This window comes from Crocodylus porosus, unplaced genomic scaffold, assembly GCF_001723895.1.
Source record: "Crocodylus porosus isolate Cpor-Errol unplaced genomic scaffold, CroPor_comp1, whole genome shotgun sequence".
Classification (NCBI taxonomy): Eukaryota; Metazoa; Chordata; order Crocodylia; family Crocodylidae; genus Crocodylus; species Crocodylus porosus.
In genome coordinates, this window is record NW_017728951.1 from 32,815,190 (window position 1) to 32,878,869 (window position 63,680).

A 63,680-nucleotide genomic window follows, 5' to 3' on the forward strand; every position below is an offset into this window, starting at 1 on the left:
CCTATGACCCCAGCTGACTTCCTGCCCTTTGGGCAGGGGGCTGGACTCGATGATCTCCCAAGGTCCCTTCCAGCCCTGATGTCTGTGAAATCTATGAAATATGAAATCTATGAAATAGCTTTACATTTGAACAATGCTTTATAGAACAGGGACAGTTTTGCAGTCTTGAAACTTCTGTGACCTAAATTAAATTAAGAGTTGTGTTAAATTTTATTAATTTAGTCGCATATTTGGGATATGACACATTTTGTCCCAGAGGTAGAAGTCCATGGCAGGATGTGCAGTTCTGAGGATCTGAGACAAAAGTCCTTAGATCCCATTGTGCTCACTAGGATCTGTAAAGCTGGGGCATGCAACCTGGCACTGGGGACTGTGGCTGTTGATGCTGGACTGCATGAAGTGGCTTTTAATGTCTTGGTGCATGACCTTACCATGGGATCATGATCTTGGGCTCCACATGTGCTGGTAAATTTAAGTCTTTGCCATGCTGCCCCACTTTGGGCTGCACAAGGTTTTTAAGGTGCTGTGGTGCAGGGATCTGATGGACTTCCTCTGCACGAGAAAGCTGAAAGCCTTGCCTTGAATAGACATGCTTCAGTTGCTTCCAGTATTTTATGCCTGAGTCCCTGTTCACAGTTTTATTTACCTTGGTATAAATAATGCAACCAGGCTGTTTGTTTTCTCACATAACTCAGTGCAAAGGTAGCTTACAACTTCTCTACCCACTGGCATTTCTTGTGTTCCCCAGTGAACATGATCAAAAGAGAAAATCCTGATGGTTCTAGTGCTGTCAGATGGCTAAAACATGACAAAATAACTGAACTTCTGTTAAACAGTGTGTAGAAGGCAAAAGCTGTACATGACGATTCTGCAGTGCCTTGCATGTTACGAAGCCTGATTTTTGTAGTAGTAGCTTTCTTCCCAGAAGCACAAGACAGGATTTGAAGGCTACCTAAGACCAGGGTGGTATGGTCAATGGATCCCAAAACTGTCCACTAGCCAAGGACTGCTGAGAAAGGAAGGGGCATGGTAGGCTGCTGCTGTTCCTGGAGTATATTGGTTATAGGAGTAGTTGCCCCCCCAGTGGTACAAGTGATTTGTTTCTGGGTGGAGGAAAAAAATGGTTCCTATCTTCTGCCCTCCCCCTCCCCAAACTTCAGAGGCCCTCTGAACAGTGGATGAATGCAGTTCCATTCTGCAGGATTGGGGAAGTAGGACAAAAATATTTGCCTTCCTGGCAATGGCACTGGCACTTATCACTTCACCACTAGCACCTTTTGTATTATGTGGAGGATGGCAGCCTTGTTTCAGGGCTGCTCTGGAAGACAGCCATTTGTGACGTAAGTCTGTCTAAGTACAGGACTTTAACGTGGTCTAAATAGTCCACTCTTTCCCTCCCAGGGAGTAGCGAGGTTGCAGCCTGACTGCTCTGCCATGTCATCACTTGCACCAAGTCTCTTTCCCTGGGGGACGCAGAGGCAGGATTGGCTCCTTCATGTACTGTATGATGATGCACATTCCAGGTTTCTGTTTTCCCTTTAATTTGTTGATATTTTCAATATACTGCTCTTGGCCAAAAATATCAGGGATGACATTTCCCATGATACCCAAATTAAATCCAGTTAAAAGCCAGGCTTCAACCTTTACTGATGTCCACTATAATATTGGATGTCCAGTCAGCAAGGGGTGACTTAAATAAAACAGCAAGCTCTCTCACATTATTTCTACCAGTGTCATTACTTGCTCTGAAAAATAACAAAAATAAAAGCAGTAATGAACTAGCCCTTAATGAGGGTAACTAAAAAGAATTATTCTGTAGCTTCTGCAGATTTTAAGGCCTTTTTTAGCATGCATTTATTTCTGCACCATAAAATCAGTAGTTTCTTGTGTTCCAAATGGGCATCTACTTCCATGCAGAAAATAAGAGTGTTGCATGGATTATTCATGGACAAAGCATGGCATAGGCAGCAGCAGCCATTAAAAACACTGTGAATTTTGCCTTAGAAAAAATGGAATAAAAATGAAGGAAAGACATTGCTATTTGATTGCAGCTAGGCTACAATTGATCCTTGCTGCTTTCCCATCATACTCCCCCTTACAAATGGGCAAACTCCCTCTACTCCCTTGCAATAATTAAAAATATTTATGTACTTGTCAGTTATTTTAGCCACACTTAAGGATGGGTTTTTTTTCAGAACTATTTGTATAATTTGGATGTTATACTTAAATTTGGACCTCAGACTTTCATTCGATATTGGACACCCTATGTGAAGGTCAACATTCTGACATACTGATACATTAAGACTTCCATGCTAATGTTAGGGGCTCTAACGTGATGTTGGTTGCACAAAACCTTCAGAGGAAATATAGTGGGGAGACTCTGTGCTGAGACTAGTATATGCAGCACAGAACTCTCCACTCAGGGAGAAGGTGACTATTGTGGCTGTAAGTCATCTTTGTGTCCACCAGATTCAGGGCTGCTCTGGAAGACACCCATTTGTAACTTAAATCTGTCTAAGTACAGGGCTTTAATTAACATGGTCTAAAACTTCAGATTTGTTCAGTGTCATCAGTGCCACCTACCCAACCTGATATTCCAGGGCTTATAAGAATGGGTATACTCTGGCGACCTCTTGAGCATGTACTGACTACATTTTATAGAAGCAGGACATTGGGTGCTGTGGTTCCCTGGCTTTACCTGTGACAAGTTAGGATGCTAGGTCTGTGTTGTGTCAGGGCTGAAGGTAGTCTTATGTGGAGTTTCAATTATGGTTGTATGGGATGGTTTGGGTAGGCATGATCCTGTCTTGGTTAGGGGGCTGGATTAGACGACCTCTGGAGGTCCCTTCCAGCCCTATTTCTCTATGACTCTATGACACTATTGAGGGAATGCTTCCCTTGCCAGAATTGGGGATATTGGGGTCTATTGACACTATTTTGGCCAGAGTGGAGATCAAAATGGTATAAACAGCTAAGAGACTTTTATAGTTATTGTTTTATGTGAAAAACAATAACACTAAAATGCATATATAAAACCATATTATATAAAATATTATATAAAGCCATGCTATTTTTGTCCGTAATTACAGAGATCTCTTCCTACCTGTAGACTGCTCCTTGTTTCAAAGAAGTTACTGGCAAAACTCCAGCTGAACTCAACGTGAACAGATTCCATCTCATTCCCACTGTTTACTCCCTGTACATAGAATTGCTTTACTTCTGAAAATATTTCCTGGTAGGGTACTTTTATTTTTAATAGATTTGTATTTGGCAATCATTTTCATACTTGGATTTACTAAGCCAGTAAGAGTTCAAAGCCCCACAAGCAACCCCAAGCTGTTTCCTGACCTTTGACAAAATGTTCTCATGGTTTTGTTGTTTAAAAAAAGAAGAAGTAGAGGCAGAGTTTCAGAAGACACGGACTATTGTACTAGTGACGGTGATTATTTTTGCTATGGTCTAATCCTGTTTTATATGGAACTGTTCCATACTATAGAAATAAATATATTAATAACTTAGTCTAGCAACAAGAAACAGTCATGCCCTCTCCAATAATGTACTGTGAAAAACCACTTTGAAATAAATATATGAACAATGATGGGTGCTTTAATATGCTATGGCTAAATTGCCTAAAACTGTTCTTTCTGAGTAGAAATATCTAAAAGACCACAGGGTTGGGTCTATTCTGAGTAAAACTGACTACATGGAGCTATGCCCATTTAATCAGTTTGGCATCTCACAGTGTGCTATTTCTCAGTTATTATTGGGCATGTTCTGAAGGAAATCCCTTTTGACTTCATTGTGAGTTGTACCAATGTAACTGAAAGTAGGTTTTGAATCTAGACATACTTTTAAAATAAGTCTCAATACTAAATATTTCTTTAGCAGCATTGAAATACACATGCCAATTTCAGGAATTGCCACTCACTAAACCCCAAATAGCGAGGTGCACACAAACTCTGTAAGCAAAGTGAAAAAATAATCAATGCTTTGAAACACCTACACCTGTGTTTCCCCCCCACCCCTCAGACTTCTCAGCCTGATATTAAGGTCCGTGTTTTTTTGTGGAAAAGCCTCTTTTGCCTAAGATACAACAAAATCAAGTGGTACTTAGCCACTAATAAATAGCTAGTCCACTGTAACAGGGAACCAGAGGCTCCTGTTACAAAACAGGATCAAACTCATAGAAATGGTTGCTGGGTAAGTCAACAACTGGGTGAGATAAGAAATGCTACTCAGCAAGGAAGTGGCAGGGAGGAAGAAAGGAGCCATGAATTAGTTTGTAATCAGAGAGACTAATACTTAGGGGCTGAGAAGTAATCAACTGCAAGAGATAAGGGGAAGAGAGAGAGGGGCTTGCTCAGAAGTGGGGGAGGTGGCAGAGGAACAGAAAACAGTGACAAATATTCATGGGAAAATGCTCTGTGGAGGAACTGAGCCCTCTTGCAAGGAGTGAGGAAGAGAGACAACATGCTGATAAATCCTGGTAGGCAACTGCACTTTTGGGAGAAGAGCAGAGTACATGAGAAGCCCAGGGGTGGCTTACCTGGGAGGGCTTTGTTTGCTGTACTAGACTGGCTAGTTTTACTGCTGGCTCTAGGACTTCCTGACCTGGGGCTAAAATTAGAGACAGAATATCTTTTTTTCTTTGTGCACTGAGGTGGTTGTGCATTGCATTTAGGTGGGAGCTGGATTTTCAGTTTGTTTTCTCACCGAATAATTGGGAAGGGACTGTCCAGGGGAAGTTCTAGTTGGCACAGAGAGGCTTGAGCCTGTTGGGGTGAGCCCAAGCTGCAAAAAATAGCTGGAAGAGTTAGGAACCAGGGCCAGGGGCCCACTGCCTGAGAGTAGCTGTGCCCTCTGGGCAGTGACTCCTGGCTGCCCCTTCCCAGTCCCAGTGCTGCCAACTCAGCTATGCAGCTGCCTGCTGCCCTCCAAGGCCCCCCACCTTCCCCCACTGGAGAGGCAAGTGCTTCCCCCTGTCCTGCTGCAACTCTGGTGCCTGGACAGCTTCTCCCAGTGCTGGCAGGCACCTGCCTACCTCTTAACACACACACCCCCAGACAGTCCCCAGGCCCTGGCCTTCCATCCCCTGCTCCCCACAGACTTACTTGCATCCAGTTCCCAGTGCTGCTGCCATTGCTGCTCCCACCACCTTGCCTGGCTGCATGCTGGCCACATGCATGTGCATGGCCATATGCACATGGTACCCCCTGCTTCCAATCACCCTCCCTCTGCTCCCACCAGGAGAGCAGAGCAAAATCCTGGACATTTATTCAGATTAAAAAAAAACGCCTGGACAGAGATTGGAGGACCCAAAAAGAGGATGTATCCAAGAAAGCCTGGATGTACGGTCACCTGAATACATATTCTGCAATCCAGGGTTTCACTTGAGGAAAAGGAAGATTGTGCGATTCAGTCCTGTCACTGGTACAATTACACAATTCCTATAAAGCAGAGAATGCCAAAATGATTAATGAAAGACCTACTGACTTCCACCAGCTATGACTAAGCCAATAAATAGAAGAAAGTACTTGCAAAAGACTGAAACCTAGGCAAGTAGAGAGGCTAGAAGTGAATCTGCAAAGGACTTGTGAGGAAAGCTGTGGAAGAAACAAGGTTAGGAAGAGAACTATCAAACAGGGATGGTAGGAAGCAGCCCACAAAAGTGGTGAAGGGTAGGAAGTAATAGTCCTTAGCTGCTAATTTACAGAGTTTTGACTGGAGCCTAGAGGAATGGTCAGGCCTTGGTTCTCCTACATTTCCTTCCTAATAGAAAGTGATAGCCCATATGGTAGCCAGTCCTGTGGCTGGATTTAATGGCCCAGAGGATTTTGGAGAGTGAATTTAAATATCCTATTACCCCAAAAGGTGTGAGCTAACTGACCAGAAAGGATCCCAGGTATCAAAATTATTTGTGAGTCAGACAGAGCCCTTTGACAAAGGCACTCTGTGAGAGCAATTGCAGGTTTTTTTGGGGGTGTGAGGGTTTTTGTACTTTTTTAGGAACTGCAATGCCATCATCTTCTCCGTTAGTTTTTTTTAAACATGGATGTGAGTAACCAAATGCTGACACTGAGTCATTATAAAATAGTGTATAATGCAGAGATTCTTGTCTCCATTTCTGGTGCCCAAGGCTACCTCTGTCTTAACAGATCACTGCTTTACAAATCCAAAAAATGTAAAACATTCAGTGTACAAATTGCATTTTTGCATTGATTGCCATATTTATTTGGAAAGCTTAGTACCAGACCCCCCTGGAATCTATTCCACCCTTCTCCACCTCTTGCCTGCTTGTGTGGACATGCCCAAGGAGTGCAAAGTAGTGATTTTGAGTGGCTTTTCTAAGTGTGGCAGCAAACCTTAGATTCTTAAAAGGAATTCTTATTAATATTCATATGTTATTAATAGTGTATGAAGCAGATATCCAGCTGTTAATGTTAATGTACATGGTTCTTTGGGTAATGCACATTGGTTAGGGACAGAAGTTACATACAAACCAGTTTGAGTGATCAGAAATTGGTTTAAACCTGTAACAGAACAGAAGCTCAGTGCACATAAACCAGTTTCAAAATGGCTGAAACATAATTAAATGTATTATCTGACTTAACTGATTTGGGTCAAACCACTTTATGAAACTTCTGTCCCAGATCCCTTCCTGGTTTAAGTTAAATCACAGTCCCCTGGTATGCTTTCCAGCCCTGGGCTGAACTGTATTGTCTGCTCCAGCAGAGAAGGGTTTGGGTGGAGGGAGGTAGGCAGACAAAGACTGCCCTCCCCGCCCGCCTCGCCCCTCCCCCCCGGCAAACCCTGGCTGGGGTCTGGGACCAGGGAGGGGGTTAGGGGTTAAACCCACCTTCCCCATGAGTACAGAGCTGCCTTGATGGTAAATTTAATGAAATTTACTGCTAGCTGTGCTTATGGGGCACTTGTCCACATTACACCTCTCCTGGTTACCATGTTACACTTTTCCTGTATCCATGTGACAAAAATTTCCACTAAACGTGTATCCACACTGTCACCTGATTTTATTTTTTTAGATTTTCTTTTTACCATGATAATTTAAAACACCTCTGACATGTTTTTATCACTTTAAATTTTCAACATGGATCTTACTTATGCCCAAAAATGTGATTTATTCATTTATTTATTTCCCCCCCAACCTGCTTTCACTGGCGATGTGTAGGGGGTGTATACAGGTGCATGTGCACCCCCTCAGCGTGGCGGTGCACCCCCTGTGAAATGGCCAACATTGTTGGTAGTGACTGCAGGCAGTCGCCGCTTACCCCCACCCCCCTTGGCCACCAACACTGCTGGCGGCATCTGTGGGTAGTCAGCAATTGCTGCTGGCTGTCGCCAATGCTGCCAGCGGCATCTGCAGGTGGTCGACAACCCCTGGTTGGTGATCCCGACTCTCCCCCCGCCCCCCGCCACTGGCAGCGCCGGCAGTGTATGCAGGAGCTCCTCGCTTACCACTGCTGCCACGCTCCTGCCACCACCAGCTGCCAGAGGCATGCTTCATTCATTCAGCCTGCTTTGCAACTATTACACCACCAGGTGACACTTGGGTTCACTTGGTAATCCATGGAAATGCATTGAATTTTTATTGCAACACTTCAACAAGACTCTAGGGGCTAACCTTGCAAATGTTTACTGGTGATTTAGTTCAAGATTCAAATTAATGAAAAATACAACTTTTTTGGATTCCAAAAAAATGTTCCGTGCATTCACATGCATTTTGTGGCAAAGATCAAATTGTTATGGGTCAGTCAGTTCAAGACTTGGGTTAGGTTAATTAAAATTACTTTTTCTTGGACTGGGGTTTTGGTTTGGCAGGGCTGGCGGGGGGGTGGGGCAGGTTAGGAGTGAGGGGACCAGCAGGGCTGGGAGGGTAGGGGTAACTCAGGTAGTAAATGTAACCTGGGTGATACTCAGATGAAGTCCTAGCTCTCCAACTGAAGGGATTCAGCAGGTGTTAGTGTGTTATGGGGGAGCAACTCTCCTATCCCCTATAAGGTAGAGCTGAGACCAATTGGAACTTCACCATATATGGGTTTAATAGGGAAAGAACAGGATGGAATATAACACACATGGGGGGGCAAGGGGACCCTGGGAGATCATGGTACCCCCCACCGTCTGGTCACCCAGGAAGGGGGGCGGGACCAGGGGAATCAAAGGCTGGAGTAAAAATGGCTGGGCAAAGAATTTGCTTGTGTGTGGATCTTCTGATCCTTGCTCTCATCTTGGGGTGGGACCATGGGCCAAGGAGATGTAACCTGGCCCTTTCATAGTCTTCCTCTTCCCAACCCTCTGTGGAACTGCCTAGCAGGATGGGCTCTGAACCTTTGGACTCACAAAATATTGGGAGACTTTAATGGCAGCTATATCTTATAAGTGTAACAGAAGTCTGATAGTCTTCGCACTTCATGAGATACACAAAGATGTCAAGCATAATAGCATCTTAGCAAAGAGTTGACAGTAAAGTTCCTAATGAATAAGATACATACGCACACATTCCAATACAAAATGTAAGAAAAGTAAGTTGCAGTGGCTGAATTAAATGGACAGTTTATATGGTGTGATGCATTATCCTTTTGGCTTTTGCCTGCTGCCCCCTTCTGACTCTCCAATGGTAAAGTCATTAGCTAAATTGGGAGACTTAATTATGGGATGAATCTCATTGATGCTACTTGCATGAGTAATCATATTAATGTTTTTCAGATTCATGAATTTTTGAAGAAGTGGGCCTCTATGGATGAACAAGGATTTGGGGGCCATATTTTCATTTAATTAGGCACCTAATGCCCCTAATGAGATGTTGTAATGCTCTAGGGCAGTAGTTCTCCACTTTTTTTGTACCAGGACCTATTTGTAAACATTGATGACCAGTCCTGACCCACAGCTCCCTGACTCTTCCGGTGCCCCTCACTCCCCATCCCACAGCCCCCTGCCGCTTGGGCTGTGCTGTTGCCCCTCACTCCCAATCCACAGCCCCCTGATCCCCCAGCCCTGCCAGAGGGGGTCCCTAGCTACTCCCATCCTGCTTGGGCGGGAATGCAGTGGCTTTGGCAGTGGGTGGCAGTGGAGTGAGTCTGGCCCTGACATGGGCTGGAGGGAGGAGGTGGGGAAGCCTGTGGCACCTCCATGCCCTGGGCTAGGGTTCCTGCTCTGTGCCACCCCTCTCCTAGAAGCATCTCCTGCTTGCCTTTCCCCTGCAAGTACAGGTACCAGCCTCTGGTGCCACCACCCCAGAAGGCCCCCCCCCTTGCCCCCATCCCCCACTAGAGGAGCAGACACCTTTTTCCCCCACCCCCTGCCCTGATGCAGGCACCCATTCCCTGCATAGACAAAAACATACCTGGACAGTTCCCAAGCCCTGGACCTCCAACTCTCCATATACTTACTTGCATCCAGCTACTGGGGCTGCTCCCATGACCCAGCTTGAATGCTGCCAGACTGAAAGGAGAGAAACCCATACTTTCCCGTGTTTTTCTGGGACTTGCTTGTGACTCTTCTTGTGACCCACTTTTGGGTTGTGACCCACAGGTTGAGAAACACTGCTCTAGGGCACTGAATTCCACCATTGTCAGGTAGGTGACTGTTCAATTGCAAAACACTATTTGCAGTGTTAGGGACCTGAAAACCAACTCTGTACGGAAAAGGGTAGGTATATCTAACAAAGGATTTTGGTATTTCAAAACATGATTTCCTTCCAAATTACAACAAACCCCCAAGAACTTGAAATTCTCCATAAAAACAGATGGATAACCTGGAGATGGGGGGTCTCTGATAGGCTTCTCCTGAGCCACAGGCTTAGCATAAGCTAGGACAGAACAAAATAAGACAAAGCAATAACATAAAACTTAGCATAAGTTAAGACATAACAGAAACCCTGCAAAGTCTTAAGTAGTCCTAAGGACAGTGTGTCTCCCTGTAGCCAGGGCTTCAGAAGTTCCTTTTGGCAGGTAGGTGGAAGTCCCACAGGTTTCATTTTTGGCTGCACTTTTATGGATGATCCACATGCCTTCTCCCCCTTGGTTGTCTTGATGTCTTTAATGTCTTTTGCCCCTCTCACAATGGTTTCCTGGTCCTATAGGGCACTGACAGACATGCAGACCCCTGTTCTAACTCATGGTGCTTTACATAAAGCACCATGAGTTAGAGTGCACTCCCAACCCAACAGTGGGAGAGGAGAAGGATTGAGCCTGCCTGCAGGCACCTGAGGAGCCTGCTTGCAGCCAAAGAGTTGCTCTCCCTCCCCGTCCCCCAGCCCTGCCACACCCAGGGCTGTCAGCAGGAAGAGAAGGGGGAGGGGGAATGTGGAGTGAGATGTCAGTGCGGTTTGTCCAGCCTGAGCTGGAGGTGAGAGTGGCTGGTGGAGGGCCACAAGGTGGGGTGGAGGGCTCCAATCCAACCCCTGCCCCAGCTCAGGCTTGGCAATCCCCAGGCAGCAGCTCATTCCCCCTTCCCTTCCTGCTGTCAGCCCTGGGCTGCCCCAGTCATGCGAAAAATTAACACTAGGGAACACAAGTTCCCTCAGTCACTCTAAAGTGGAGTGCCTTTATCTGATGCCTCATTTGAAGGGGGTTAATTTGTCACATTATTGACCACTTTAAAAGTACCCTGCAGCTGCGAACATGTCACGGCATGGCTGTAGAGTACTTTCTGGGGGCTAATCAGGTGAAAAATGTAACTTCTGTCTATGCCCACAGTGTCTCTGATTTTCACAGGTTTTATCAGGTTTATGGTGTGGGTGGCACTGTTTACAAAGTATCTACTGCCCACTTTGAAATGTATCCCTCTGCTTTCCTAACTCACCTCAGTATTTATTGCCCACTTAGGGAGTCTGGCTCCCCTGCTTCCTCAGGTTATCTACTCAACATCTTTTCCATCAGCTACAGATTTAGTTAAAGGGCCCCAAACTATTGTGACTTATGCCATGCACTTGCTAACAACACTGGTGCTGCGGGGGAAGTGTGTACTCTTCTCTTCTTTTAGAAAAATATACATATTTACAAACATATACACAGGAGCAGGTATTGCTAAGTGCCATCGGTTTTCAACCTAGCCAACACACTGCCAAAGAAACAAGAAGGGGTATTATGTAGCAACTTTATATTCTGCTTAACAAACATTTAAAAAAGAATTTCCCATGGCCATCAAATCCCAGATCCAGTATGATGTCCCATACCACTAGCCAGCTAAGCCACTGTCCCCCCCAGTGTCGGTCACAGCTGGTGCCATGTGCCCACCCAACTTGCCCTTTCTAATTCTGACTCTTATCCCGATCCAATAAACTTCATTCCCGATTGGACCCTAGGTCGGCTGCTTATGTCCTGGTACTAACATTTCCCAACAACAGCAATCTTTATTTGCCTATGAGAGATGGAATTCTTGGAAACTGTTTTGCTTTCTGATTGACTATAATAATTTTCAGGTAGGCTGCAGGGTTGAATATAAAATAATTCCAAACCATGGAAAAGGGAGCAGATAACACCAGTCAATCTTCTGTAGTGTTAGGAGAAAGGTGGCAAGAAAGTGCCTCATCACTGGCTGGGCCTTTATGACTTCACTGATTGGGAGGGCCACTTTCAGTGAGTGGATTACTTCTGTACTATCCATGAGTCTTTTCCCTCTTCCATAGGAAGCAACAGTGTGGGAGGAAGAGGCAAGTGACTTAACATGAGGAAATTCCGTCTTTTTGGACCTCCAGTCTGGAAAGTCCTCCCATCCCAGGAAGATGAGGCCTTGAAGATGAACAAAGTGGAGCTTACAATATTAAGACTGAAACCTGGGAATCTGGAGACTATGTGGGCAGAGAGGAGTAAATGGTGATAAGTATTACAAATTTAAAATGTAGGTGATTTTAGCAGGTCAGGCCCTGGGGCAGCCAAGTCACCCTCTAGCAGTTGCCTTATTCGCTCCCTCTGGCCTCACAAAATCCCACCCGATTGTTTTGTTTGCCACACCTTGATGTTATAATTGAACTGGGAGGCTGGCCCTAGAGATCGGGGGGTTTTGCTTCAGGTTCTAGATCATTTGTACCAACCCCCACAACCCCAGGAACTACCACAGAGAATCACCAAGGGAAGTTTCCAGTTTTATATAGGGGATGCTGGGGATTAAGGTCACAAGTCAAGAGGGTAAAAGGGTTGGTAAAAGTACAGGTAAATAAACATTAAGGTACATACACTTAGGATATATATAACAGGCAGTAGAGTGTCACTATGGTAAAACACCCCAAAACAGATAACAGGTAACAGATGGGGAACACTAACACCATGACATACACTTGAGAAGGCTTAAACTACATGCCCTCCTCTTTTCCTCCAACATGCACAACTCTGGAAGGACTCCAGACCAGCCCCTGGTCCCCAGAATGCTTAGTTGTTGTCTGCCTGGGCCCCACGTCCAAGCCCTGCTGCTGCAGTTCACAATCCCAGCTGCTGCCTGCTTTCACACCACATGTCTCTCTCCCTGCTGCGCTGTTCTGTGCTTCTACACTGTTCTTTCTGTATCCTCTCATCTCTTGCAGCCTTCTGTGTTGTAGCGTACAGTACAGTTCATTCTCCCAGTCCCCTAGAAGCTTTTGGGAAATGCAGTCCACACTACAGTTCCTTCCTATGGTTCCCAGGAGGCTTCTGGGAGCTATAGTTCACTTTACAACATTAAGGCACATTACATGTTGTCTGGGCTATGACCCCCTGGCCGTGGCCCACTTTACTCTGGCTGGGCTCTTCTGCCTGAGGTCCACTGCCCTAGGACCCTGGGCCCCTGGCTCATCCTGCGCAGGTTTGGGCTTGTGTTCTCCATCTTTTCTGCTTCATGCTACAGTTCTTCAGCTGATAGCAGCACTCCCCATAGATGCTGCTTACAGCTTCCAAGCTTCTTGGGTCTCACAGCCAAGTCTCTCAGGCTTAGCCCACTTAGGCTGGCTGTCCCTTTTGAAGGTTTTAGGACCCAGGGTGCCCTTAACACTCTTCTTTTGCCTGCCTTCTCCCTTGTATCCAAAATCTGGTCCTCTGGTATAGCACAAACCCCAAACAATAACAGAAACACAATGAAAAATAAAAGCATCAACTTCCAAATAAAAGGTTCCCCCACCTCACTCTGGGTCAACATCACACCATAATAACAAGCTAAAATATTCAGCTCTGCTGCTCAGAAATGCAGTGTGGAGTCCTTCCTCCTTGGCTGGTCAGACTGCCATCTCCTGAGGCTTCAGTCATGATCCTGGTTTTATAAGGCTTATAATGCTGTCTCTGGGTCACCTGATTCACTACTTTGCCCTGGGCCTGTGAATCACTGGCTGCACCGTGGTGGCAGCACCTGGGGTGGACAGCCATTTTATTAAAAGGCCTTCTGCCACTATTAGTCCCTCCAGTGGGCTGGAGTCAGCCAGCAGTTCCCTGGCTCTCTCTGTCCTTCAGTGATGGGTTAGGGGCCTCATTACAGAGAGGCATAGTAAAAATGAGGAGAAAAGTGTACTGTTATAAAGTGTCTTCTCTAATGAAATGGATTGTAATCCAAAAATGCAAACCCATGTTGAATTTAAATTTGTGGTGGTCAAGCACAATTTTCCTAAATACTAGATTGTAAAGGACACAGAAAAGACAACTACAAATGCACCACCAAATGCATTTTCTGACTGTTGTTGAACCTAATTTGGACTAATTAGCAGAGTTTGGGAGTATACTACCAATGGACCACTAAAATATAATTTACTGGAAGCATAGTTAGAGTGATACATTCAAACCAGCTCTGAGCTCTTGGACTGAAAGACTGTTTATTCTTTAAAGGAGCTATTAACATTTCCAGGGAGTTGCTCTTTCCTGCTTACTAAATATTAACTTTTGCTCTTTTGGTTCAAAGTCTTTCTGCTATTTTTAACGTCTATCAGATAGATTGCTTGGATTTCCCATTATTCATAAGATACACAATCCTGCACTTGCATGAAGGAACAGATATTTAATAACCAAACGGGATTTATTGTGCTAGAAAATTAAAAATGCCTGTGTATAATGACAGTACAAAAGTTATTCACCGGGCATGTCTACACAAGACATTTACTGTGGAGTAGATTAATTAGTTCCACTGTAAACATCTCAGCATCTACAGGTGCAGCCCTCTTAGGCCACAGGAAACTAAAACTCTGCAGCAAGTGAGTACTTATGAATACAAGTACTGTGTTGCTGTGGAGCTTTTTCGTGCACAGCAACACATGTGTAGACACTGACCCAGCTGCCTGGGTCATGAGAGTGCTTTAGTGTGGGGGCTTCTTGCTGGCTAGCCCCACAGTGGAGCACTCTTCTGCCCCAGCCAGCTCCTCTGCAGCATGTTGAACCAGGTAGAGCAGCACCCGCCTGGCAGGCTGAACCCCCCGCCCCCAGCCCCCTGCCAACTGGGATTATTCCAACCCAGCACAACATGTAAATGAAACACCCACAAGTTTATTGCTTCACCTTAATATGCATGTATAGATGTGCCCACTGTTGCTGTCCCCTCAGTTTAACTATACCTACAACATGACTTACATGCTTAAGATGGTAGAAAATAAAATTAAGATCCTCAGGACCCTGCTTAGCTACAGCTTAACTGTAAAAGGGCCTTTGTCCTTAGATTCCAGGGAAGATGCCAAAGCACCAACATTTCAGTTTCTACATATGCAATCACCTAGGTCCTGAATGCTTTTAGGCACCTGAACTCATGTTAGGCATTCCACCTTCTCTCGTGTGTGAGAGCTAGTCTGTTCAACTATCTATCCAAGAATAGATACCTGAATAGTCATCTCATGAGAGCAAGCATGTGTGCAAGAGTGAGTCGCTTCTGGTACCTGGGGGAATCAAATTCATGCTCCAGCAAACATTTCATTATTTACAGAAAGCAGAACATTTCAGTGGGACCAGTTAAAAGAACGATGCCCCAAACTACCCGTACCCCAGAGTTGAGACACTTTTGTTGGGTGTAGAACAAAAACCTCTGTAAGTATTCTGCCTGCACAGTTAATTAAAAGGACAGTTAATCATGGAATTTATTCAGTCTCCACCTTCTGTTGCTGGGCAATATCGCAGAGAACTGGAGAATGTTCAGACAAAGGTTTGAGCGGTTCTTAGCGGCCAAAGGGCAGAAGAGAAAAATGATTAAGTCACATCAACTATCTTCTTGCAAATTGTGGCGGAGGAAGACCTCTTGTTTATAACAAATGCACTATTGAAAAAAGGTCAAAATACAAAATTAAGTAGGATAGGGACCAATGGCTTGAAGTTGCAGCAAAATAGGTTTAGATAGGATATTAGGAAAAACTTCTTCACTGCTAGAACAGTGAGGCAATGAGAGAGCCTGCCTACAAAAGGTGTGGGATCTCCACCCATTGGATGTGTTCAAGAAGAGGTTGAACAAGTATTGGCCAGAGATAATGTACGAGTAGCTATGCCTACACTCTACTGTGGGTATTTTCCATTCTTCTGGGCTTCACTGGTTGCCATATGGGGCTTGGAAGATTTTCCCCTCCCCCTGTCCCCTTTTGTTGCTACATATGTTGGGTGGGGAGAGGGAGAGGGGAAGGGGGTTTGCCTTCCTCAGAAGCACTGTGTGTTGGCTGCAGCCAAAGCAAGGGGTTTGGACTGGGTGAGACTTAAATCTGGAGATTCCTGGGTACAGGGTCTTACCCATCCACTCAGGGTCACACTGATCAACACATCTGGGGCTAGGAAGGAATTTTACTCATGGTGAAATGTTGGTAGTACAGACTGTGAGGGGTTTCTCTTTCCTATGTAGAAGGGGGCACAGCCTTCTTCTTTGGATCTCGAGTGTATTTTAACAGCCTTTGCAGTAATAGGACATTGGCCACTGTTGTCCCTCTGCTTCACCTGTGGCCAGTTAGGGGGTTATGCTACGTGGTTTTGTCAGGGTTGACTGTGTAGTTTTACTAATAGGTTAGAAATGGATTAGTATAGGGTGGTTTGAATAGGTGTGGGTTTGGACTAGGCGACTTCTGGAGGTCCTTTCTGGCCCTACTTTTCTATGATTGTTCGATACTTGGAAAAAAATTGTATCATCTTCTTTGCCCCTTCAGTATTTACCCCAATCAAAAATATGTGAATACTCGGACTTACAATCACAGGGGTTCATTCCTCCATTCAAAATTTCCAAAGTGATCGGCACCTTCATTCAAAAATATTTAGGGGTCTGCAAATGAAAAAAGATTGAAAACCACTGGTCTGATCCTTAGTTTCTTTTACGATACTTTTGTGAGGGACTTTTTGAAAAGTTTTTTGAAAATCTACATACTCCGTAGTGACTGAAACCCCTTTATGCACATGCTTCTTGAACCTAAAACCAGCAAATTGGCGAGATGTGATTTCTCTTTACAAAAGCCATATTGGCTCTTCCCCATAATATCAAATTGATCCCAGTTACCTTTCTGGGGCAAAGGTCAGGTGTTCTGAATTTAAGCGTAAATATTTTTATTGATTTATATGAACATCCAGTAGGACTTTATTACAATGAGTACACACAAGTTGATACGAATAAAGGTACACAACGATAACGAATGAGCATTCAGCTTGCTTCCATGATTTTTCCGCATACCAGCAGTTTTTATATAGCTTATTTACTTATCATTGGTAACTCTGAACTAAAATCTGAGCTGTGGTGGGGCAGAATTTGGCACATCAGAATGTGGGGAGGAATAGATGGCTGCATCCAACTATCCTTTCAGTATGAAATGGATTCACATTGGTCCCACAGACAGGTTGGAAGAAAGTTCCAACTTTGCCAGAGCTCATTGAACTCATGCTGATTAAACTCTCCTTGTATTAGATGGATAGCCAGGTATTCCTCCAAGGGAGCCTTAAGGTTCCTTAAAATACTTGATCTACTGTTCATTTCTTCTTCTAGCTATTATTAAATGTCACGTGTCCCATAATGCCAGCATTCGGTGCTTATGGAATTCCCCAAGCATTATGCAGACATCTAGTTGGGCATGGGACGTGATGGAAAATCATCCAGGCTCTTGTAAAGGGTAATTCTGGGGATTGTGTTTAAAGGTAGGTGGGGAAATCATGTCATCAGTGGAACATCCTGGAGATATGCTGCCATCTGGTGGATGTTTAGATTTGAGAATTGAAACACTGGTTAGTGTAAAAAAGGCAATCATTTGAAAAGGAAAAAACACCCATCCAGAAAATCTGTCTTTGTGTATTTTTAACTCAACTTGATTTGGAAAGTGCTAGTTTATAGAGGGAACAGAAGCAGGCACAAAAACTGGAGCAAAAACAGAAACAGTAATAGACAATGTGGTTAACTGCATAGTGAGAAATGACCTTTTTTACTGTATTGCATGATCAGAGGACAGAGTTTGGAATAAATGATTTAATCCCCATTTAAAGTAACAGAGATCATGGTCAGGGATCTATGGAAAGTCCACTTCTTTGCGTGGCCTTTCAAAGAGTAATAACCAGAGAAGAAAATCCATATTTATGTGCAGGGATGGATTGGGGGAGGGGAAGGAGGTGAGTCTGGGGTGATGTTGTTTCACCATCCTTTATCTCACCCAAAATTTAAAGTAAATTTTCCAGAAGCAGCGTTTCTATTCAGGCAGTATTGAGGGAATCATCTGACTTCATGGGTCATAATCTACTCAATTTCTGCTTATCTCCCTTCACTCCACTGGTATTAATGACTTCTTCTTTTAATGGTCTTGATGTTTCACTAACCAAACTATCATTTCTTCTGTAATTTCCCAGTCTGGTAGCTTTTAGCTTTAGCCAAAATCATTAACTCAGGTGTGGAAATAACTGTCAATGAAGGCTAAATTTTGTTTTATGAATCTGAGCAAGAGACATGCATCTAATTCTAATGACTACGGGACTAAGAGGACTAATGAAACAACATCTTTAGATTATGTTTTTGCCCAGCCTGTTGTTTTTAATATAGCAAATCAGTGCACATTCCAATAAAGTTGTATTTGTTCTTGTTTCAATCTTAAATGGAATAATAAAGCTGCAGGCCCCTACCATATTAGTAAAGCTTCTAGTTTTTTTTAACTGGAGAAAAATGTAAATTGTGTCATATGTGATGATGCACCACACCACTTGCAGCCTAACTGTTTTCAAAATCCTAGAGCCACACATGAGAATGAGAGATCCAAACAGGAAACCTAAGAGTACAGATGCAGACAGCCCTTCAAACTGCTGTGGCAATACACTAATGAAACTAGGGTGAAGAGTGTGAGATGGCCCTTAAGTGCAGTCCATCCAAAAAACCTGAATGTTTTTCCTGCCAACAATCCCTTTATCTTTTCCAAAACTTGGACCATATCCTGCACGTGGAGACAGGGGAGCAGCCAGCTCAGGGCTGTCTGCTCCCCTATCTCTGTGTTTGTCTCAGCGCATGCCTGGAAATTAGCAGTGCCATGCATGGTTTAATGTGCAACACATGCGTTTTGTGGCACTGCAAACAAGTTTGCAGCACCACAAACTGCATGTGCCTGCTTGTCTGGATCCAGCCTTTGGGTTTATCTTGTGAATAAAGTGTAATTGTTTACATACCTCACACTGCTAATATTGAGCAACGTCCTGTGGCTCTTATGGCATTGCAGGGTTGTGCAGCACCCTGGTTGAGAATCACTGGACTGGAGTATGTCACAAATAAAGCCCATTTTTTGGTCCCAAGAACTGAACTACAAGGCACGTCCAGATGAGAGCAGACATGTGGTATGCAGTGCCACAGACCTGTCTGCGGTGCCACATACTGCACATGCAGGTGTTCCCCGCACTGCTACTTTGCAACGTGGAACATTTTTTTTGACCCTGGAAAATCCCACGTCCAAAAAATCCATGCATAAAAGATACAGGACCGTGCATGTGGCGGCAGCATGCACTGCCCAGAACTGGAGCCTGACTGGTCAGAGCCACGCTGCAGCTACCAGAGGCCCCCGGGACTCCAGATAAGGCTGCTGGGGCCAGCACAGTTGCTGACTCCAGCCCCCCCTACCCAGCCCCTTTGGGGATGCACCCACAGAGGCACTAACCCAACAGAGTCACAGTGGAGTAAATTCACTGTGATATATGGAGCATCAAATAAGCCAGAATTTCCCCACAACAAATCTGGTTTGGTCAATGTTCTTGCCCCATACTGTTCTGTACAGTATTCAACCACAGATTGTTGCTGGGGGCTAGATGTGTAACTGCACTTCCCTTGTGCTAACAATGAGTTGACAGGAGTATTTTCCTCATTTATAGTACCACAGGCCAAAACCACAGCACTTACAGTTAATGGAAGCAGAATGTGACACCTAAGCATATATTACTCGTTTCCTTCAGACAAATAAATCTGATGCAAAGACCTTTCTTAAGAAGAACCAACACTTTTCCTTTTTTTTCCCCCGCATAATTTTTGTGTTTTGTCCTTTTTCCTGCTTGTTACACTCCACACGTTGACTTCTCACATACATTTGAACACCTCTTGTAGATCAGTGTCTTAAAGAAATCTTCATTTCTCAGCTCGTATGGAAGGTGCTGCTGCCTAACACGGGGCAGCTTTCAGTGGAGATGTGGGAGGATTCTGAAGCGACCAGAGTGGGCAGACTTATGTTTTCCTTGAAAAGTTTCACTTTCTTCAGGTCAAGCCTTGCCTTCAGCACAGTCTTTCAAAATAAAAATGATGATGCTTATACAGCAAGTTTCAGTTTTGTCTTCCTGAGTCTGAACACGTTGTGTTCTGAGTTCCTATGTTTCAATTTCCAAACAGACTGTCATTTCTCTTCCTTTCTTTTTGAGCTTCCTATTCTGTCTTTACTTGTGTTCGGACCAAATCTGAAACAAGGCAAGTGCATTGGTCATCTGCTTAAGATCTTACCGTTACCCTTTGGGATGAAAGCAGCTTGAGGGGGATATCTCTACAAAACGGGAATGGTGTTGTATGGAGATACCTATAGCAACCCAAAATACCAAATTTTCCAAGAGCATCCTGAGTTTTGAAGCAGTATCCCCAAAGCGTCTATAAAATGGATTCTTCCCCGGAAATTGAGATTGGGTCTAGAAGTGGCCAGTTCCTCCTACAGTTGCTGTTCCTCCTACGGTTGCTGTAGTGCCAACCAGCGCCGTGCTGCAAGCAAACAGCAAAGAGATGTCTGGTGCAGTGTGAACACAATGCTGCTTTTGCGTTTGAACTCCTGAACTGGAGACATCAAAGTGGCAGAGTTGCTTTGTGTCTTAGCAGAGGTGAATTTTCCAGCTGCATCTTCAGGGTGGCTAAACCCTCCCTGCTGAGGCGGTGAGCTAATTACGCCACTTGCAGCACTTCATTGAGGCAGCTGCACAAACCGAGCCCTGAAGCAATAGTAATAGATTCTCCAAGTCTCTGGCAGGTCTGGGCCTCTGTCTTGCATATTGCTAGTCTGGGAACTTCTGTGTTGTACCACAGTCTGCAGCATGGACACTTTGCTATGAAAAAACAAAGTCTTAGCCCCACTCTCTGTTCATTTGCGAAAGCATTAGGTTTTGGCTTAACAAAATAAAAAAGCGTAACTGCCAGATTTACTAGTAATCTGGGTACAGATTTGGAGACATCTCAGGGAAAATATGACTCACTATTCAGGGGATTTTTTTTTTTTAATTTCAAACAGTTTGTCTGACAGCCCTATGTTGGGGAATCCCATGACATCTAAATAAAATTCCCCATTAGATTTAATTGCTCCAAATGTAAGAATATTGATGCCTTCATTTTAAGTCCCCTCTGTTTAAGGCTTTCAGATCTCCTGGGACCTTGATAAATGAGCAGCCCATGTTTGACATCAAGATGTCTTGTACAGTACTGAATTGGTCTAGATGTGAATTCAGAGTCTAACATCAAGCTGCAGGAATGCATCCATACTTTTAAGCCATGTTGTGCCTTCCTGACTCTGTCTTGTATAGTTATCAGGCACACTAACTCACAACACTTGCCCTCCTTTCTGTGGCTGGCTGCACAGACAGGCTGCATAGGGTAGATTTGGTGAGCTTTATACGGCCATGGTGCTGGGGAATTCACCAGGGGGCCAGTCTGTCCCCAGCCTGTCAGGGGAGTAAGGTGGAATGGCATGCAGCACGCCACCCAAATCTGTAATAGAGAGCACAGGCAAACAGGAAATTTGGCTTACCTTATTGCTAGTAATTTATGTAGTATTATTACTGTAGTCAACTCTGCAGTTCAGCTCAGAAATTCTCCTGCAAGTGTAATCAATGCAGCACAGAAATTAGGTCATCTTTCTCCAACAGGTCCAACCTGTAGAGATGTAGTTTGTTTCTTTTCTCTTGAAAGGCAAGAGATAGTAGAGATGTTGGAAACCTGTTGACAACCCTTATTCAGTATGCTGAATGAAGTGGCCAATATGAACAGGCTGCTGGGAGGGCTGAGGGCTCCAGGCTTTTCAGAAGATAGTTTGAAAATATTGATCTTCCTGTTCCATTTGACATTTAAAAAGCACTGTATGTCCTATACCGCACCTTGGCTCTCCTATAGCTGCTTCTGGAAACAAGAAAGTTACCTGTAGCCTTCATTGCTGTACAGTCTTCTTAGACAGAGCTACAAAAGACTGAAAACTGAACTGCAATTTACTGTCAGTTCTGCTTCTCTTTTTTAATGTAGGTGTTTTAACACGAAGCTGGTATTAATTAGGTTCTCAAATCTCAAGTGTTGCCATTACAACACTTTCAGGGTATGTAAGATTTACTGGTTTGTTGTTTTTTTTGGTAGCAACCACCTCATACAGATCTGAGCAATGATAACTCCTGTGTTGATTCACAGCACCTGGTTTTCCCCTGACTATCATTTGTGTTGTCATTTGCACATGTGCAAGCGATTCATAAACAGTTAGTAGTTTGCTCAGGCTGCTGAACAGTGGAGATGCAGGGCCATTATTTTTGATGAATCAAAGAGCAGCCATTAGGAGCAATCTGAGCACTGTCATGAAGTGCACTGTGCATGGCTAATCTATCTCACTGTTTTAGCAGTTGTTTTTTTTTTCTGGACTGCCAGTCACTGAGTATATTAACACCCCCTGCAAAAAAAACATGACCTGCACAGCTCAGCCATGAGGAAGAGAACAAGTCTGAACATGTCATGAGATCACGAATGAGTCATGTAGTGTCAGTGAACAGAGAAGGAAAGCTGGTTGGTCCCTGACTTCCCTAATCAGTAAAATCCCCTTCCAGTGAAGTCATAATCTGTAGGGACAGTCCCTTTCACAAATGCACACCATAGGTGCTTTTCTTTTAAGTCAGCAGCTCCTGGGCTAGGACAGACATTCAAAAAGCCAGAGCCTGAATTGATTCAATCTTTGCAGGTTAGTCTAACCTGCGTACATGTACATTGAACCAATTTGCAAGTGAATAGACATTTAGGAAATGCAGATACATGCCCGCAGTGGCTCAGGCCAGAAGCCAGGGGGCCCTAGAAGGTCCCTCAGCTGCGGGGAAGTTGTGGGCAGCCCTGGCAGTAGCCTCAGGCGAACTGGCCAGGGAAGTGGTTTAATTCCTCCCCTGCCTGTCCTGCTCTCATGGACCCAAGCTGGGGTCTGCCTTGTGCAGCAGGGGAGGGGCATGCACCTAGGTGCTGGCCAGCATGGCCCCTGGGGCAGGCAGGGAGGAGTTTTATTCCCTCCTCTGCCTTTGGGGGCTGCAGCCGGGGTCTGCCAGCCCCAACTGCCACTGCCGATCGCTCCCTGCATGGGGCAAGCAGCGGGATAAGCTCCTTCCCTGCCCCCTCTGCCAGATGTTGGAGGAAAGTAGGAAATGGCACCTCTCCTAAGAGGGCCATGCCGGCTGGCCTCTGGCCACTCTGCCTCTGCTGCTGGAGTGGTGAGGGGGCAGGGACCATGATGGCAGCAGCCCCTCTCATGGTGTCCCTCTTCCCAGCAGGGCTGCACTGTGGATGGGAGTGGGGCGGGGCAGTCTGAGCTGCCACAGATGGCGTGGGTTGAAGTTTTCGCCCTGTGGCTTCTGTCCAGCGCACGAAGCTGCAGCTGCAGCTCTAGCTCTGGCTGCTTTCCACCTACCCCCTTTCCTCTCCCCCCCCGCAGGGTCTGCTTATCGTGTTGGGCAGGCAGGCAGAGTGGGCAGAGCTTGAGCCAGAGCTCCAGGCACTGGGCAGAAGCCACGGGGCTAAAGCTCCCGCCAGCTTGCCTAGAGCTGCGCGGAGGGACAGGAGCAGGAGGCGCAGCTACAGATGAGGGGAGCAGAACAGCCCTGCCGAGCCCAGCCAGTGTGCACCTTCCCCTCACCTCCAGCGGCTACTCCCCCTCCTGTCCCTGCTGCCCCGCTCCCGGTGGAGAAGTGGGGGCTGCTTCAACCCAGAGCATGGAGCTCTGATGTCAGCTCCATCTGCCTTTCTTCACCTGCCCAGCCTGATAAGGGGTGGATGAGTGGGTGGGTGGAAAGCAGCTGGAGCTGGAGCCAGATCTCTATGCTCTGAGCGGAAGCTGCCAGGCTAAAGCTACCCCTCCCACCCGTGCTGCCCCGAGCAGTGCAGCACGGACAGGAGGGGAAGGGGCAGGAGCTGCTGGAGGCGAGGGAAGCTGTGCGCTGGCTGGGCCCAGCAGGGCTGTTGTACTCCCCTCACCTTCAGCTGTGGCTCCTGTCCCACCATGCAGCATCGTTTAGCCGATTAGTTTCTGCCCAGTGCCTGGAGCTCTGGCTCCACCTCTGCGTGCTGGGCTGGCCTCTGTGCATCTGCCCTCAGCAGTCCCTGCAGGCTGGCCCGGCTCTGCCCCTCAGCCCCAGCCCCACAGCTGTGCGTGGGGCAGTCAGATGGTGCTATGGAGGCTGAATGCCTGACAGGCTGTTATACCTTGGTCAGGCAGACCTCAGCTGTGGTCCCTCGGTGGGAGAGGGGAGATGGGTAATAAACCCCTTCCCTGCTCCCTTTGCCTCCAGGGGCCAGGCTGGCTGGCATCTGGCTAAGCCCCCACCCCCAGTTAGAGAGCAGAGGGGAGGGGCCAGCCCTACTCTGGAGCAAAGAGCACAGCCCAGCCCAGGGCTGAGGAGCATGCTGGGATCCTGGGGGACTCTGGTTTAAGCCAGGAAGGGGTCTGGTACAGAAGTTGCGTAAACCGGTTTGACCTAAATCAGTTAAGTCTGATACTGCATTCAATCAGGTTTATCTTAAATCAGTTTTGGTCATTTTGAAACTATATTATGTGCACTGAAGTTTTGTTCTGTTACAGATTTAAACCAGTTTCTGATCACTTAAACTGGTTTATGTGTAACTTCAGTCCCTAACCCTGGAGACAGGAAAATTAAGGTTATTAATTAGTTGTTGTGACTGCAGTGCTCCCAATGTACACACTTCACTGTTTTAGAACAATTGGATGCTTCCAATTGTACAGGAGAAGGTGAAAAAGAACTGGCATAGAAAATTTAGATGTCAACAGGTTTAAATACATTTTCCATGCCATTGAGTAGAACACTGGAGTTTTTTGGAGGACGATAAACCTGACATCAGACCCCAGTCTTGCTAACTAGACTGGCCTGGGGCACAGGGGCCTGGGCTTTGTGTGGTCCTCAGATGGAAAGAGGCTTTTTTCAGTTGGATGGAGATCATACTCATTGCTTTTGTGATGTACTGACCCTGAGACTATGACATCTGTAAGATTTGTAGACCATGTGATACAGAGGAAAAGACAGAAAGAAATATATGCTTTTTTAATGATGTCTTTTATTACTGCTTGTATTTTAGTTTCTTTTGCAGTAGAAAAGCTAGTCACACAACTGAATCTTGGAGGATTCCCAGCTGGTATAGATAAAACTTTAAAAATTGTGGACCTGGTCCTGTCTTTCAGAAATACAGGTCACATTCCCAATTCACATGGGTGAATTTAAAACATGAGTGTAGCATAAATATACCATGGCCATCGATCCTGAAGTAGGTTTTCATTCTACTACTGGTTGATTTTTCTAGCAAAAGCAGGTCAGATTCTGGGATGGCCTCATGAACAACATGTGCTCCCAAAGGCTGGAGGGGCACAGTGACCGCCTGCAGGAGGTGGCGGTGGTGGGGGTGTGGTGGTGGGAAGTGGGGAGCTCTTGTAGGCAGCCGTGGCAGCAGCGGGGGCACGCTGAGTGAGGAGCTCCCACAGGCAGCTGCGGTGGTTTCAGTGGAGGGGGGAAAGGGTGGCGAGCAGCGACTGCCTGCAGGCACTGCCAGTAGCATTAGCAGGGCTTCTCTTGGGGGGTGCTCCACCATCTCAGGGGGTACACCTGCATGCACGTGCACCCTCTACACGTTGCCAATGGATGGCCTAGTCAGTCAGGTACTGTTGTAGAACCAAAGCAGCCCAGGCTCAAACCCTTCATGTGCTGCTTACTTCATGGGTGACTGCAAGCAGTTCATTTAGCCACCCTCTGTGGAAACTGTGCTTGTAATCTCCAGTTCCTCTAACACCATTTACACCATTTTCCTGCTAGTAGGATAGATGTAAAATGAACACTAAGCTCGTAGGTAGAATTGTTTGTACATAATCCCAGGATCTCTATTCCTAGATCTTAGCAAACAGTAGAAATGTTTCAGAATTTTTGAGGAGTAAATACCTCCCCAGTAATTAGGCCTGTTGCTTATGCTTGTCTATACACCTTCTTTGTATCCAGAATTTGTTCAAAGAAATGACATCTGAAAGCTTTCTGATATTTACAACATTAAGAAAAAATTTAGTTCATTCAGAAATAGCTTCCTGTCGATTCAACATGTTATAGCGCTGAATCTCCATAAGAATGGGCACTGCTTTGCTCATTAGTTCCATTATTTGATCTGTTGTTTTCCTGGCTGCTGGAAACAACTGACTTCAGTTTTTCCTCAATGCTATCAGCAACAGCACACATTTTGAGTTCTCTCAAGCTGCTGATCAAAGTTCTGTGTGCCCCCTTCATTCCGTGGGCTTCATACCAGCTCAGGAGCAATTTAATTTTCTGCTCAGCTGTATCATTCTGGTTGTCCTGAATCACTCGCTCTATGGTTGGTTCTGTTAATAGATGCTTCCGAACAAACGTTTTGACTTGGGGTAATGTCATCCCCTCTGCAATACTAGAAATGTGGGGGCTCAAGTCAATATCTGGAAATACACACAAAAAATGAAAATTAAAAAAAAATGGCATTAGTATTTTACTACTCTTTTTAATTTTAAAAGTACTGCATAACAGAAGAATTTGAAGCCTTAAACAGAGAGAGAGTGAGTCTAGTTGTTATTGTTTGCTCGTTTTTAAGCAATGGAGTTCAGATTAGGAATACCTTTGCTTGTTACACTTTCACATTAGGAAATCTAAATGCCCAGGGATGCCTCCATTTTCCTTTCCTGTGATGTCCTATAAACCTTAACTCTTTCTGTAGCACCTCCTTCTCCGTTACTTTTCTACTTCATGTTTGTGAAGTCCTATTAAACAAATAAGCACTCTCATATCTCAGAGCTGTGGTATGAACCACTCCATGATGATACTTTCCTCACTAGTCTCCAGCTTATGGTGTCCCAGTTACTAATGTCCCAACGCTTATCTCCCTGGCTCCAAGCCCCCTTACTATGTCATCTATAATGCAGTGTGAACACCTCTGGCTTAGAAGTCCCATAACATGTGAAAGTGGGACACATCAGCTCCTGGTTGCACATGGCAACCAGCTTGTTAATGTATTTATTGAAATAATAGTGGGTCTTTTCATCCATTTTTTAAGATGAAGTCTCCAGAAGTTTGCCTAAGTTCACAAGGCTGATCCAAGCAGAGTTGAGTTTTGCCTGTCACTACCTCCTCTTTTCATGCCTCAGCTAGTAGATTTTTGCAAAAATCTTGTTGGTCTAAGAAAAGATGTCCACAAGCCCTGATCAGTTAGTAGTTGGCATGCAGTCCCTACTGAAGCAGAACTTTTAAGACGTAGACAGAAGTGCAGCTCCCCATTGTAACTCATGGCACTTTGCAGGAAGTGCCCTGAGTTAGAATGATCCCCTGGATCCAACATAAGTTTGCTCTAGGATCCTGAGGGTTGGGGAATCCAGATGCTGACTGCAAGCCTGCAGCTGGTTTCACTTAGCAATGCCCCTCCTTCCTTCCAGTCCTGATACTGTTTTCAGAGTGGGAGGGGAAGGGGAGCTTAGGGAGCTCATTCTAGGGGTTGTACACCTGGTGCTGGAGGGTGGGATGGGGGGATCAGAGGCCCCCACCTCAGGGGGACTCCAATCCACACAACCTGCCCTCCAGCATGAGCTGAAAAAAACCCCAGACTAAACTCCCTCTATTTCCTTTACCATTCTGAAAACAGTGCTGGGATTGAGACTAATTTAAAACCAGTGGGAGTTGAGTCCAAGCAAAGAGTGCATGTGCTCATGTTTATTAATAGATGAGTTGCATATCACCCAGGAGCAACAGCTGTTAGAAGAATAAGAGACTGACCTGGCATTAAACTTTAGCAGATATTTCTACATCAATTTTTCAAAATTCTTAGAAAGTATAATGTCTATTTCATACCTGTATACAGCAGAGGGTTCTCTTCCTGAAAATAAGGACAGAAATAAGTATTAATGAGACCTTTTGCAGTTTTTCTCACTTATGCTATCCTTTTTCTTTCATTAGATAACATTTTGCAGCACAGCTGATTTGCTTCATGGGGCAAAACACACATTGCCCCTTATCCCACCCTTCATGGAGCAGGGATTTTCTCGCTCAGCTAGACTGGCTCCCCAATGATCCTGGGGGAATGGGTCTGACTGAGCAGGAACTCCTATTCCCTGGGGTTCCTCTCGGTAAGCAGGAAACTAGGCAGGTGCTTGTGGGGTCCACAAACCCCCAGAGCACCTGCTCCTTGGGCTAGGGATAGATATTACACACAAATTGGTTTAAGTGATCAGAAACTGGTTTAAATCTGTAACAAAACAGTTGTTCAGTGCATATAAACCAGTTTGAGATAAACCTGGTTGAATGTAGTATCAGACTTAACTGATCTGGCTCAAACCAGTTTATGCAATGTCTGTCCTAGGCCCCTTGCTGGTTTAAATTAAACCATACTCCCTTGGTATCCTGGCATGCTCTCTGGGCTGGACGGGGCTCTCTGCTCCACAGCATGGCAGACCTCTCCCCTCTGCTCCCTGGCTGGAGTCTCTCCAGGCATGTGCCTGGCTTCTGCCTCCTCCTCTCTCACCTCCTGCTATGCAGGCATTCCCCGTCCCTCACATTAGTTAGCAGCCCACATGTTGGGTAGCTGTGACACACGGAACAAAGGAAGAATCAACAGGGAGCTGGTAACGTCCCTCTATTTTTTTATGTGTTGATAAACACTGAGTTATGGGTGATAAACATTCCCCGCTGGGCTGTTTGGGGGGAGTGGGGGGAACCCTCCCTAATCACAGCATCTTGCTCGGGCCTGGCCATGCCGGGCTCAGCTCATCTTTGTGCAAGGGAAGGGAGGGCTGCTCTAGTGCCCCCCAGCTTCTAGCCTGAGCCACTGCAGGCATGTGCCTGCATTTCTGGGATATCTGTCTGGTTACAAAACTGATTTAGCCTAGCCAGGTTAGACTAACCTGCAAAGATTTAACCAATTCAAGCTCAAGCTTTTTGAATGTCTGTCCCTAGCCCTGATGGCTGAAGAACAGGAACAGCTCAGGCTGCTCTATTCTCCCACCACAGAGCTAACAGACATCTGTAATGAAGCAGCAGAGTCTATTACTACCTATTGTTGTGCCATTGATTTTTCTTTGATGTGGTGTGACCATGGGTAGCGATGTCTATTTGCTCATTGTTTGTGCTATGATTTTTTTTTTTATGGTGGCAGAAATGAAATGTCAGGTGTTGTCTGTTTCCACCTTTAAATTAGCTGAGGAAGCAGAAAGGGTGACATTAGGATGACACAGTATCGTCAGCTGCAGGGAATGCATTGCTAGTCTGTGCATCCTAAGGAAGCACATGTCTTTAAAAAAGGAAGCTCATTAACTCATTTTTAACGGGTGAACTTATTAATTCAAGAAGAGAATTAATTTTCTTCCTTTCTAGAGTCAACAGTCTGTAATACTCCAGAGTAGAGTTAGCTGAGGCAGATGGTCTTATATTAGCACCCTGGACAGTGTTGAATTTCACCCATGCTAAGTAATGATACTTACCCCTCTCACATTCTTTGAATACTGCTGGTTAATATCCAAGTTCTTGTAATTCTTCCTGACTGAAACACACAAATTCAAAGACCTTTAAAAACTGGCACAGAGTTCAGGAATTATATCAGTTCAGGAATGATACCTGATAACATTTAATTTTAAGCAATTCAGATTCAGTTCAGTGTAAGAAAAGAGACTTACGCCAAAAGCAGTAGCACAGCATTCCAGCCAATGGCAGTAGTAGTATAAGTGCCAACAATGTCCACCAAAAGTTTCCTTATAAGAAAGACCATCAGAAAATTTTCATGAAGGTAACAAACAGAAGCAGATCACTGTATAACAACACATTTCAAACTCTACATAGGATCAAGAAGGCCTGAATGAGGGAGGTCTTTTTGTGGGTGAGTGAGCAGAGAGATGCAGGGAGCCTTCTCCTGCCACTTCTCAAGTTACTGTGCAGGGGAAAGACAAGAAATGGTTTCTGTTCTCTCCTGCTCCATGCTAGTGGCTCATTTGCCATACATGACTTTAAAAGGGGCATATGATTGTTTTCCTTCTACTCCATCAGCCAGAAGCAGTGTCCACTTTGTGCATTGTCAAGTGGTTCAGCTCCATGCCGCCTCCAATGTGGACATTTGCCTATTGGCCAGAGTGGCCCTTTCCGTATAGCTGCATTCTACCATCAGATACACAGGAGTTTTAAAAATTACCTTTACATACCTTTACATACAGTATTTGAGGTTGGGGTGCAGGGTACGGCAATGCCATTTTCACACCTACAGAAATATGAATAGCTAATATTAATGTTTTTTCATAGGAAAGGTAGAAAAACAATGCAGTCTGTCAAGAGGGTGAAGCAGTCACTATGTTCATCTATTCTTACCATCCTGCTCTTTAATATACGTTGGTATTAAGAATTTTGAAATTAATGAAGGAGCCTCTCAATTTTTCAATGCTGCGAATTCTCTATGGGTTTTTGTTCAGTTCCTAGTCATGAGTCATAGTGTAAGTTATGTTAAGAATATTTTTATTTACAGACTGCACATTCATTTCCATGGACACTTAAGGTGTGATGGGTGCTTTACTCTACTTAACTCCTTATCTACTACTTAAAATCATTATCAGGATTACCTCAGCCAACTAGTCTGCTCGTTTGTAACTTGCTAACTTGAAACAGTCCTCTGTTCACGCTAATGGAGCGCACACAAAGGCAAGCTTCAAAAAATTCAAAGTGGAAATGATTAAAATAGCCTCAGTATCTGCACACAGATTTACCATATTTCTGCTTTCAAATGCATATGTGCCCATGTGATTGTAGAAACCCAATTCAAATTGAACCTGGCGCAGTTGTAAACCTTGTGCAGACTTAAAGAAAAAGGCTTGTTTTAATTTAATTAAATTAACTAAGCTAGCTTTACGTCACTGAAAAACTCAGTAAACTATAACTTGACCGCCAAAATGAAGTACAGTGTGCTTTACTATATTAGATGGGACTTTCAACATAGATGAACTAGTTCTGTGAGCTAAAGCAAACACCTTTTTACCATTCTAGACAGTGCCTTAGATGTGCCACTGAAGCTAACTTAAAAACTGCCTCTGCCCACAACATGATCTTATATAGTAAATTGATGAAATAATACAGGCCTAAAACTTACTTGTCACATGGTTCACAATAGTCTGTACATACTCCAGCAATACAAAAATAACCACTTTTACACCTGCATTTTGTATTGTGGGTGGTGGTACAGTTGTCTTCAACTTCCAAACCTAAAATAAATCCCAAAAGTTTGTTAATATTACAAAAAAGCAGGTACTCTGAGCATTTTACTGCACTGTTTGCAAACTCTTCTTCTTAGGCTGTATTCATGTAGCTTTACTGCTGTGTGCATCAGTATTATAATAGTATTACAATATTGTTTTATACATGCTCCTCCTGATTATAGGACATTGGGAAGAGGAGGATAAAAATGAGACATCTTAGCAGAAACTACGAAAAGGAAAGCTTACGCAAGATACTTTTGCTAGAAGTTGCTTCTATACATATAGATATATACTTAAAAAATTAGCAGTTTTTCTTTTTTGTCCATCATATATATACCTTTTGGCTAAGTACAGACAGTCAAAAAGCCTGAGGCTGAATTGATTCAGTAAATTGGATGCTTATCTTGCTGGGATCCTATGACCCCAGCTGACTTCCTGCCCTTTGGGCAGGGGGCTGGACTCGATGATCTCCTGAGGTCCCTTCCAGCCCTGATGTCTATGAAATCTATGAAATCTGTAAGCTAGTCCAAACTGCGTAGATTGAACTGAAGAGCAAGTGAACACACATTTACTTTTGATTCCCAAAATACTGCCACATACCTGCAGTGGCTCAGACCAGAAGCTTGGGGATGCTAGAGCATGCCTCCCTGCTCAGCTGGGGCAGAAAACTTGGGCAAAGCTAGCCCACCCACTGTGCGAGGGTGGGGATTGCAGGGGAAGTGCAAAACATCCTGGGTTCCTTGGGGATTGTGAGTTAACTTGAATCTGGAGAAGATCTGGGACAGAAGTTCAAAAAACTGATTTATGTTAGATCAGTTAAGTCTGATACTACATCCATCCAAGTTTATCTTTAACTGGTTTTGACCATTTTTATGGCTAAACTGGTTTTGTGCACTGAACTTCTGTTGTGTTATCAGATTTGAACTGGTTTCTAATCACTTATACGAGGGGTTCCCAAAGTTTTTAGGTTGTGGCCTGGCAAACCGTGGCCTGAAAGTAGCCTTGTCCCGGCAAACCGTGAACCAGGGGTCACAGCTGACTATGGCCAGAATTTCTGGCTGGAAGACAGGTAAGGATACCCTCACACCCCTGACGGGGGTGAAAGGGTGGGAGAGGTAAACCCTGTGCTGCTGCAGGCCCTGTGGAAGGAGCTGCAGTGTCTCTGCTAGGCTCTGGGGGACTGCAGTTTGCCAGTCTGTGGCCACTTCCAGTCTGGTAGCCGACTGTGCTGTGGACCAGCAGCTAGGCCGCGGCCTTGGGATTGAGAACCCCTGATTTATACCATTTTATATGTAATTTCTGTCCCTAGCCTTTAAGATTTGGGATTCACTATTAGCTTCTGCACTGTAGAAACATTTTGTAGGCTTCAGGTTACTTTTTAGGAGTAGATAAAGGAGGTAGTGTGTTGTGTTAGTCTGAATTCAGACTGAAGGAAGGGTAGGGTGGCACCTTTGAAACTGATTTGTTTAGAGAGCTCCTTGAGCTTTTGCAGGCAACAGCCTACTACATTAAATGATGTAAATAGGATACAGAAAGAAAGGATTTAATTAGAAAGAAAAGAGGGGAGGAGACATTGCTGAAAGGAAAAAAGGTGGGTAGATTTTATCAACAGGGATAAACAAGGCAGTTAAAACACATTCAGGGACACTGGAATTAACAGCTGGTCCAGAGAATGGGATAAGAATCCAGATTATCTTGGATGATTTTGTGTTCCTCAATTTTGTGTTCAAACTAGTTTTTAAAGTTGTCCTTTAAGAACAGCTACTCTGAAGTCAGTGATGGAAGGTCCAGGGATGTTAAAAGTGTTACCACGGATTTTGCGTGTTTCTAGAATTGATGTAAAAGAATTTATGTCAAATCCCTATTCTTTTCCCTGGTATTGCCTTGTCTGGCCTTTGTGGTTGGTTCCCATCCTGCCTTAAACTGCACATGTGGCCAGGAGTCAGCTGCTCAGGACTCCCAGCCTCAGGAGTGCATGAGAGCACTGATCAGCTGCATGCTGCTCCCGGCCACAGCGGGTGCAGTGTAGTCAAGGGCTCTGCGGCTGGGAGCCATGATCACCTGCGGCTCCCAGACAAAGGGGTACATTGAAGCCCTTTGCACCCCTGTGGCTGGAAGCAGGAGCTGATCTATACTCCAAGCCTCCAGGGCACACTGTGGTTTTTGAGTCCACTGTGCCCCAGAGGTTGGGAGTGGTAGCTGATTGGGGCTGCCAGCCTTGGGAGCACATCAGAGTCAGGGTTCTTTGAGGGTGCGTGGGAGCCCTTGATTTTGATATACTCCCAAGGCTGGGAGTACGGGATCAGCTGACCGGCTGCCTACTTCCTACATGATCCTGGGCTTCCTGCACACTGGCAATATGACATGATGGGGATCTGGTCCCCAGTCCCACAATTGCATATTCTGTCATGCACGTGTAGCAAATGCATGTGTTTGGGGCATGGTTTTCTAACAGGTTTGGTATCTCTTATTGATTTTTAAGTACTCCAGCTGAGGTTTCAGCACCAAGAGGAAAACAACTTCTCTTTGGCTTGCATATGACATCCCTGTAAATACAACATTTGCCTCTTTGTAACAGTGTCACAAGGTTGACTTGTTCATAGATTTCATAGGCATTAGGGCTGGAAGGGACCTCGGGAGATCATCGAGTCCAGCCCCCTGCCCAAGGGGCAGGAAGTCAGCTGGGGTCATAGGATCCCAGCAAGATAAGCATCCGAATTTCTCTTGAAGGCGTTCAATGTGGGTGCTTGAACCACCTCCGATGGCAGACTATTCCAGACCTTGGGGGCTCGGACAGTAAAGAAATTCTTCCTTATGTCCAGCCTGAACCGGTCTTGCAGGAGTTTATAACAGTTCGACCCTGTTGAACTTCATTTGTAACTTGTTCATCTCTTTCTTCTGTTCTGCAGGTATATGTATATGTATAGGTATTCTGTATAGGTATAGGTATAGGTATTCTGTTCTGCAGATATATGCTAGCTGTATATGTTTTATTTGTTCTTTTGACTGTTTCTTTCATCTTGAATGAATTTCATCTTATTGATTTCAGATAAATTAGAGAAACTATCAAGATTATTTTGAATCGTGATCCAGTCTTCCAAAGAGCTTACTGTCATCCACAAATGTATAAGCTTACTGTATTCCATCATCCAGTACAAGATTACTACTTCCCTTCCTTTATTAGAAAAAACTCACTAGAAAAAACAAGTAAGGATCACATTTGCTTTTTTAACAGCTCTATCACATAGGTGTCTCCACTGTCTAATATAACCAGGTCTTTCTCCTCCTTTGTTTCCACCTGCTGATCTCCCAGCTTTTAGTAGAAATCCTGTTATTAGTCCTTGATGATACAAACTGGCACTTTGTATTACTGAACATTATAAAATTGTGATTAGTCTTCAAGGTCCATCCAGTTTTTCCTGCATGATGATTCTCCCCTGCATTGATGGTACCCCCAACTTTATCAGCAAATTTCATTAGAAAGCTCCTACTTTTATGTCAAAGCCACTAGTGAAAAAACAATAAGATCTATTCCAAGACCGATCCTTGAAGAATTTGACTGGTAGCCTCCTTTCAGCATAAGGCTTCCCCTTTCATTAGAACCTGTTGTCTTTCTTGTAGAGTCCTTATCTACTGTACAATTCATGTATTAATCTTCACCTTTTCCATGTAGCATATTATTAAATACTTCAGAGATACAGATATATCAGATCTATCACATTTCCCCTTGAATTGCCTAGAAAATTCATTACATTATCAAATAAGGTTACCACATTAAGTCAGTTTGACACGATTTACCTTTGCAAACCCCTGTTGCATTTTATCTCATTTTCCACATTCTTATTCATGTCCTTATTCTTTCTTTTGAAATATGTTCTAAGATCCTGCATACTACTGGAGTCAGATTAATGTAGTGGCCTTTTGTTTCCTTAGGTAGCAGTGGTTTCAGGTAGGCACTTAGATAAGAAGTGGAGACTTTTGAGTGTCTATAGGGGTTTTGAAAGCATCTACAGGAGGGTTAGAAGCCAAAACAGATAGCTAGATCTTACTCAGCTTCACTTAAAAAGAACAATTTTAGCAATTGCTGAGGGATGAATTATGGGCATATGTCACAGCTCAGGGCAGCAGAAAGTGCAAAGGTGCAGCATTTCAGACATTCCTAGAAGCAGATGTCAAATGTCTTTTGTCTTTCTGCTCAGTGAGGCAATCAAATACTATGTTGGGTCTGTGTCTCATGTAGAGGCATGAGAGATTATGAGAAGGGTCTTGCTCCCTGTCTCTTGCACCTGCATGGACATAAACAGTCAGGTGCAAAGAGTTGAAGGATTTTTGAATCTCCAGTACTTTTAAGTAACTACTCTTTGTAAGCCTTTAAAAAAATAAACCTACTAATTCTTACCTTTAATATGACTTGTGCCCCCTATCCTCAGCCACCTGCAACAGGATTTCCTCAGAAAATACTGCTCAAATTTCTACAGTGCTTCAGAACAAGTGCTGGGTTCTGAAGCACTTCAAAAGAAGCCTGTTTATGCAGCACTTTTGTGTCTGAGAAGTAGGAGCTGCAAAGTTGCTTGAATAGTAAGTATAACTACATATCACGTTGAAAACAGCAGGTGTTGTGTTCTCCTGGATGGACTCTCACAAATGCTCAGATACCATTTCATAAGCAGGAGCAAGCCTATGGCGAAACTTGCCTCTGTCCAGAAATCATTTTGACTGTCTTTTACCCCAAGCATTATTATTTTTCATAAGGAAGTTTGTGAAAAGATACTAAATGAAAACCTTGTTTTGAGATTGCTTTGCGTTAGCTTCCTAAAGCTGTTTAATACACCTAAAAGATTTCCATTGTAACCTAAACTGTGGTAACTCAAGATAAATATCCATGTACTGCACTCAGGGGTGGGGGCATAAGGTAAACTACTTGCATTGCAAGCTTCAACATAGATGGAGAGCAGCTTCTGTGGGGCTTCTGCACACCCTCCAAGGTGGACAAATACGGCGTAGCTACACTTCTGCCTCTTAAACTGCCAGCATGTGTAGCTGAGCCTCTGGGAATGGGAAAATAAGCTTTCCCCTGGTAAGGGTTGGGGTGGCTTAGTCCTCTTTTCCCTTTACAGAAATAAAGGGATTCAGGTATCAAATAGTAACTTTCGATTACAATTCCCTACTGGTCTGTTTCTAGGACATCGTAAACTATGTGCTATCCTTTGTTCAGCACTGTGATAACGTCTCAATCTAGCCCAAAACCAAATATTTTTCCATTACTCGAGTTTCTATGTTATAGACATACCATGTCCACTGTCACATAGCTGGCACTTTCTGCACTTCTCAAGATAATTGTGCTTATCCATGAAGTTAACTCCATTGCTGCATGGTGAACAAGTTGGTGTATTGTTGCCTGTTGTACAATCATGCTCTTTGAATGTACCTTAAAAAAAAAAAAAGAATGAGACCTGCCATATCTGCTCCCAGGAAAAAAAAAACAGATGTGGTTTCTCTTCAACTCTTGCAATATTTTCTAATTACAAACATTGGCAAGATGAAGATTCCCTAAATACTGTAGACAGTTTAAATGGGTATGTATCCATTCATGTGTTTTAATAATGTAGCATATGCAGGACTGAATTAAAAAAAAACTTATTTAGAAGAAACAGAATGAAAATGTATCAAGCAAAATGATATTTTGAATGAAAAAGCATGTGTACAAATGGAGGAGAGTCTTGAGGGTAAGAGAGCATGTATGAACTTCCTGACTTCCTTAAAACTGGTGTACATAGTTGTCTTTGGATTTTTCTGTTAAAATCACTTTACACGTGACCTGGGAAGTTATTGGCATAAACTTAGTGAATGCTTAGGAAGCACATTTTATAAGATTTGTGTAGCCTAGTTAGGATTGGAAGAGATAATGGGAATGGTGTTAGTAAAGACTGGACAAATCAGGTATACCCTTAAGGAAAAGGAGCCCAAATAAAAAAAAACTACAACTAGAGGCCAGCCAAGAAAGTCCATTTTGCAGTGCCCAAACTTCCAACTGCATGAGATCACTAAGTTGAAGTAGTCCTGTCATTGTGGGAAACGTGGCTGCAGCTAAGTTCTGAAATACCTATATCCTAGAGAAAGCTATATCATGTAGATTATGCAGCAGGGTACAATGCTGCAGGTGGCTATTTCTTCTCAGCTCTTCACTTTTAATAGATTGTCTTAACATAACACCTACCTGGTGGACACTTCTTACAACAGGTCTTGCCATCGGGTACACGGTATTGATCAGACTTGCAAATAATTTCTCTTTTAGCAATAATCCTCTTTATAGCAGTCCTCTTGTATGCAGTCTGTACTGCAAGTGTATTATCACTTTCATGTTGTGATCCAGTGCTCCAGCTGAAAACCTGGGATAAAACATTAACATTATTTAAGGACTTGTTATAAATGTAGTTTGTGGTTCCCCTGATAGTACTGCATCAGGACTGTTAATCCTCTTAAATATGTTGGTATTTATCACATTATTGTATAGCTTTTCTGAATGTTATGAAATCAACACATAGTAAATCACAGGGTCTTACATGTCATTATTCAGCATTATATGTAGTAGTATGTGGAATGTAAGGTTGGAAGTAAATACCTAATAGGCCTATGGTAAGTCCATCTATTTGATCCATAACAGGTGATCTCTGTCTTCAACAGATATACCTGGGTATATTTTAAGCTAAGTAAACTACTGTTTCCAGGAACTGCTTTCACTACATCATAATACTGAGCCTAGATCTGCCCTTTCTTAATCAATAATGAGGACCAAATAGGTTTGGGACCTTTCCTAAATCCTAAATCTTGCTGTGATTTTTGTAGGTACTGAGAGGTAGTTAGCCATTTTATGTTTAAGTTAGGGTGTTTATAGACATGCTTCAGGAGGTAGTGGAGTGAGAAGAGCGCTTCAAGAGCCATGCTAATTAACAGCACCCGGAGCATCATGTGTATCAGCATCCCCACGCTGAAAAATGGCAGCAGGGTGATGAGCTTCAGTTCAAAGTGCCCCATCACCATTTTTCAGCATGGAGACACTGATACACATGACACTAGAGTCTGTTAGAGCATAGTAATTACCATACTCCAGCAGGCTTGATTAAACAAGTCTGCTCTGATGTGCTGTAATTACAGTATGTTCAAGTAACCTCCCTGCATATGTATAAGACCCCTTAAGCACCTGACTGAAGTGAACTCAAATTTATGAAAGCTTATATTCTTTATATATATTATTTATATTTAATGAGTCTATAAGGTTCATATCTAGCCTGCCTTATTTATGGGCACATACATAATGTACTGAGCTATCATATCTTTTGCTAGGATTTAAATAGGGCTGTGCAAAATTTTGTCACTAGTTTTGTTTTGACCTGTTTTGAGGTTGAAACAGCAAAATTGAAACAAAACAGATGTGGTCAAAACAGCCTCAAAACAAAACAAGGCAAGCTGAAGCGTTTTGCCGTTTCAATGGTGTTTCACCATTTTGCCCATAGGCTATAATGGGGAAAGTTGAAACAGCCTATACCTTTGTCATTTCTGGCCAGATTTGGATAAAACTTGCAGAAATGGTATCCCCTTCTGAGGGCATAAAGCATGCCAAGTTTCAAGAAGTTAGGTGCAGGGGCTTTGGAGAAACTGTACCCCAAAATGTTGAGACCAAACTTGTGTCATGTGTATGTGTTAATCCACAGCGGGGTCAAAACTGCAGGATGCTAGCCCCTGTGGAGGCCACAAAGCCTGCTAAGTTTCAAAGAGATAGGTGCAGGGAGTTCAGGGAAACTATACCCCAAAATCCTGAAAGCAAAACTCATGTCACGTGTATGTGTTAGGCCACAGCAGGTCAAAACTGCAAGCATGCTACCCCCCTGCTGGGCCACAAAGCCTGCTAAGTTTCAAGAAGATAGGTGCAGGGGTTTGGGGAAAACTGCACCTCAAGCTGTAGACAAGCAAAACGCATGACATGGGTGACACTGTATGTTGAGGAGCAGCAGGGTGAAAGCTGCAGGCATGCTAGCCCCTGCTGAGGCCATGAAGCCTGCCAGCTGTCGAGAAGATAGGTACAGGGGTTCTGGGTTCTGGGGCCCTGCACCTCTGGCTGCTGACAAGCAAAACTCATGACATGGGTGCTTGTGTGACTGCTGCCTTTCATCAGGCAGCAGGACTGAAGATCCCCCATCACTTGCCATCACAGACCTGGGGGTAATAATTGACCACAGTATGAACATGAGCCAGCAGTGTGATGCTGTAGCCAGCAGGGCTAACAATACACTGGCATGCATCAACTGATGCATCTCCACCAAAACCATTTCAAAGAAATTATTTTCCTACTCTACTTGGCTCTTCTCAGCATTGGTGAGACCACAGCTGGAGTATTGTGTCCAGTTCTGGGCTCCGCACTTTAACAAAGATGTGGTACAGCTTGAGAGAGTCCAGAGAAGGGCTACCCATATGATCAGAGACTTGCACGGCAAGCCATATGAGGAAAGCCTGAGGCACCTGGGACTCTTCAGCCTGAAAAAGAGAAGGCTGAGAGGGGACTTGGTAGCAGCTTACCACTACAGCAGAAGCGTATATCTAGGGATCGGTGAACAACAGTTCACCAGGGCACCCTTGGGGAAAACTAGGAGTAATGGTCACAAACTCCTGGAAGATCGTTTCAGGCTCAACATTAGGAAAAACTACTTCACAGCTAGGGTGTCAGGTGTCATGCCCTCAGAAGGGGCTACCATTCCTGCAAGTTTTATCCATATCAGGTCAGAAATGACAAAGTTATAGACTGTTTTGACCTTCCCCATTATATCCCATGGGTGAAACGTCAAAACAGGGTCGAAACGACAAAATGTTCTGACGGAACGAAACGGAACAGCTGTTTCAACTTGAAACAAATTCGAAAAAACACTGTTCTGTTGAAACATTGAAATGCCGGTTAAAATGGAATGCTTCCATTTCTCACAGGCCTAGATTTAAACAAAAAAAGTATTATTTCCATTACTGTCCTTTTTTTGGTTTTCACTCACAGCCCTAGATGTGTTTAATATTCATTATAAATATATGACAAAAATAGTCTTCCTCTTTTGTTTCTCTGGAGAGTAAGGTCCTGTGTGCTCTACTGTATAGCCTGAATCAGATTGTAGAGAATTTTGTAAAGATTTGGATGTGTGCTGAGATGTACATGTCTTTCTAGAGAGTGTCATATACTGAAATGGAGTATTTTTTGACTAGGAACCATATTCTTATATGGAAACACATACACATGCAACTTACTTAAGTTCTGCTTTTACTCTCAACATCCATTTCTTATCTAATTGTGAGGCAAAGATTTTTGCAGGTGATATCTTTATTGGACCAGTTGCATGGTTTTTATCAGGGACCTAAAGTATCAGAGGCTGATGAAGACTGCCTTGCATTCAAAAGCTTATCTAACTTTATCCCAACCATGCAGTTGATTCAATAATTATATCCCCTGCAAAATCCTTGTCTCTTTGCACAATTTTTGCACCATCACAATTACAAAATCACTCCAATGCTATCAAAATACAGAAGAGATCTTATCTGTGAAATTCTGATAATGTACTTGATACTGTAGAAGACAGAAAAATGAAGACTGCTTGTTCCAAAGAATTTGTGGTCCAATTTAACTTTAATTTATATTATTTCTTCTGCCTTGAAATTGAGGCAGTGACTTTTATTTAAATAAAAGGTAGAGCTGTCTGTTTAATCTTAGTAGTGTTTTTGTCCTTTTTGAAAATGGAGGATTATGCATATGGTGGTGGAAACTGCTGAGAGATGATTTTACTAAGTGGAAGGCTCTATGGAGCCTGTGGTAGTATAAAAGGAAGTTGCAGACTATCTCTGATATTGTGAATTGATTTAAATCAACAATATTTAAATCTCATATTTTTTTCAAGATTTGAAACAGGAAACCTTGATTTTAATTGGTAATTGTAATCTTGTTTTGTGTTTGTGGTTTAAGTTTTGTGTTTAATTAATTTCTGAATGAAAGGTTGATTTTTGTGACTGTTAACTATTCAGCTATATTTTGCAGATAAATATGAACTTTACACCAAATTTGGTATTTTGGTTTATCTGACAGGTGGGTAAGCTATGCCATGCCTATGCAATCATGTAGGTTAACATACATTTACTGAGATTCTTAATTTTTTTTATATTTTATTATGTTAGAAAATGTCAGCTAACATTTCTTATTTACCAGTTATATAATCATTTATGTTGGTTTGGTATTGAATGAATACTGAATTCTTATTAGAATGCAGGAAACGTGTTATTAGTAAGGTAAACTTCTATTTAAATATATCGGATAAAAAAGAAAAAAGTTTATCAAAGCATATTTCCATTTAAAACTGATCAAGTATATAAAGAATGTATTATTTGTGTTGAATTGAACTTACTGGTCAAGTTCTCCCTTAAGGCTAAATATAGACATTCAGAGGTGTTAAGGGGAGGCTAAATCGATTCAAAATAGCTGTGTGATATCAGATAAATCAGAATGAAGGGGACTAGCGGGGATGCTGGAGATCTGCTGGGGGATGGAGGGGAGGCGTGACCCATGAGCAGTGGGGGGGCAGTGTGAACCACAGGTGGGGTGGGTGGGGCCAATGCGACCCCTGGGTGGGGTGAGCTCCCCCCACCCAGTGAACCTACACCCCCATCCCTCCTGCCCTTACCTTACTTGCCTATACCCCTTCTACAACCAGGTAACTTGCCACCTGGATAAGAGAGAGGAAGTTGACGTTGTATACATAGACTTCCAAAAGGCCTTTGATTTTGGATCCTATGATGTGCTAATGAGAAAATTGGAAGATTGCAGGCTTAACTGCCTGACAGTTAGGTGGGTAGGAAGCTGGCTGTGGGGTAGGACCCAGAGAGTTTTAATGAATGGATCTGTGTCATCCTGGCGAGAGGCAGCCAGTGGTGTCCCTCGGGGTCAATGCTTGGTTCAGTGCTATTCAACATCTTTATCAGTGATTTGGATGTGGGGGTGAACAGCTCACTGGACAAGTTCGTGGACAACACCAAGTTATGGGGAAGCATGGTCATGCTTGAAGATAGACTGCAGATACAGGCGGCACTAGACTGCCTAGCAAGTTGGGAGGATCAAAGCCAGATAAGTTGAACATCAAGAAATGTAAAGTGCTCCACCTGGGGACGGACAATCCCTAACAGACCTCCAGGCTTGGCAGTACCAATCTGATGAACACCATGAATGAAAGGGACCTACGGGTAATAACAGACCACAGCAAGAATATGAGCCATCAGTGCAATGCTGTAGACAGCAGGGCAAATAATACTCTAGCATGGATCAATCAATGCATCTCAAGCAAAACCAAGGAAATGATTCTTCCACTTTACTCAGCATTGGTGAGACCGCAACTGGAGTATTGTGTCCAGTTCTGGGCACTGCACTTTAACAAGGATGTAGTAAAGCTTGAGAGAGTCCAGAGAAGAGCCACCCATATGATCAGAGACTTGGATGGCAAGCCATATGAGGAAAGCTAAGGGACTTGGGACTCTTCAGCCTAAAAAAGAGAAGGCTGAGAGGGGACTTGGTAGTAGCTTACCGCTGTATTAGGGGAGCACATCAAGGGCTCAGTGAACAACTGTTCACCAGGGCACTCTTGGAGAAAACCAGGAGTAATGGCCACAAACTCCTGGAAGACTGTGTCAGGCTGAACATTAGGAACATTTCTGCGTAGTCAGGGTGTCCAGACTCTGGAATAAGCTCCCCCCAGAGGTGGTGCAGTCACCTACCCTGGAAATCTTCAAGAGAAGACTGGACGGTCACCTTGCTGGGGTCACCTGACCCCAGTTGTCTTTCCTGCCTAGTGCAGGGGGCTGGACCCAGTGACCTTCTGAGGTCCCTCCCGGCCCCTAACAATCCATGAGCATATGAATCTCTCCCAACTTGCTTGGCTCCCACAGTGGCAAATGCTGATAAAAGCATCTGCACCCTGAGCAGCTTGTGGGATGGGGGTTGAGAGGGCTGGCTGGTTGGGATGGTGGGAAGAGCAAGGGAGAGGGAGGGCAAAAAATAACCCAGTGCAAGGTGGGAGGGGTGTGTGTGAAAGGACCAGCCCTGGGGCTGGGGCCAGTAGCTTGGTTTTCCCAGCCCTGGGGCTGCACAGCGGAAGTGTACCGAAGTTCAGCATTCTGGTTTGACCTAAATCAAATAAATTTGATACTACATAGATCTGGGTTTATCTTAAACTGGGTTCTGCACATTTTAGACTAGTTTGTGTGTATGGGGCTTCTGTACAGTTACAAGTTTAGACTGATTATTGGTCACTCAGACCAGATTTGTAAGTGGAAGGTTGGCACCACGATGAGCTAAATTTAAATCGAACAGTCATTTTGAATCTGATTAAATCTCCTTAAATGTCTGTAGTTAGCCCAAGATTTTAGAATTAGTAGATCTTACCTTATCACACCCCATTCTAAATCAGAAACAAGAAAAAAGAGTGCCTTTTCATTCTTCCTCAGTTCCTGATATTTGAACAAACTAGTTTCTGAACTCAGCTAATCTGAAATGAAGAAGCAGACACAGCTGCCAAAAGCTTGTGTATCAGCTTTAATAAACTCTGCTTCCAGGTGGTTAGCCAGTGACTTCCCCAGGTTCTGTAACTTGACTTTCTTTAAAATGTTGCTAGCAAACATATACTGCTTAAACATTTTAAGAAATAATTTGAATTATTTCAATAGCCTCTCATAATTTTAGGTATTCTAAAAAGGTATTTTAATTTCCCATTTAATTGTAAAAAAAAAGAAATTTAAAAAGAAAAATACATCTAATATAAAAAGGCCAATTTGAAAGACAAGTGCACTGTCTGAAAATATTTTTTACTGGGCTGTATATTAATTAAATAATTGTTTTACCCACAGTACCATGTTTTGTGAAAGTAAATCATAGGTACACATCACTACAATGCAACATTTCCTCGAGCTAAAATTTTTAACCCTTTCAAGGATCGCTCATGTATCTAGTTTATTGCTTCCACTTATGGTAGAGACAACATCCTCTCTGAGAAGGACGGAAGGCATTTTCTATTCATGTATTTTACATTTGTAGAATATTCTATTTTGGCTGCATTTCATAGGTCTGATTTTTCATCTGCATCTGAGCTGCTGCTTCTAAAATATTACATGCTAAACTCTATATAGCATTTTTGAAAAACAATTAGGCACTTAGTTCCAGTAGTTCTTATCCCTCAACAGAGGGACTGTAAGGAGGGGGAGGAAGAAGTGCAGAGTGAACCAGAAGCTGCTCCTTTCCAGCCAGTTCTGAGTGCTGTAGGAGCATTTCTGGTCTGGGTGTGGATCAGATATGGTGGTGGTAGGAGAAACACTGGCTGCGGTGAGGGGTCAGGTTGCCTTCAGCACCTGCAGCTGCCCTTATTGACTTCCTTCCGCAGGAGCCACAGAAGGATTTGGAAAACCACAATCCAAAAAAGAAAGCTTGTAGTTAGTTAGAAAGGCTGTCAGATCTCCTTACTGTGCTTTTATACCAGTGACTGGGGTAATAGGTCCAACACATTTAAAGGGGAAAAAGCAGGCATGAGCACAGTGAAACATTTTGCAGAGGAGGAGACAATAAGGCCTAGAAATATATGGAAAAGGGGGAATGTGTATGAAGAATCAAGGTCAATGGTCCAAATTTATCCCTTGTATGACTATAAAAAGCATATGGCTATAGGTGCAGAAAGTTAAGGTTACTGATGAAATAAAAATGAGCATGCAAAGAAAGAAAAAGTGTAAATCATGGAGGAGGAAATAGGGTCAAATGGGTGATCAAAGCAATAACTAAATAACAGCTACAAAGCATGACAGACAAACTTGTGCACAAACCACATTACACCACTGTTAAATGTGTTCTCATAACCACAATAAGCACGAATGCTTTGCATTTCACCCAGGTTCTTGTATACAATATATTAGTAGACATGGCAGGGGAATATAATGGAGTGTATAGAGAAGCATTTTATCACCATACATAATAAAAAGAGCTTCCTCATATATTTACAAAAAGAGTGAGACATTTCTCGGAAGTGGTTCTTCAGGTAACCTCACAGGTCTACAGAGGTGCTGCCACAGAAACTGTACAATATTCATACAGTGCTCTCTATCTGATATACCTTTTTTACAATGTAATATTCTTACTTTTTGCATAACTTTTTCTTCTTTTTTTGAATCTCTTGGAATTGCCCTTCCCACAAGATAGCCACTACAAGATGGCTGTGTGATGAAATGAAAGATTTATTACTAATTAAAAAGAATATGCTAATGTCAATTTTCTCATCTGTGGTACACTTTCAACACCATTCAACTCCTCCTTCGTACCCATATAAATAACAGTACTCTCTGACAAATAACAGTAGTCCATGACAAATAACAGAAGTTGCATATAGACCCCAAGGATAATAGGTGCTTTTTATTAATTATATTTCTATGCAAAGAGAACAAAATGGTTTTTACCCTGAAATGACTCAAGCTGTTTTTATTCTTTTCCTACACACCCATTTTACAGTGAAAATTCAAACGGTAAGCATGACATCAGTAGAGGCAGCAGACTAGAAACCCCAAGGAGAATCACAAGTTAGGGCCAGATTCCCGAGCTCGGTTCTTTTTGACCGTTCATTAATATTTTTCCAGAACTCACTATTCTTTTGGGGAGGTCTCATTGAAGTAGGTCCAAAAGCAGGCATCAGCTACAGGTTCCTTAGCCATATAGCCTCAAATTGACTATATTTGTGGGGAACCAGGGCAGAGCCACAGAAGACCTAGTGGATCCCTTATGATGTACTGATTTGCTTACTTGACTTCAGAGATTTTGCTTGGGAAAAACTTCCTCCCATTAAAAAGTTTCAGAAAGAGGCTGCATTATGTATGGGTGTGATATGGCCCTATAGGCGTATGAGGACCACGTCTGCACGCAAAGCCTTTCTTGTGTACAGCTAATTTTTAAACTGATTTCTTCATCCATCAAGTTCAAAAGAAAGTCTCTGCTTTTTCCTGTAGCCCTATTTATCCATAGTCCTCTTTTTCAATAATTTCCTGTCTCATTTTCGACTAACATTTTCATGTATTCAGAACTCAGCTGCCTTTCTTGCAGTCTTCATAAGTGCACTCAGCATAGCTAAGGACTTTCAAAAGAATTAAAGAAAAGGGAAGGGGATTTCCTTGCTGGAAATTTAATTTGTTCTGATCATGATTACTCTTGGTAATTGGCAAACAAATATAGGAGCCTTTCTTTTCATATTTTGACGTTCTATTCTGCATAATCAAAATCCCTTGTATGAGCCCTAGCAGGATGGAACAGAATGATAGTTTTTGTATTCAGTCAAATAATCCAGTGCTATCCTTGAATATTTTTAGGTGAAACAGATCTTTGTGGTAGCAGGCTTCCTATAGCATTTCTTAACTTTTGCTATTTTCCCCCACAACAATCTGTAGCATACATTTATTATCAGAACCACTAGAAAGGACAGTAGGGCTATGTGAAGCTTTGGTAGCTGATTTGATTTGGAGGATATTCAGGCCGATTTGGGGACTGAATCGCATAATCCAAATCAAATTGGGAAACCAATTAAAAACTCAGAATCGATTTGAAGTATCCAAATCAATTTGGAAAAGCGTCGGAAAAGATTTGGCCACTTTGGAGATTCGACCATAGACTAAACAGGTAGCTGACAGCTGCTTCCAGCTGGTAAGTCTGCTGGGCTTGGGGGAGGGGGAGGGGAAGGGGCGTGAGGGAGGGATGGACTGGGGCTGGGACAAGCTGTCCAGCTGGGGTGTGGGGGTGCATTACTCGGGGAAGGGGGCGGGAATGGGATGTGGATGTGGCAGTGCTGGGAGTGGGGGCTCTGTCCTGTTACTGCTTGCCCAGCCGGGGCAGAGGGGGATGGGATGCGGGTGCAGTGGAAGGCGGCAAGCAGCAGCAGGGCATAGTCCCTGCTCCCAGTGCTGACGCCTGCATCCCACATCAGGCACCACAGTGCTGGGAGCAGGGACTATGTCCTGCTGCTGCCCAGAGTGAGCCATGCCTGCATCGTGCCCCACCCCGCACCCCCACACTGCAGGGCTTTTTTTTTTTCCCAAAGCTTTGCTTCGCACTCACTACCTGCACCTGTGGTGATCGGGGCCTCTGGGTGCTCATGGCAGAGCCTCCCCCATGCAGCATGAGGTAGTGGCGGGCAGTGGGGATCGCCCCCCCTGCTTGGCACCCCTGCTTGGCACAAGCTGCCTACTGGCGTGGGTGCAGGCATGGTTCAGCAGGGTGCTGCGCGATGTCTAGGAGCTGGGGTGGCTCCACATGTCAGCTGGAGCCTAGCAGTACTCAGCCCCAATGGCCCTAGCTCCCAGACAGCACGCAACACCCTGCAAAGCTGCACTTCACCTGCACCATGGGGCAGCTGCCATGCAGGTACCAGGCAGGCGGGGTCACCCCTGCTGCCCCCCAGTGCCGCATACTGCATGGGAGGGGGGCTCTGCCATGAGTGCCCAGGGGGGCCCCAAGCACCACTCCTGCAGCCAGTGAGTGCTGGGCTTATTTTAGTTTTTTTTAAAGTGCCGGGACTAGGCTGGGGCCAGACGGGGGATGGGGCTTGGCAGGGCAGCCATGGAGGCTTCTCGTGTGGCTCCCCTAGGCCGAGGAGTGGCAGGCACAGCTGGAGGAGCTACGGGAGAACCTGCAGCCACCCAGCTGTGCCTGCCTCTCCCCAGATGATCCGAATCACCAAATCTCTCTGAATCGGTGCTGAATCTTCTGAAGTGGATTTGGCCAAATCAGTTCAGGGCAGTGATCCGAATCTCTGAATCAAATCACTGTCCTCCAAATTTGCTGAATCTGAATCTGAATTGAATGCTTCCCTATTTGCACAGGTCTAAAGGACAGTTCCGCATGGCATTCCTCATAAGAACCAGCAGAGCTGGAAAATGTATAGTATATCTTCTTTCAAATCAACAGAATTAAGGTAGCATAATCTCCTGGCATCTGTTACTTGGTACTAAGCATGCAGTTTCAACAGCAGTGAATGGAGCCTATCGACACTGGACTCCTAGGTACTCAAAAAGGTGACCAACTTTGAGATAGTCAGTTTTCATCTCTAATCTCAGTCTCCATCTGGGAAATGGGGGGTAATAACACATACCTTTATCATGTACCTTTCACCTGCAGCAATAGGTCCAAGCAAAAGGACCAAACAGAGCAAACTTAAGATCTGTTTTGCCCAGAAGATCCCGGGGGTTCTGTTTTCCCCAATTTATACACCTAACGACAGTTCATCTTTTAAGAGGTTAAATTGATTCAGCATGGTTACCTGATATCAGGTAAGTCAGGATGGGGGGGCTAGCTGGGGAGTTGGGAGTCCAGCAGGCTGGAGGGGATCAGGGGTCTGATGGGGGATGAGGGTAGATGTGAACCCCCTGCCACACTCCCAAGGGGTAGATGGGTAGACACAACCTGCGGATGGGGTGAGGGTGTAGGCATGACCTGCAAGGGGTGGGGGGAGCTGCAACCTGTGGGTGGGTTGGGGTCAGCCCCAGCAAACCTACACCTTCATCCCTCCCCACCCCTACTCCCACCAGCTCCAGCATTGGTGAATGCCAATAAAAGCAGCTGCACCCCAAGTGGCTTGAGAGGGCTGGCTGGTGGTGGTGGGGAGCCAGTGGCTGGAGAGGGCAAATAATAGACCAGTGCAGGGGCAAAGGGGAAATGAATAGAGCAGCCGCAGGCTGTGGGCAGTGCCTGGGTCTTCCCAGCCCTTGGGCTGCACAGGGGAAGTGCACAGAAGTTCCATGTACCAGTTTGACCTAAATTGAATTAAGACTGATACCACATAGACCCAGGTTTATCTTAAACCAGATTCTGCGATTTTTAGACCAGCTTGTACACATGGAACTTCTGTACAGTTACAGGTTTAGATGGATTGTTGGTCACTGAGACTGAGTTTGTAAGTGTAAGGTTGGCAATGGGATGAGTTAAGTTTAAATCAGGTGCCCATTTTGAATCCAATTTAACCTCCCCAAATGCCCATACTTAACTCAGATGTTTAGTAGGGATGTGCGAAATGGGCTGTATGAAATTCAGATTCAGCCCAACTTGGGGACAGTGATTCAATTGGTTGATTCAGATTACTGCCACCAATTTTGATTCAGCCAAATCCAAATATGAAGATTCAGTGTTGATTCAGAGAATCAGTGCTTTGGCCATAAACATGGCTTGAAATGTTTTTTTCTACATACTTTGAGGTACCAGGCGTGGCTCATGAATGCTACAATGCTGGGGCAGATGGAGCATCCCACAGGAGTGCAGGGGGCCCCCTGTGTGCTTGGCAGGTTCACCTGGAAGTGGACTGGAAGTATTTCCGGTCCACTTCCAGGTCCACTGGGGAGCACCCTGCCCCTCCCCCCACACCACCCAGCTCAGCAATCATCTGTGGGGGAACCCTGGGTGCCCCCCAAGACCCAGGAGGCACCAGTCACCGGGGCAGTGCGTGGAGAACCCCAGCACGCTACCCGGTAGACCTAGAAATGTACCGGAAGTGCTTCTGGTCCACTTCCAGGTCCGCTGCTGAGTGTGATGGGGAGCTCCCCCATGTTTCTGTGGGAAGCTTCATCAAACCCACCATTGCAGCGCTGACAAGCTGACCGGTACCTTGAGGTATGTAGAAAAAACATTTAAAGCTGTGTCTATGTCTGAATCGCCGAATCTTTCTGAATCTCTCCAGATTGATTCAGAGGGTTCTGATTCAATTCAGAGAGATTAAAGGGTCTCCTGATTTGGTTCGGATTCGGCGATTTGGCCACCAGATTAGGCCAAGCCTTCTTTGACTCGAATCAGGGACCGAAGCTTCACTCAGCCCTAATGTTAAGTGAGTTGCCTTAAAACTAAAAAGAAATAGGGGTTCATTCTAGAAAACGAAAGGTAAAATATTGTTCAAATACAGACTTCAGTTATGCAAACTGCATGACACTTATACTTAATTTCACACAAATGAGTCATCCCATTGAATTTTATGGAGTACTTGTATATACATTAAAAAATATATATGTAAGTCTCTGCAGTAGGTTGAATACCACTTCCTGCATCCTGGAAAGGTCTTGCATTCAAATATCAAGTACCAGGAGCCTACCTCATACAATATGGATCTTACCTAAATTCTCAGAAATTAGCTGCCTGTTACATAAATTCACTATATATACCAGAAATCACTGGCTAGTGTCTGATTGTCTTTTGAAAGTATAAGAATCCATTACTCTTCAGTTTATGTGATTGATAGTTTATGCTTTGCATTTATGTTTCTTTACAAAGGCAGGTCTAGTCCCCTAATAAGGGGAATTAGATTTTAAGATTGTTCCTGACTCTGCTTGGATATGTAGATTTACCTGGTGGATTTACTTGCAGGCTGAGGGCCTAATCCACTATATTACATCAATGCTTTCCTCTAGGAAAATGAGTAAGTTCCTTTCTGTTCTGGCTGTATTAAAAAAGATAATATTCTATGCTATAAAAAGCAGGGTAAACTGGAATAGCAGATATGTGTGAAAGCAACTTCTTCTCATAGCACACAGAAAAACGCTGCTAGAAACATCAGCCTATTGTGTACACTGAAAGGTACAGTGTTGAGATAAGTTGTTCACACCACTTTTGTTTTGTTAAATAAAATAAAGTTGGGTGGATACATTTTTTTATATATATACTTGGAGTATTCTCTACTATTGGTATACTACTGACATTTCTCTCCTGGTGTACTGATACATAAAATGTGTGCCTTTTGTTTTGGCCTTCCTTCCTTCTATTTAATTTTATTTTGTGGGTTTGTGCCAGGGCATTGCGTTTGTTAGTTCAGAATAAACCTGGGTTAGTTAATCACTTCACCATAATTAATTTTGCATCCACGTTGTGGTAACTGATAAGTAATTTTTAATACAGTAGTTTTTAATAATTTTACCACTTATTTTTACCTTCAGCATTGCAAAAATCTATTCCATATGTGTGTGACCTTCCTGTAAAAAGATCTCAGTCCCTATATCAATCTTGTTAGACTCAAGGCACCCCTTGAAAAATACCAGGCCCTAACTTTCACTCATTTTTTTTTTGTCTATAGAAACAGAGCAATTTTTCTGTTGCAAAGAAAGCCAATAGGTCAGAATGTTTTTGACACTATGGATACCTCCTTAAAATCTCTGGGTTTATCTTATCCATCGTGTGTAGGTGTTTGTTAATATTGACTGACACCCTTATAAAGATCTTGTGGCATCCCTGTGGTCCATCATGGATCTATATATCCTTGAGAACAGCAGGTGGAGACAGCTCCATGCAATTATGATCACCCATTATTAAAGACTTAAGCGCTATTAAAAAGGATTTTTCTCTGCTAATGCTTCTCATGCTATAGAAAAGGGAATAAATTATGCCTGATCCAACAAACGCTCAAGCATGTGCATTTTAACTCCATTGGTAGTTCCTTTGTTTTCAAGGTGATACTCATGGTACAGAAGTCAAGCACATGTACATTTTGGCGGTACTGGAGCCATAATTAATATGTTTATGAACACATGAAAGCACATTTCCTGTTCCGGATTGGTATCAATAATAATTTTTCCATTAATATTATTTAATTCAGTCGTGTTCTGTAGTTTACAGATAATATATGGGTCAGTACTTACTGACTACTACTAGGCTTATCCTGTTGTGCTTATGCTAACAAGTGGTGGTGGTAACTGGGTGTAGTCGACAAACTTTCAAAACCGGAACTGCAGAAGACCAAAGTTGGCATCCAAAACAAAAGTTCACATAATACATCTAAATGAGGACTCTATGCCAGTTCCACAAGTTATTTTTTGTTGCAGTGTGAAATGTAAATAAGTATGTAAATAAGTATATGTAAAGAATAAACAAAGAAATTTTGGTTTTCAGCATTTTTTCACAATACAGAAAGATACAGGTAAAATGTTGCTGTCATCCTTCAAAAATATGGGAGCACATAGGAGTTTCCAGGCTCCTTAAGTATTTTGTTCCCCAGCATTTTTAACAGTGTAAAACATTGGAAACATTCTCATAACTTTTACGGAAAAAATGTATCGAAGACAAAAACATGAGTCACATGGTCTATGAGTTGCTCATTATGTATCTTAAGGAGCTCTAAAGGCTTTCTGTTTTTTTCCCTGTTGCGCAACAAAGCAAACAAAGCTTCAACTGGAAGTTAGTATCATTTCACAGAAATGCAATGTGATTTTATGAAGACGGTCAGGAGTTATTTTACCTTTACTGGATTATTTGCTATGAGCTGTAGGAGACGACTCTGTCTCCTACACGAGGCTGCCTGTGCCTAAATGACATTTACACTTAATTGTTCAATGAAGGAACTGCTTTTACTCATGAGTTCTATAAAGCATTAATGCTCTTGAGTGGTTTAATGTTAATAACTAAATACTGTACAGTGTATGCCAGCACTTGCCCTGCCTCCTTTAGTAAGATAAAGGGGCAGCGGCCCGGATTTCATTTCAAAGCGGTTAGTAGTGTCTTTCCGTCTGTATTTCAGAGAGATATTTATAGATAAACAGGATATCATTACATTCTTTCTTCTTAAACTGAGTAGGAGAGAGAGCCCTGCACAACTGCTTGGAATACAGAGGAAGAAGGTGGACAGCCCTCTTCGCTGTCACTGGGACAGCAGGCAAACCTGCAGCTCTCTTGCATGCTCGCTGTCCCACTGCCCACTGTCCTCCCCCTTTTACAGGCTTATAGAGGAAAAGGGCTAATGTCAAGGAAATGGAGACAGGACTTACAAGAAAGGAGACCAGGAGCTTCTTGATCATGCTGTCAGTGCTATGCCCAGATAAGCCCTTGAGAATTCTATCTTCCAAACTGAAAGTAACCCAGCAGCATAAGAGTAGCTGTCCTCTCGCCGTCACCACCTAGAGAGAGCACTTCTCTGACTGCTGCTGTACAGCACACCCACAGCTCAGTGCTCCTCCCACTGTGGTAAATGACAGTTACTCTCGTCCTCTAGTATTGCTAGTTGATTTTCTAACTTTTGCCTACCGTTCCTGAAGGAGGGGAAAACCAGAGGAGAGTAAAGCAGAAAGGGGCTCTTCTGTTAGCAGGGTAAGACAGTGTAGAGGTGAGCCTGGGACACTACGGACCTGGCTGAGACACACTAGATAAGGACTGACCAAGAAAAGGATTTTTGCTGCATTTTAAAGATGCAGTGTGTGTGCCTCTCCTTCCAGCAGTACCTTCAGTTACCCTATAAAGCTGTTTGGAAATCTCTTATGGTTATCAGAGGATTGCTTTAGCTTTGCTTTGGGAAAGGCTAAAGAACAAGATTATGTAAGTACTTGGGCGAGTGGTGCCTCCCAAGTCTGGGGGGGCACCAGATAGCTGACGGGGGGGAGGTCCCCCAGCAGCCAATCACTGAGCCAGCAGCAAAACTGGAAGTGCGTTTTATGGCTGGCGCTTCCAGGGGGTGCACAGCTGATCTCATGGGGTACATGTGCACCTCCTACACGTCACTAATGTGTATGTAACTTACTTTGGAAAGAGTCCTAGCTTCACTTCTCACATTTTATCCTTTCAACTTTTAACATCAGAATCAGTTGATTGAAATCTTTGTGGTGAAAATGGCATAAAATGGAATATATTTCCATTCTGACTTTCTGACTAACTGATTTTGTACTAATATGGGTATTTTAAAATTTCATTAATTTAAACTCGCAACATCCCTGGGACTAGGTTTAGAGATGAAGGATAGTCTGGTAGGTAAGTCTCTAAACTGGGATTTGGGAGGTCTGACTTCCTGTGTGATTTCAGATAAGTCACAAAGGGACCTAACTCCAACGATTTCAGTTCAGAGACAGACTTTTAAAGATATTTAGGCACCCAAAGCTGCAGAATAGTACTAAGCAGGATTTTCCAAAGTATTGGGGTGCCTAATATTTATTGATTTCAATGGGATTAAGCACTTTACATGTCCTATTGGTCAGTAATCCTAACTGACACCTAAGGAAAGCTCCACTGTAAGAACTGCAGTTGTTAAAGTTTAAGCACTTTGCCCAAGAGGGTGAATGAAATGGACAGGTTAAGGAACATAGGATCTCCATAAAGTAAATGGGGATACTTAGATGTCTCCTAATAGCAATACAAATTGCTTTAGGAGGAGCCTTCAGCTAGGCAGAGGTATATCTGAACTCCTACTCTTCCCTGGAGCACAGGCATCTGACTCTGAGGGCATGGATGGTACTTCTTCCTCTTGGGATCCAGAGTGCTCGGAGGGCAGGCACCGCCCTGAACCAGAATACCTACCTGACAGAAGCACTGAGTTGAGCATTCTCAACCCAAGCTTTGACCTGACATTCACTGGTTAAAAAGAGATGCCAAGGCTCCCTTCATCACTGCTCAACAAGTCACCCACACATTTTTTCCCCATCATGTCTGCCAGTGAACAAACTTCAACAGGAGAGGTGAAGGAAGGCCACCACTGAAACTAGTTGATAACCTAGTGGTTAGAGCACTTGCCTAGGATTGAGGGGGATGTGGTTTGGAGTTGGGCCTGGAATCCATGTCTCTGATTTCTTAAACATGTCATTTTACCGCTAAGCTCAGGGGGAAAAGAGGAGCACTGCTGATATGTCAGGGACTAGGATTTTGAAATGAGCTGCATAATTGCTTTCAGAATTGAACAGTTGCTGACTGAGATCAGAGCATATAAAAGGAATTGGGAGCTTAGGTAGAGGTTAGGGTGTCACACAGGTTTCCCTCAAAACAGAGTTTAGGTGGGAATGAGGAGTGCCTGAGTAGGAGCATTAGCCCGCATGTATTTAATAGGAACTCAAGACAGTTTTGTAACTGCTGAGAGGAGTCAACTAATCTCTCTCTTTTAACTTAGATATGTAGAGTGGCTACAAAGTCAGTTTGGATCTAGTTAAAAGGGAACTTAGACTTTAGCTTCAGTATTTAACACTTACCTTTTAGATACTCTGCCTTGTGGTGGGATCCTCACCTCAGACTAGGTGTCCAGCTTCCCTGTACATTGCATAGAGAGAATTAGGAACCTAAAAGGGAGGTCTAGAGTTAGAATGCTAAATATGAGTCTGCATAACTTGGCCAACAGAAATCTTGATGACAAGAGTGAGGCCTAGCTCTCACCCTCAAAGGTATCCAGGTGCCTAGCTCTATGGCTAGGGACAGAAGTTACACATAAACCAATTTAAGTGATCAGAAACTGATTTAAACCTGTACAAGAACAGACGTTCAGTGCACATAAACCAGTTTCAAAATGGCTGAAATTTGTTTAAGATAATGTGGTATCAGACTTAACTGATTTAGGTTAAACTGTTTTATGAAACTTCTGCCTCAAACCCCTTCCTGGTTTAAGTTAAATCAGAGTCTCCCACCATCCCAGCATGCTTTTCAGCCCTGGGCTAGGCTGCGCTATCTGCTCCAGAGAGCAGGGCTGGCTCCTCCCCTCTGCTTCCTAGCTGGATCAGTGAGGGCTGCCTCACTGGCCTTACTGGTTGGATCACTGCCCCCTTCCTCCCCCCACCCCCGGCCAGCAAACACAGACTGGAGGCTGGCACTAGGGAGGGGGTTAAGCTCCCCTTCCCCCAAGTACGGAGCTGCCCTGCCCTCCTGGCTTACTGCTGGCTGCGACTGTGGGTTACAAATCCCAGAGGCACCTGGAAGCAAGAAGAGGAAGTGATTAGCAACCCTGAAGAATCCTGCTGCTCTGATTATGGACTGCAAATCCAAGAGACCTCAGGGGCAGCAGGAAGAGGAAGCAAACATATAGACCATGCTGGCTATGTGCCAGAGAGCTGTGCTCTAGCACCCCCTGGCTTCTGGCTTGAGCCACTGCAGGCATGTGGCTGCATTCCCTGAATCACAAATGAATGCCTGTTCATTTGCTTATTGCTTCAATCTTTGCAGCTTAGGGTAACCTGCAATGACTGAATCAATTCATCCTCTGGCTTTTTGACTGTCTGTATGGAATGCTAAGCACCCACAGAAATGGAGTAGTAGTGCCCCGCCCCATCCAAAGGACAGACCGTCACTCACTTGGACTATGAAACATCTGCATTTGGAGCAGAACTAGGCCTGGATGGATCTAGGCCTCCTACCTTTCTTTATCTTAAGTATTAGGCCACAGGATATGTTGAAGTGGATCTTTCTCAATCTTTCCTGTTTAGCGCATTACACTTTGTATAAAATGCTTAACTAGTAGTTGCACAGAGAGAGAGAGTACAGCCTAATAGTCCAGTGATTAAGGCACTCATGTAGGATTCTGTCCATGTCCTAATAAATATTCAAATATTTTAGGAATATAAGACTGAAACCAGTCCTCTGTAATTGCAATCAACCAAGTCACATAATCTCTTTAATACATTTATCAAGTTGTATTTTAAAATCAATTGTTGCCTCCACTACACTTACCAGAAGGGTGTTCCAGAACCATCACCCCTCTGATAGTTAAAGAATTCAAATTTTCTGTTTAAATGTATTCATTGACATTTTATACCCACTCATTCCAGAAATAATATACAATAGTTTCTTTCTCCCTGGTCTTTATTCCCCTGATGAGCACGCATCTCCTTTCAGTCTTATTTTGCTAGCTTAAATAAGCTAAGATCTTTTAGTTTCCTCTCAGAAGAAAGGCTCCCTATGCTCTAGCAGCCCTTGTCTGCAATTGGTCCAGCCTGGATTCATCTTTCTTGAACAGGGGTGACCAGAACTGGACATAGCATTGCAGGTGTTTAAAGTGACACTTATTCACCTAAGATTTTTATAGATCTAGGTCCACATACTTAAATATATATTGATAGGTATGTAAATCTGTAAAATGGGGCTGGTGGCATTTTCTTACATAGGTATCATAAGAATAAATAAATATGTTAAAGATTGCAAAGCACTTAGATCTTGTGGTACTGGGATTCATGCAAGTATCTGAGATAGAAATAGTATTACTATTTATGGATACAGGATACCACAACATAGATCATTTAAGTTGCTTATTGAGGTCTGCACTGGAAATCAGAGACAAACTGAAGAATAGATCTCATAACCATAGTCCTGTAGTTTAACGCACAGATAAGCAATTTTCATTTTAGGATTGTGACCCCCCAAACTTCTCTAATATTGCTAAAGGGGCAGAGGGTAGAAGTAGATAGAGGTTGAAAGGAATCCTGAACAAGGGTGTGGATGCTAGCTTTAAAATAGACAAGATCCACTGCAGCTGCCATCTTATCCTCCACTACCTTGTTTAAAGAAACATCCATGAGGTTGGCAACTTGTATTTCACAGCTGTTTTTCAAATCAGCTAACAGCTTTCCCTGTGATGCTTGTCTCTTTCGATATGTAAATTGTAGCAAACTCTGCAGTCTGTTGCAAGCAGAACGATGATCTTAAAATATCACTTATCAAAATATCTCTAAATCTCTTAATCTAGTCAATGACTGTATCCACTTTTGAAAGACAGTCTGACTGTGCTCATGTTTTCATATTAAATTCCATTTTACAATGGTTGATGACTCATCCTGCTAGATTTTAGCACAGGAGCTAAAACTAGATAATCTGTTTTCATAAAAAAGTATACAAAATAGCTCTGTTTTAAATATTTTCAGTTTTTTAATCACTTCTGCCCAAAACAGAACTCTTAATTTTGAGCTGTAGACATTTCCAGGTGCCTTTTTTTTGCTGTGTGCTTCACTGGCAAACTTCCCTCCTGAAAAGCCAAAACATAGCGGTCTTGGGCACTATGTGTGTACCATTCCTTGAGGTTCTAAGGACTAAACCAAAATAATGGAAAGAAACCTCTGCACAGCTGCTTTCAAATTGTTCAAATGAGGTATCAAAAAAAGCAAACAAGATTAGGGCCATTGCATGGATCATTTTTGCATAATAAATAGATTCTTTTCTGCATGAATTATTATATTGCCATAATTACTGTAGAATCTGAGGGCCTTCCCATAGTGCATTAGGCAATGTGCCTGACATCCGTTATGTGCAGTTTGTCCTCTGTTTAATTCTCTCCTCTGGGGCAGAAGCGTGCATGTGGTGCAGCATCTAGGAGTCTTTTAAGTAATTTTGTTCCGTGTTTCAAAAGCCAGCAGAATCCAGCCTCCTTGCCAGATCAGCAGGACATTCATGTTGTTTGCTTTGTATGTTGTGTGTAGTTAGTAACCCCGGTTGTTGTTTGTACCTGTGTAGTTCTTTCATATGACATTTGTTACAGAGCAGAGCCGCAGAGCATTTTGTTAGTTTTGCTTTGTTTTGTGGGGTTTTGGTTTTTTTGAGGAGCATAGGTTTTCTTTAAGAAAACCTTTGCATTAACACTTCTGATCTAGTGTTATAGAAATGTTTTTAGGTTTCACTTTTTGGAGTACAGCAGCTTTTTAATTCTGGCTGGAGGGAGTGATAACTTGACTCTGAACTTCTTTTCTTTTCTTCCTGCCCTGTGTCTGTATCTTAGTCTGGATGTGAACGGTGGGGTTTCAGTTTAGAATGCTAATGTCTTGCTGTGAAGTATACTTGTTTGCCAGTTGATCCTGATGACTGAAAAACAAGGGTGCTCTGCCTTGACTGTAACTGGAGACACAACTCCCACCCTGGGTGTGGACCCCTCATAGCTCCCACTGTGAAATGTGTATCAGCAAGAATACTCTTGAGGGTGTGGAGCCAGGAACACTTGGAGCCCTGGATGAAGGGGTGGTAGAGTTGGAGATTGTCTGCTGTATTTGAACCCTTCTCTGCTTGTTCATACACAAGAATTAGAACACACCAGCTGCTGCCCTTTTGAAACATACCCCTTTTGAAAGACCACCAAGCATTGGTATGTCTACACCTGGAGGTGCAAGTTGCATCTCCAGATACAGTCAAGGCACAGCATCCTTGTTTTTCAGTCATCCAGATCTTAGTAGCTTGGAAATCAACACCACTAAACCCAAGGTATTGGTTTTTGAGAATGAAAGGAAACAAGTATGGCTTTTACAGAAAAAGAAATTAGAAGTGTATCTTCATTTAAATACCTTGGAATAAATAATAAAAATCTGATCTGGAATAAGCACATAAAAATGTAAGCATTAAAGCAAAACAAACCTCAGGTACAGGTTCATCCTTTCTCCCTAAGTCCAGTTGAAGAGCACTCCTAGGAGCATTAAAGGCAGAGTTCATTTTATTGTAGGCAGCAGAACTGACCCAATGGCTCATTTCAAAATAGAAAACATTTCTAACTACTTTTTCAGGTAGGTTTTACCTCTACCAAAATCTGTGATTGTGGGAGGATAGGAATCTGAAATGGGGCTGCTTAATTGTAGTATTTTAGTCCAGTTAAGAACTCCAGTTTATTAGATAAAAGTTAGAGCTTGTACCCATATCATATGCCCTAAGAGCACTGCAGAAGCCTCTTCTCTTCCAAATAAACCCTTATTTGGATGGTTAAATAATATTAACACTTTCCTCCATAAAAATGGCCTGGGAAATATGCTGACATTTATCTACTCACTATTCTGCCCATATTTAAAATAAGATATAAAATTAAGAAAGACAGCAGCTTGGTGAGCTTTTCTCAAACTTCCCCTTGTTTAAAATTAATAAAGTACTCTTTTGGTCTAGAAATCTAGCCAGCTGAAGTATAAAACCACAAACAAGAGGCTATTATGAAACTAAGATTTACTCTAACATGATTATGGGGAGGTGGTGTTGGATCCCATAGTCAGATAGGATAAGTTCTGCTGAGAAGAATGAGATAGATAACCATCTATCTCTGTCATCTTGTTTCTTCTTTGAAGAAAAAAAGGGGAAATGGATCTCTCCATTAATGGAAAATTTTAAGTACTGGACTAATGAAGAACAAATGGCTCTTCTCTAACAGCTTACAGCATGCCGTATACTTTATAGGTGCATTTGCATTACTTGCCCAAAGTATAAGGGCCAAAATCAAGAAACTTACCGGTTTTTATTTTTTATTCTATTATTTTATTTATTTGCATATATCATCATATATGATGTTTTATTTTACTTTTATTTAAATTAGTAGAATGTGTAATTTTATTGTTTGCTTTTACAAATTATCACAAATGATGCCATTTTATTATGATATTATACATCATATTATTGTTAATTCTACAGTATCATTTTAGCTGTAAATAAACTTCTACTGCAGTCATCAGGAATTCAGTCTTTGTCGATGAAGCCTGATAGAGTTGAATGGAACACACTACTTTCTAGTTTTTAGGAAGTTCTCTTCACACTGTCTTGATTCCAAGTACCTTAATTTCATGCCCCTGAAATACAGATCAGTGTAAAATGTTCAGAGTGAGCCATAAATAAATTGCAGGAAGCAATCTTTGATTTTAAAACATATCAGTAGTATTTAGAGACACTATTTAAGAATGTATGTATATATGTATGTACACATGTGTATATAAATAACTATCTGCATACCTGTATATCTTTTGGAGATCTGGGGTATGGTAGGGTACAGCTATGTGATCATATCCCTCTTTAACAACATAGCTCACCTGCTGGTGGCTCCAGATCCCTGTATCAGTGTATACCTGAGTCAGAAGTCTGGCTGGACCCCCAAGTGGGTGGGGAATACCTGGGGTTACCAGGTAAGTAGCAGGTGAGGAAGGGGTGGGAGGGCAGGGCTGTCACTGCTCCCACAGTCTCCATCTCTGCCTGTTACCTGGTGCAGCTGCTCACCGCAACATCACTACAGTGGCACAGGGGTGTCTTTGGGGCTTTCCCTTCTTCTGAGTCAGCTGGGGATAGTGGCAGTGGTGAGTGGGTCTTCTCTTTCCATGCCCAGAGACAACCCTTGTTGGAGAGAAGAAGGAAGGATAGGAAAAGAGGGGAGGTGCTGCTGGGTGCCAGAGGAGGGAGGGTGCCCAGAGCAGGGTAGAAGTCATAGCTGCTTTGGGGACTTAAAAACTCTACGCCTGCAATGGCAGTCATATCGCATTACTTGGACAGAAATTTATCACGTATTAGATACGGTGAGAAGAGAGGAAGAAAAACGGGAGGGCCTAGTGGGAGAAAGTCAGAAGTTCCACCGGATTCAGACAGGTTTGATCTAGAGAGTTTATGATGCAGCACGCACTTCAGGGAAGCACAAGAGGGAGAAGATCTGTTCCAATCCATCATTCAGTCCAAATTAGCCAAACAAGATGAACAGGTAGTATGTCCCAAGCAGTGACATGTACTACCCAGATATGAACTAATAAAGGGCCTGTTGTATAGAATTAAATTGGGTCAACCTGACGGACTAGAGGTACCACAACTTTTGATTCCTCAAGCGTACCAAAGCCCACTATTGAGGCTGGCCCATATGAATCCCTTGGGGGGACACATGGGGAGGGCCAAAACAGAGGCTAGACTGATTAACTGGTGTTTCTGGCCCTGACTGTATGAGCAAGTAGAGAACTTTTGTAGGGCCTGCCTGAATTGCGAGCGAGTCAGCCTCAAAACCCCACCTAGGGCTCCCTTGCAATCAGTGCCAGTGGTGGAGGTTTCATTTTCACGAATAGCCCTAGATATAATTGGACCGTTACCCAAAAGTTCTGTGAGGCACCAATTCATATTAGTCATGATTGATTATGCCACTAGGTTTCCGGAGGCAATCCCTCTATGTACAGTCACTGGACCTCGAGCAGCAGAGGAACTGCTTAAATGGCTATCCAGGGTTAGTATCCCCAGAGAAATAATTACAGATCAAGGGATGAACTTTACGTCCCATCTTATGTGCAGCCTGTGCCAAATTCTAAAAATACAACACTTATGAATGGCTGGCTGCGTACCATCCCCAAACCAACAGGTTGGTAGAAAGATTCAACTCTTAAAAAATATGTTGCAAAGTTGTGCCCAGAAAATGGGCACAGAAGAACTCAGAAAGTGCCCAGAAGAACCCAGAAAGTGCTTGCTTGTATCACCGTTGCTGTTTGCTGTAAGGGAAGCTCCACGGTTGTCATTAGGGTTTTTGAGACAATTTTTATTATTCATATTTTGTTGTAAAGTGAAATTTTTCAGTTCAGTCTAAAATTTACTTATTTTCGTTTCAGCTACTGCCCTGAAAAGCCCGTTATTTTCATAGCTCTATGTGTCTTTATTTTTTCTTAATAAAATACCTACTTTATAACGTTACTTTAAACAAAAACCAGATTTTTAAGTTATTAACAAGTCTGAATTATTTTGTAACCATCATTACTGAAATAACAGATTGTCCATTTATTCACTTTCATTTCTAGGTTTGTATTTTTATTTTTAAGTACATGGGCAGTTATAATGCTATAGAAAAGCAAATAAGATGTTATTTGTGAATTTGCTAATTCAGTGCTATAATAAAATATTTCATGGACCCATTTGAAAGCATCTAAGCAGGGATGTTGTACATGGTTTGAGAGGCGTGTCAATGGTGCATGTTCCAGTGCTACCCAGGGAAGTGCCTTTTACATAGTCACCACGTGGGGTTGAATCACTCAAAGGCACATCTGGAGACTTTCTAGAATATACAACATGTTCCTATTAGAGGGAGGTCTGAAGTCAGCTGTGAGTTGCTGAATCTGATGAGGAAGACGCTACAGAGCACATGCATGGTGAAAGAACTAGCATTAGGATGGCTCAGAAATCCATCTCTGCTAGTGACAGGGGTCTTGAGAACACATGGAAGGTGGAAAGTCTTTGCTCTGTGACTACGGACAAACATTATAAAAGCCTGAGCCTGAATTTATTCAATCTTTGCAGGTTTGCCTAATCTGGCTAGGCTAAATCCATTTGTAACCCAGACAGACATCCCAGAATTGCAGGCACATGCCTGGAGTGGCTCGGAAGAGAAGCTGGGGCCAGGGAGGAGCACTACAGCAGCCCTCCCTTCCCTTCTGCAGGGAGCTGGAGGGGCATGGCCAGGTTCTGATAGGACACTGTGATTACGGAGGAGTCCCCCTCCCCACCTTGATAACAGACACTTATCAGCTCTGTTATCAGCATTTAGCACTGTGGCAGAACACCATCTCTCTCCCTTCCTAAACTCTGCTCTGTTACAATTTGGTTACCATGGTCACTGCAGAGGGCAGGCATCCCATGGGCTCCAGGTAACCCTGAGTTGTAACCTGAGCTGGATACATTCCTGAGGGAGGGGGGAAACCTGCTCCCTCTGCCTAAGTGACTAGTATCACATACCTGGGTGTGGGGCTTAAGCTCCCTATTGTTCTAAGTAATGCCAACCTGACTGGTAAGGGCCTAAAGACCCTGCCAGTCTACCTGGCAACCAGTGATGCATTTCAAATTGGTTGGCTTCATTGGATCAGGTAAATGAGATCATAAGGTTTATATATGCCTGAGGAGGAAGGGCAGTTTTCATGATGAAAACTCACAGAGAGAAGCTGGACCATCTGAAACTTGCTCTCTCCCTTCAAATTCATGATCAATGAACTGCTTGTCTCCATAGGGAATGTCTCCCTGCTTCTGGATGATACTCGTGTGTAAGCTACCTGAGATCTAACTAGATGTATAGCTTGCTGTAACTCAGATGCGTGATCAAAGGCTACCCAGCCATCCTGTTTGCTCCATGGGATTTCTCTGAGGTAACCAATAAAATTCTCCTTTGTACCTAGTGTGGGAGACTTATTGGGAGCGGGTCTAGATTATGCCTTGGGGTCCCCTTGGTTTGGCTGACTAAAGGAGACCACTATTTCTGCTTCATAGTTTCATAGTTGGTAGGGTCGGAAGGGACCTGAGCAGATCATGAAGTCTGACCCTGCCATGGCAAGAAAGAGTACTGGGGTCAAA

General features: G+C 43.5%; 1 protein-coding gene across 1 annotated transcript; it reads right to left on the bottom strand.

The window, feature by feature from the left end:
• Nucleotides 1-25,488: 25,488 nt before the first annotated feature.
• FAS (Fas cell surface death receptor) lies at nt 25,489-52,849 on the bottom strand. Its single transcript, XM_019556281.1, has 9 exons — nt 52,688-52,849; nt 37,080-37,251; nt 36,153-36,290; nt 30,757-30,868; nt 29,822-29,877; nt 29,303-29,377; nt 29,111-29,169; nt 27,486-27,510; nt 25,489-26,086 (listed from the first exon to the last, which is right to left on the bottom strand). The coding sequence occupies exons 1-9, from the start codon at nt 52,715-52,717 to the stop codon at nt 25,725-25,727; spliced, it is 1,029 nt and encodes a 342-aa protein (XP_019411826.1). The 5' UTR covers nt 52,718-52,849; the 3' UTR covers nt 25,489-25,724.
• Nucleotides 52,850-63,680: the final 10,831 nt, after the last annotated feature.

Bases quoted from the DNA above. Each gene is read 5' to 3' on its own strand.
- FAS (XM_019556281.1), bottom strand. From the start codon at position 52,717: ATGATCAAGAAGCTCCTGGTCTCCTTTCTT. The intron at 27,511-29,110 runs GTAAGTATCATT...CCTTATTTTCAG, and splicing joins ATTCAAAGAATGTGAGAGGG to GAAGAGAACCCTCTGCTGTA. The intron at 26,087-27,485 runs GTATGAAATAGA...GTGTATTTCCAG, and splicing joins GAACCCTCTGCTGTATACAG to ATATTGACTTGAGCCCCCAC.